At 34.2% G+C, this 72,089-nt stretch overlaps 1 protein-coding gene and 1 non-coding gene across 2 annotated transcripts; one reads left to right on the top strand and one right to left on the bottom strand.

The window, feature by feature from the left end:
- Nucleotides 1–8,502: 8,502 nt before the first annotated feature.
- Nucleotides 8,503–8,578, top strand: TRNAT-UGU (transfer RNA threonine (anticodon UGU)). The gene has a single exon. It is a non-coding gene; the product is annotated as a tRNA-Thr (tRNA).
- A 15,009-nt stretch (nucleotides 8,579–23,587) lies between these two features.
- On the bottom strand, nucleotides 23,588–70,568 carry TRIQK (triple QxxK/R motif containing). The gene is made up of 4 exons (XM_066266079.1): nucleotides 70,536–70,568; nucleotides 69,828–69,909; nucleotides 37,178–37,263; nucleotides 23,588–27,062 (listed from the first exon to the last, which is right to left on the bottom strand). Exons 1-4 carry the CDS (start codon nucleotides 70,545–70,547, stop codon nucleotides 26,949–26,951), a joined length of 294 nt encoding a protein of 97 aa, XP_066122176.1. The 5' UTR covers nucleotides 70,548–70,568; the 3' UTR covers nucleotides 23,588–26,948.
- Between the last annotated feature and the right edge of the window lie 1,521 nt (nucleotides 70,569–72,089).

Genomic DNA, 72,089 nt, shown 5'->3' with positions numbered 1-72,089 from the left:
GTAAATACAAAGTGTCTTAAATTAACTGCACTTATGTTGGTTTTGCCTCTTATTTTAATTTCAAACATATAGTCAAGTAAGATGACTCATAATCATTATCTTAATGATGTGGTCTCTTGGTCATAGAATATGCCAGACGCCTGTGGCCATGCCTTGACATTCTTCACAGAGAGTATATTATGATGTTATTCAAGTAGATGTTGACAATTACCAAAAATAAAAACAAAAGATAACATTTCCATAGAAACTCCAGGATTCTGGCTATTTAAGACATAGTTTGTTAAATTTTATTAATAAATAATTTAAAGATATACTTAGAATCTCTAAGATAATCCAATAAACTGAATAGGAGTTTATTATAGTCATTTAATAGTAAGAAGCAGGTAGAAAAATTCACTTTGGATATGCTAGTTCTGTGAGAAGTTTCCTGTTACCAGCTTACTAGGAGAGTAAATTTTTATTATGTGTTCATCCTCTTGGAAAATAGTATAGAGTTAACTGGTTTTTATGTATACTTTTTTCTCTCTTATTCTCAAACTCATTCTGTCTCTTTCTCATAGTCTCTCTTTTAGCTTCTCTCTTCTCTTATTCACTTATTCTCTGTCTCTTGTATTGGTTCATTGTTTTTTCTTTCTCACATTCTTGATCTCTTGTCCTCTCACATATTAGTGCTCTCTAGAGTTCTCTGAATTATCAGTTCATGGAAACTTCAAGACATGCCATCACATATCACTGGTCAACATTAAGTCGCATATCCATATTAAACTCAATTACCAGAAAAGAGAATGAAACTATATGGTTGAACTGGATTATCACGGCCCATTCCCTGGGATTGGTACTTGCCTGACTTCCCCTGAAGAACTGGGTTCTGTTAGAAAAGATAAAGGAGAAAATGGTTGCTGCATTAGTAATCAACAGTATCTGCTACAAGAATCATAAGCAATATTTAAAGTATGGTGGAGTGATAAAACAGGATATAAGTAATAGCTCACAGGATTGTTCCCAGAAGATTAAGATAACTAAAGGCGGACATTTTAGAGAGAAAGTAGAAGTTCCATGTTCTGTGAGACTAAGATCTACATGTGTTCGCAGGCATGAGAAAAACCTTAACTTATCCTAGGAAGAATATGAGTTAAATACTTTCATAAATGTTTGTTGAGTGCTTACTATGTGTCCAGCACTTCAGCTGACTTACGGTTTTGACAAATGAACATGACCAAGTCTCTACTCTCATAAAATTTATGCTGCAGAATGATGAGCAAGTTAATCACAAAGTAATTTCAATTTGTGAAGAAATTGAAACTGTGCTAAATATAATAACAAAGTTCCTGGTTTATAACAGGAGCAAGGAATCTTAGCTAGCTTTGTCAAGAAAGGAATCTCTGAGGAAGTGATTACAAATACAAAGTGATAAAGAGCAGTAACAATGAGCTAAATACCTGCTGTGAGTGTGACATAGCTAAAAGGCATGTTCCAAAGAATTCTTGATTTGCCTGTTGATGGTTTCATTTCTGAAATATTATAACCATTGTGATTTAAAATCATTACTACTTGCCTGACCTGTGGTGGCGCAGTGGATAAAGCGTCGACCTGGAAATGCTGAGGTCGCAGGTTCGAAACCCTGGGCTTGCCTGGTCAAGGCACATATGGGAGTTGATGCTCCCAGCTCCTCCCCCCCTTCTCTCTCTCTCTGTCTCTCCTCTCTCTCCCTCTGTCTCTCCCTCTCCTCTCTAAAAAATGAATAAATAAAAAAAATTAAATTAAATTAAAATCATTACTAAGGCCATACCATATGCTAAGACTTTGTATATTTATTGATTCATTCAATAAATATTTATTAAGTACCTAATATATGCCAGGCACTGTTAATATATGTCTGGACATGTGCTAAGAAACAGCAATCCACATTTCTGCTACTGGGGAGTTAGTATTCCCATCAATCTATTTCTCATCAATTAAAAAAAATGAAGTATATTCTAATTACATTTAGCAGATGGGAATATTGTAGTTCTGAGATATTAAACACCTTGATTAACATAATATTTCAAACCCTTAAATGTTGCTATTACACACACTGCCTTTAACCAAACCAATAATAAAAACAAAAACAACTGTAAGAGAAAATGCAAGGGTAATTCAATCTTATGAAAGCAGTCTTCAAAATATTCAGAATAAATACAAGTATAAAACTGTGATGTGAAATCTTAAAATAAATACTGTTAAAATTATTTATATTAAAATTCTGATTAGTTTAATATAATTGTGACAATCCTAACAACAAAAATTAGAAAGTCTTTAATATTGGTAATTTTAATTAGAATTTTGTCCTCAAGGGTTAATAGATGAAAGTCATTGGTTTACCTAAAATTCATAGAAGGAAACGGAGGCAGTAAATTTCAGACATTTCTTTTACTAATATTTTCTTTGATATATCTCCTTGAACAAGGGCAACAAAAGAAAAAAATAAGCAAATCGGACTATATCAAACTAAAAAGTTTTTGCACAGCAAAAAAACATCAACAAAATGAAAAGACAGCCTACTGAATGGGATAACATATCCACCAGTAATATTCCTGATGGGTTAATATAAAAAATTATAAATAATTTGTAAAACTCAACACTATAAAACAATTAATCTAATTTTAAAAATGGGCAAAGGACCTGAATATACACTTCTTCAAAGAGGACATAAAGATGACCAAGTCACATATGAAAAGATGCTTAACATCACTAATCATCAGAGAAATGAAAATTAAAACCACAATGAGATATTATATTAAACCTGTCAGCATGACTATCATCAATAAATCAACAAACAACAAGTGTTGGTGAGGGTATGAAGAACATTGATCCTTCATGCACTGCTGGTGGGAATGCAGACTGGTGCAGCCACTGTGGAAAACAGTATGGAGATTTCTCAAAAATTTTAAAATAGAACTACCTTATGATCCAGCAATTTCACTTCTGAGTATTTATCTGAAGAAATCCAAAACACTATTTTTAAAAGATATATTCAGCCATGTTCTTTGTAGCATTATTTATAATAGCTAAGATATGGAAGTAACCTTTCATCAATATATGATTAAAGAAAAAGTGGTATATATGTACAATGGAATATTACCTGATTATAAAAATAAATGAACTCTTACTATTTGTAACATCATGGATGGATATAATCATTATTATGCTCAGTGAAATAAATCAGTAAAAGAAAGACAAATACTTTATGATTTCACTAATATGTGGAATCTGAAGAACAATATAATTGAAAAAATAAAACAGAAACTAACTTATACAGAGAACAGACAGATGGTTACCAAGGGGAATGGAGTTTGGAGGACAGAATAAAAAAATGGGTAGTTTGAGAAGTACATATTGGTGGTAACAAAATAGTCATGGGAATATAAAGTACAGCATAGGAAATATAGTCAATGATATAATAACTATATATGACACCAGATGGCTACTGAAAATATAAGGGGGAACTCTTTTTAAAGCATATAATTTTCTAACCACTATGCTGCATACCTGAAACTAATACAAAATAAAATAATATTGACTGTAAACTGAAATTGAAAAAAATAAAGTTGTAAAATCCTCTTTAAGATCAAGGCCCATAAGTTTAGTCCTGTTTTCCTCTATGTAATTTATTTTTCCAGATCTTTTGCTCAACCTCACTATTTATTAGAAAAATGCAAATCAAAACTATAATGAAATACCACCTCATACCTGATAGAATGACTAATATCAACAAGACAAGTAATAACAGTCTTAGAGAGATTGTGGAGAAAAAGGAAACCTCATTCATTGCTGGTAGAAATGACAACTGGTACAGCCACTATGGAAAAAAGAATGAAGGCTCCTCAAAAATTTAAAAATAGTTTCCATATGACCTAGCATTTCCTTTTTTGGGTATCTACCTGAAATTTTTGAAAATATTTATTTGCAAAAGTATATGCACCCTTATTTCATTGCAGCATTATCAACGGTGGCCAACACATGGAAACAAGCAATTTGTCGTTTGACAGATGATTGGATAAAGAAGATGTGGGCCTGACCAGGTGGTGGCACAGTGGATAGAGCATCAGACTGGGATGTGGAGGACCCAGTTTCGAGACCCCAAGGTCACCAGCTTGAGCGCGAGCTCATCTGGTTTGAGCAAGGCTCACCAGCTTGAGCCCAAAGTTGCTGGCTCAAGCAAGGGGTCACTCAGTCTGCTGAAGCCACCCAGTCAAGGCACATATGAGAAATCAATCAATGAACAACTAAGGAGCTGCAACAAATTGATGTTTCTCATCTTTCTCCTTTCCTGTCTATCTGTCCGTATCTGTCCATACCTGTCCCTATCTCTGATTCTCTCTGTTTCTGCCACACACACACAAAAAAAGATGTGGTACATATACACAATGGAATACTACATAGCCATAAAAAGGATGATATACTGCCATGTGAGACAACATGCATGGATCTTGAGAATATCATGCTAAGTGATTAAGTCAGACAGAAAAAGCTAAGAAACATAAAATTTCACTCATATGTAGGCAGAAAAACTGAAAACAACAAATGAACAAATAAGAAAAACAAATAAAAACTAATAGACACAGACAACAGTATGGTGGTTACCAGAGGGAAGCAGGTTGGTGGGGAAAGTAAAGGATAAAGGGGATCACATATATTGTGACAGAAGGAGATTTGACATTGTGGGGTTGGCACATAATGCAACATAGAGATGATGTATCATAGAATTGTATACTTGAACCCTATATGCCTTTAATTAAATATTAAAATAAATAAAAATAATCATTGGATTTAAATTAGAATTTGTAGGAGAGGCAAGACCAGAGCTTTCATCAGATTGCCAAAATTTGTTCATTAACAATGGTTTAGATTAGAACCATCTCTTTAGAAGTTACTTATATCCCCAAAGGGAACTTTGTATGGATTTCAATGTTAAAGGGTTTATTAGAGAACACATACCAAAAATGTAGCCAAGGTTTCTACAGAATACCATCAGCAAGTCTTATTCATAAAGAACTGAGGTTAGTGAAAATTGTTAAAGACAAATATTAAAAAGTTTCACTTACTTACATTACAAATAAGAGCTAGGAAGATTCAGGTTTGCTTTTTGCTCAGGTCTGATTCTGTAATACTGACAGAAGTAGAGGACAGATATGATAAGATCTGATTTATTTTTCTGCCTTGGTTGTCAAGTAGAGTGATCTTCAGATAGGAAAGGTAGAACAAATGCTGGGAAGAGGAAATGGAAGACTGATATCTCTCAAAAGGCTGTAAGAATTTCTCTGTGTCAATTGCATTTGTCTCTTAGCTTTCAAATATTATTTGGAACTCTAAGGAAATGTAATATTAGTACATTATCCTAGCTAGGATATTCTTAAGGGACTATGAAGATTTGAAACATTGGCATACTAGAGGTGAGAATATTTAGCTCTAATGCCCTAAAAGAGGTCAGAGCACTAGACTCCAGCATTAGAATCTGAATCGGATTGTTTTAAATATATCCTGTGAACACTTAAAAGGAAACCAACCTATCTCAGACTTAATTTCTTTTAAATTAGTGTTTCTCAAATAAAAGATTATGAAAATGCAGTAAACATATTTCATACCATAGTATGTTTAATGAGTTACCTATTTAGGAAAATTTGTCTTTTTCTAAAGCAAAATTCAATGTGATTTTACAGATGTTATATATGAAAACTGGAAAACTAAATGGAAATGATATCAGCTACTCAAATAATATGTCTTACTGAAAAGAAAAAGATTTAGAAGCTAAATAAGCCTGGTCAAAAGACTGGCTCTGGGATAAGACAGATTTTGCAGGGGGGTGGGTATTTTAAAACAATTTAATGTTTCACAGTACTGGAAGCTAAAGCCCAAGATCATTGGAAACCCAGGTCTATTATTTTTACCTTTTGACTTGAAAAGTCACTTTACTACCTCCAGAATTCTGTGAGATTCAAAAAAAATTATACACATAACAGTTCATCAGTGAGCCTAGGCTGGCATAGTGCTTAATAAATGGTAACTTTTGTTTGCTTTTATTATTCTTAGCTAAATAAATGTAGTGGTTTGGTGATTATAAGCCCAAGTGATATTCAAGGGAAAGAGTACAATATAATGGCATTATACATTTTAAAACTGTTACAAGAACTATTATATGAGGAATATTAACAATAAATCTAAAAAGCTCTAATATCTCATGTTAATGTAATATTCTATTAAAATGCGATTAATATACATTTCAGAGTGAAGTTTGACAAGGTACTCGAGAACTGTGACGTCATATGATATCTAAAACGTTATAGAAACATGTGAAATAACAGTATTGATGTACATATAAATCGCTCATTGAAACTAACTGAAGATAACTACTGAAAATGTTTATTTTAGCATCCAGTTATTTAGAGCTGCAAAAAAATATCTACTTACTGTAACTGTGCCATACCCATCACTCACTGAGATGCTTTGTTAAGCACATTATTTAAAATAGTATAGAAATTAGGAATTAGTTTTCTTAGTCTTTAATTTGGGAGTGTGATAAGCAATTCTAGAAATTGCTAACTAAATGACCTTTTCTTTTTTTTTTTTTAAATAAATTTTTATTAATGGTAGTGGGATGACATTAATAAATCAGGGTACATATATTCAAAGAAAACATGTCTAGGTTATTTTGTCATTAAATTATGTTGTGTACCCCTCGCCCAAAGTCAGATTGTCCTCCGCCACCCTCTATCTAGTTCTCTGTGCCCCTCCCCCTCCCCCTAACTCTCTCCCTCCCTCCCTCCCATGTCCTCCCTCCCCCCACCCCTGGTAACCGTGATCATAAATGACCTTTTCATAGTGACTGTACTGTGTCATTGTAATGTTAGGGTATTCCTTTTTTTTTTTTTTTTTTTGTATTTTTCTGAAGCTGGAAACGGGGAGAGACAGTCAGACAGACTCCTGCATGCGCCCGACTGGGATCCACCCGGCATGCCCACCAGGGGGCGACACTCTGCCCACCAGGGGGCGATGCTGTGCCCCTCCGGGGTGTTGCTCTGTTGCGACCAGAGCCACTCTAGCGCCTGGGGCAGAGGCCAAGGAGCCATCCCCAGCGCCCGGGCCATCTTTGCTCCAATGGAGCCTCACTGCGGGAGGGGAAGAGAGAGACAGAGATGAAGCAGAGGGGGATGTGGTGGAGAAGCAGATGGGCACTTCTCCTGTGTGCCCTGGCCGGGAATTGAACCCGGGACCCCTTGCATGCCAGGCCGATGCTCTACCAGTGAGCCAACCGGCCAGGGCCTAGGGTATTCTTATTTATTTCTTCATTCAATTCATTTATTGAGTTTCAGCTATCCCAGGCCAATATAGGAAAGGATAAATTACATATGAAGCCAGCTCAAAGGGCGATAATAGGCTAGATAAACAATTCTATTGCATGATAAACTGTGGTAAGTGCTTATGAAGGGTACAGTTGAAGTGCTCTGAGGAAGATGAGAAATGCCGTTTCAGTTGAGTCTTGAAGCAACAGTTTCAAAGATCTTGAAGTAGGTTGGTGGTGAAAGTAGAGAAAGAACCTGGAGGGCAAAGACAGAACAAAGAGAAAAAGAAAGGCATAGGGAAGCATTGGGAAAGGAACAAGTTTAATTAGATAGGAACAAGGGGTTATTTTGGGCAGATAAAATATATTATGCTCACTTCGTTAAAGATGATGCTACCCACGTGGAAGCCCATCTCCCAGGTAATATTAGTTGCCCTTCTTGCTTAGAATGGGCTTGATTATATTAATGTGTGTTTGGGCGAGCTGTGGGCAGGCAGGATCCTTGTAGCCTGGGGCTTGGTTTAGGACTAAGCCTTTCCCACTCTTTTTGATGTAGGGTGGTGCACTCTCATGAGGAATCCCATTATGCCTCAGAGAGGTGACTTTGTATTAAAGACTTCCCTATTTGTATATTAGATTAAAGGTTTGGATTTCTACACTATAAAGTGGGGCAGACCAGGAGCTTGCTCTCTCTTGGTTCCTGAGATTAGCATTAGAGAGCAGAGTAGAGAAAAGCCACGTGGAGGAAAGGAGAAGCAGCCAAGATGGTGGAGTGCTGAGGAAGAAGCCAGTTAATGCAGAGTTTGTGCAGAGAGAAGGAGATGGGGAACAGAGGTGAATAAGGCAAGTGAGCTAGAAACCTTTTATTGTAGGAAACTTGGTTAAGTGAGTAGCTTTGTGAGCACTGAATGAGTGGGTTTTGGAGCCCAGTGTGTGTTTTTACTTGCCCGCTGGGTGCAAGCTAGAATTAAAGGTAATGGCCCACCAGTTATTGGCTCTGTTGTTTCATTACTGTCTGTCGGAATCTAATGCAAACCTGCATGGGCCAGGCGGCTGTGATGGTGGCCGTGGTTACTGGCCAGACAGGTTACTATAAATTAAAGATGAAGAAGTATAAGTACTAAGAGGACTATAGATTAAACTATGAGGAACACTGAGAAGGCTGTAAAGAATCAGGAGATGAAGCCCTGGCTAGTTGGCTCAGCGGTAGAGCGTTGGCCCTGTGTGTGGAAGTCCCAGGTTTGATTCCTGGCCAGGGCACACAGGAGAAGTGAACATCTGCTTCTCCACCCCTCCCTCTTCTTTCATTCTCTCTTTCTCACTCTCTCTCTCTTATCCTCCCATAGCCATAGCTTGAGAGGATTGAGCAAGTTGGTCCTGGGCACTGAGGATGTTTCCAGGGCCTCCACCTCTGGTGCTAAAATGACTACGTTCCTTAGCAATGGAGCAACAGCCCCAGATGGGCAGAACATTGCTGCCTAGTGGGCTTGCCAGATGCAAGAGTCTGTCTCTGCTTCCCCACCTCTCACATAAAAAAAAAATCAAGAGAAGAAAGGATAATATCGTGTGATTGAACCACAAGAAGAAAGTATGTCAAGAATATAGCTTTCAACAGTGTTACAGCTAGGCAAAGAACTGAAAAGTGTCACTGAATTGGATAGTTGGGAGATTATTAGTAATCTCAATTATATCAGATGTGGTGGAGATGTGAGGACATAAGTCAAAGTACACCAAAGGAGTAATGAAAGGAAGTTAAAAGAAGAGTTAGTAAATGTAGAGGAACCTTAAGAGAGATGCACCCTGATTATGAAGAGAAGACAGAAAGGGTAGTATGAGGGACTGAAAGAAGATGTTCACAGTAAGACAGGGGAGGAAAAATGCAAGTAAACACAGAGGTAAAGTAGGTGGGATATGAAGTGAACATAGCTAGTTCCAGTAGAGAAACAGTGAAAATGGGCAATACATATAATAACTAAGTAATACATATGCAGAATGTTCAAAAGTAAAAAGCATTAAGTAGTGAATAAATAACAAGTAAGTGGCTTGGGAGAGCTGGTGTAGGACAGGTGGCTTCAAGTTGCAATTTTTAATTGAATTATTAAGGTGATACTAATAAATGCAATTAAACAAGTTTCAGGTGCCCAGTTCCACAACACATTTCTGTACATAGTATTGTGCGTTCACCCACTCCAAGTCAAGTCTTTGGTCCCTATACCCTCCTTTACCTCCCCCTGCTCCTGGCAATGACCACACTATTATCTGTGTTCAGCTTGTACTTTTAAACCTGTTTTAAAACCGGTTACAGTAGGGCTAACTTGAGAAGGTGACATGAGAGCAAAGATTAGGAAGAAATGAAAAAGTGAGTCAAACAGAACAGAGGGCAAAACCACTCAGGTCGAGCATGTCTGAAGAAATAAAGAATAGTCTGAATTCTGCTGTGGTAGAGCAAGTAGGGTGGGTGGGCTCTCATTCTCTGCCTCCCTACCCTCTTTTTCTCCATTGCATGTCTCAGCACCTGGCATATTATGTTTATATATTTGCAATACTTTCATTTGTTAATTCCATCTCTGCTTACTCATTTCTCTAGAATGTGAGCTGTGTGAACAGAGATTTTACTAGTTTTAATTCACTGCTGTATTTCCAGTTGCTAAAAAGTATCTTATATGTAGTCAAAATGCAATAAATATTTGTTGAGTGAATGAATAAGAAAGAATGTGGCAATACGGTAGGCTGTTTTGACATTTATGCATCTTTTGATTAAAGATAGCAAACATTTGTGTGTTACTGTAGTCACAGGCTATTGAGACTTAAGAACAAAGAGATTGTATACTTTCATAAAAATATGAATGTATCATAAAGTTTAAAAGGCTAAAAGCAAAATAATAAATATGTAAATATTATCAGGAGATACCTCTGAGTAATAAGATTTAGGCTGAATTTATTATTTTTTTCTATTTTTTGATAATGAACATAAAATATATTAAAGAATAAATAAATATATATTCTAAACCTGTAATAATTTCTGAATTTGAACTTTTGAAATAGAGAGAGGAGGTGTGTATTAAAGCTTTGAGTTGGGATCTTATTATAATTTTTGGTTCAATAAAATATAATTGTGGTATATCTCCACAAGCTACAATTGAATGAATCTGGAGGCTTATTTCTAGGACCAAAGTGGTTTTGGAAACATGAGGCTCAATAATGCTGTTTTGTTTCATTAAATAGTCTCACTGTCTGTGTGGAAATAAATGTGACTCGTCCCTGACAGATGATAAAAGGCAGCAGACATCATTAGTGTCCATCACATGACTCCTGACACCTACTGGAGAAAGGGCCTCTATTTGCTCATGATCAGAGGTAAAATCTTTTTACACATTGATTTAAAATTACTTCTTAACTTTAATGTTCAGATCTAGCCATGAAGCCAAGAGTGACTTTCTATTCCAACCTTAAAAACCTTCTTGTGAGCTTTTAAATCATTTCAGCTCTGCATTTCAGAATGTTTCAAGGGGTAACCATGTTCACAAAAGAAGAGGGTTCACAGAATACTTTATTAGAATTTCAAAAAAATGCCATCTCTCCATCTGCTCATTACTAGGAAACACCTGACACCAGGCAATTTATGATCATTAAAACTTATAATTTGCTTTTAAATTAAATTAATTAATAAAGATTAAAATGTGTTATATTTGCTTATTGTTTGTTGCTTTGATTTTTACACATGCTAAAAGAAAACAAAATATATGGGATTTTATTAGGTTTTTACAGAGAAGATATTGAGTAAAATATGTATTGAAGAAATCACCTAATCTCTAGTATTTCCAGTTTTTTTTTAATTTCTTTTTTTAAAATTTTATTTTAATTTTATTTATTCATTTTAGAAAGGAGAGAGAGAGGGAGAGAGAGAGAGAGGAGAGAGATAGAGAGAGGAGAGAGATAGAGAGAGAAGAGGGGAGGAACAGGAAGCATCAACTCCCATATGTGCCTTGACCAGGCAAGCCCAGGGTTTTGAACCAGCGACCTCAGCATTTCCAGGTCGACACTTTATCCACTGCGCCACCACAGGTCAGGCGAGTTTTTTTTTTCCATGAAAATATATTCACAGATGGGGGTTTCCTTTAAAATGTTGCTTCTTTCTAATAAATTTATTTTAAAAATAAAATAAAAATACATTTTAATTGTTTTAAAAGATATTTCTCAACATCAAAAATCATTTTTAAAAGCCCTGGCCGGTTGGCTCAGCGGTAGAGCGTCGGCCTGGCGTGCGGGGGACCTGGGTTCGATTCCCGGCCAGGGCACACAGGAGAAGCGCCCATTTGCTTCTCTACCCCCCACCCCCTCCTTCCTCTCTGTCTCTCTCTTCCCCTCCCGCGGCCAAGGCTCCATTGGAGCAAAGATGACCCGGGTGCTGGGGATGGCTTCTTGGCCTCTGCCCCAGGTGCTAGAGTGGCTCTGGTCACAGAAAAGCGACGCCCCGGAGGGGCAGAGCATCACCCCTGGTGGGCGTGCCGGGTGGATCCTGGTCGGGCGCATGCGGGAGTCTGTCTGACTGTCTCTCCCCGTTTCCAGCTTCAGAAAAATACAAAAAAAAATATTAAAAAAAATCATTTTTAGGTCCTGGTCGATTGGCTCAGTGGTAGAGCATCGGGCTGGCATGTGGAAGTCCCAGGTTCAATTCCTGGCCAGGGCACATAGGAGAAGCACCCATCTGCTTCTCCACCCCTCCCCCTCACCTTCCTCTCTATTCTCTCTTCCCCTCTCACAGCCAAGATTCCATTGGAGCAAAGTTGGTCCGGGTGCTGAGGATGGCTCCATTGCCTCCACCTCAGGCACTAAAATGGCTCCGGCAGCAATGAAGCATCGCCCCAGATGGGAAGAGAACTTTCCACTGGTGGGCATGCAGGATAGATCTCGGTTGGGCACATGCAGGAGTCTGTCTGCCTCCCTGCTTCTAACATTGGAAAAATACAAAAAAAGAAAAAAAAAAAGCTTTAGAACATTCATTAAAAGAAAATGGCTTCAGACTCTGACAGGGTATTTCAGTTAGTTAGTGTCACCATAACAAGGTTGTGGGTTTGATCCCAGTAAGGATACATTCAAGAATCAGCCAATGAATGCATAAGTAAATTGAACAAAAAAATCAATGTTTCCCTTGGTTCTCTCTCCCTCTCTTCCCCTTCCTTTCTTTCTAAAATAAATATATGTTTTTAATAAAATGGCTTCACTAGGTTGACAGAAGTGAGCACTCCTAGACTAGGAACTACAACCCAAAAATGACTAGGAATAGGAAAAAAAAAAAAAGCCAACTCCATACAAAGCTAATGAAAAAAGAAAATAATATTTACTTTAGTTGATGAAATGTTCCCTACAGGGAACTGAGAAGAAAAAAATAAAAATCACAAAACAATGATATTCTACCATGATTTCTTCCTAAATTTTAAAGATTAAATGTAGATATGCAGATATACATAAACTTATAGATATAAAGTAGGATCATAAGTCCTAAGAGTTAAAAGACCATAAGTGGGGAAAAAATATGGAATACAATAAAATTTGATTGATCTCAGTAAAGAAATTAAAGAAAAAAAAAGTCCATCTCAGAAATAAAAAATAAATTAAAAGGTACCCACAGTATAATAGATTACAGTGAAATTTACTAAGACACTTTGAAGAAAAGCAGGATAACAACCAAGAGGATAAAATGAGATAAAGTAACAAGTTAAAGGGTCAAAGAAAAAATGGTTGAAATAGAGGACATGCAAAAGAGTTCAACATCCATAAAACTGAAGTCTCTGAAAAAGGAAAATAAAACATGTGCTATAAGTGATTTGTAAAACCATAACCCAAGAAAAACTTTCAGAATTAAGAAAAAAACTTTATTTTTTTTAATATTCAAAGGGCCCACTGTTGCCTTGAAAACTCAAAAATAATAAACTCTGAGACATGTACTAGAAAAACAATTAGAAATTAAGGAAAAGATATTCAAGGTACTCAAACATTAAGATTAAATTATTTACTGGGGTAAAAAAATAGGCTAGTTGCTTGACCACCAGGCAGTGGTGCAATGGATAGGGCATCAGACTGGGATATGGAGGACCCAGGTTCGAAACCCCGAGGTCGCTGGCTTGAGCACAGGCTCATCTGATTTGAGCACAGCTCACCAGATTGAACCCAAGGTACCTTGCTTTAGCAAGGGGTCACTCAATCTGCTGTAGCCCCCTACCCCATAAAGGTATTGTACCTATGAGAAAGCAATCAATAAACAACTAAGGTACTGCAATGAATTGATGCTTCTCATCTCTCTCTCTTCCTGTCTGTCTGTCCCTCTCTCTGGTCACAAAAAATAAAAAAGAAATAGGCTGGCATTAAACTTCTCAAGGGCAACATACTTTTGTAAGCAACAATGAAGCAACATTTTAATGAAATTCAAGGAATCAAGGCATTAGAAAAACACTTAAATAAGGTTCACAAAAAATTCAGGGATGCTTTACACATAAGCCATTCCTTGGTTGAATGAGCTTCATTTAACTAGAAAATAACCCAAAAAACTTTGGCAAAAGGAATGATGATAATCATTTCATTTTTAATTTTAGAGTTAAATTTAAGAGGTAAATACCTAAAAAGAAGGTAGTGGCATGGCTGAAAAAACTATTTGTGCATTTTATGTGTTACTTATGATATATTCTGGCAAAGTAGAAAGAAAATACTTCAAGAAATGGAAGAAAGAAAAGCAAAGGAGATGGAAATCATGTAAGATTGACAGAACAAAACATTATTTATAACAAATTCTACTTAAGCATTACAAAGGTATAATTATATGAGAAACCTCTAAATAAAAATCCCAGTGTTCAAAAATACCAAAATATCTTTAAAAAGCAAAGATATACCAAATATAGAAACAGTATAACAAAATGCATATGGTAATTATAGCATAAAATTATATACAGAACTGATACCATTTCAAAAAATGTGAATGGGCTTAACTCATATATTACAAGAGAAAAAATTTAAGTTAGCTCAAAAAGCAAATTTCAACTATATGGTTTTATGCTAGGGACACACCTAACATACCAGTAATTCAAAAGATTGAAATTATAGCTATGGAGCTATGGGAAAGTATGTATCAGGGAAATGAAACCATAAGACAGCAGGAATTGTGATAATGATATAAAAAAAGTAGAATTCACGCCAAAAGCAGCAAAAACACTCTATAATGCAAAAAGCCAAAACTCACAATAAAGATATAAAAGCTATGAATAGCAAAACACTAAATAGCAGAGCAACCATGCTCAAAAAGCAAAAACTACAGAAGATACATGGAGAAATAACATAATAAAAGACTAGCATACCAATTTCAGTACAAGGCAAGTCAAATGGATAAAAAAATAAGAATACAGAAGATATACAAAGTAGATTTTGTGTACCAATATTGAATATTACACCCTGTAATTTAAGATACTTTCTAAGGTATATGAATCATTCACAAAAACTAGTTATATATTAGGTCAAATAGAAAACATCAACAAGTTCCATACAATAGAAATATTGTAAATACTCTGATTACAGTTCAGTAAAATTTGGACTTAAAAATTAAAATTTAAAGAACAGGCCCTTCTAACTATAAACATATATATGTGTTGTTTTTTTCCCCTGTGAAATAGCACTTGAATTAAAGGGAAAATCCAAATAATAAAGATTGGAAAATAACAATTTAAATTGGGCCCTGGCTAGTTGGCTCAGCAGTAGAGCGTCGACCCAGTGTGTGGAAGTCTTGGGTTTGATTTCCAGTCAGGGCACACAGGAGACACAACCATCTGCTTCTCCACCTCTCCCACTCCCCTTTCTCTCTTTCTCTATCTCTCTCTTTCCTCCTCCCACAGCCATGGCTGGAAAGGTTCAAGCGAGTTGGCCCTGGGTATTAAGAATTGCTCCATGGTCTTGCCTCAGGTGTTAAAATAGCTTGGTTGCTGAGCAACGGCACAGTGGGCAGAGCATTGTCTGGTAGGGGCCTGCTGGGTGTTTACCATTCTGGGCACATGTGGGAGTCTGTCTCACTGTCTCCCTGCCTTTCGCTTAATAATAATATAAAACAATTTAAATTATCTGTTTACAGATGACAGAATACTTGGAAATCTTAAGAGAATCAATGGTAAAACTTAGTAAAATGACAAAGATAATTAGAAATATAAAAAAATTTAAATACAATATCTTTATATACTTTTCAAATGGCAAAAATTAAATAGCCAGACAATAACAAATGTTAATAAGCTGGGCACTAGTTACATGGGTATTCATTTGATTAGTCTTTCAACAACATACACGCATATCGCATGTACTTTTAAAAGTTTTTTTGAGTCTGATCTGTGGTGGTGCAGTGGATAAAGCGTCAACCTGGAAATGCTGAGGTTGCCGGTTTGAAACCCTGGGCTTGCCTGGTCAAGGCACATATGGGAGTTGATGCTTCCAGCTCCTCCCCCTTCTCTCTCTCTGTCTCTCCTCTCTAAAATGAATAAAAAAAAAAAAAAAAAAAAAAAGTTTTTTTGAGTCATTTCACACTGAGAGTAAATGGGAATCAGATGTAATCACTGCATTCATGAAAAAATTTTATACATTAAAATTTCATTTTTGGGGGGTCTTTATTACCTATTTATTTAATCACATTCCGTATTTCATAACAGAGCAGATAGGATCTTGGCCATAATCTTTGCTGTCTGACATATGACAAATAAATGACCTGCCCAGCTTTACACACAGTTGAGTTGATACCATGGGCAGCAAAGCATCAGCCCCCACCCCGCAAAAAAAAGCTCTCTAATAATTATATATCTGTTTCTAAGTTTGATGATTTAGCAACCTGTGCATAAAATTTCTCTTGATGCATTTGAATATGATTTGTTAATAAAAAAATATGTATGGGAGGTCCATACTATTAAAAAAAATCCTTTCTTGCTTTTGGAGTTTTGTCTTAGAGTGAGTCTAAAATTTCTTGAAAAAAAATGCTAGCTTACTTGATAACATCAACACCTTAAATTCTTCTTTTGAGCAAAGAAGCAAAACAGGTTGCAGTGACATCAGGGATTTGAGCAGCAGTGACATCTCTCTTCTTTACCTGTGCCCCACCCCCACCCCAAGTCCCAACCCCCATTCCTTAAATCCAATCATGAACCAGAGTTAGTATGGTCTTTAACGCAACAATTAGGCTCTGGCCAGGAAGCTCAGTTGGTTAGAACATCCTCCATATATGCTAAAGTTGCAGGTTCCATTCCAGGTCAGGGCACATATGAGAATCAACCAATGAATGTGTAGTAAGTGGAACAACAAATCGATGTCTCTCTCTTTCTCTTTCTTCTCTCTCTAAAATAAATAACTAAATTTAAAAAAAGATAAAATTAGTGTAGGAAGAGAAATGCTTGGTCTTTTTAAAAAAATAAATGTGTCTAATAAAAGACTTATAGTAACTTGAAAAAAGTCCCATCTCACTTTTCCCAATTTTTACATCATCATCATTGGAATTGTGATTTTCATAGTTCTAGGGCAGTAAAAGATGAGTGGATCTCCAAAACCATGCACCAGAATCTTAAGTGTATACAGAGGCCTAAACTGTGTTCAGTTATGAACACCATCCAGATGGTCTCAGCAACACCTTACTCTCTCAAGGCTATGTCCTTGAAAACGGTTCCCAGTGTGGGAATGGTGGGCATAATATACATTCCAAGGACAGGGGGGTGAGATGAGGAACTTCCTATTGTCCTGGTCCAGTTCTCAGATGAATCCTGGGTCACATTTTCTTGATGATTTCCTCTAGTGATAACTGGGCAGAAGGAGGTACTACTGGTATCTAGTGGCACACTATGCATCTTAGGACACTGCTAAAAATCCCACACAGAACAGATCCCCACAAAAAAAAATCATTTCTGGCCTAAAGTGTCAATAATGCTAACATTGAGAAACCCTATTGTAGGGAATGAGGTACTTATTCATTCAAAAATATATACTATTGGTATATATGATGGGTCTAGAACAGTGTTTGCATTTAAGACTTAACAATAAAACCCAGAGCTCCTTCTTCAAGGACCTCAGGTTCCAATTCTCAAGAGTCCTTAGGAACCTTTCCAATTCAGTCCAGTGCACTCTACAGTCCAGAAGTAAACATATACACGAGTATTTATTATGAAATAAATTCTATGAAAGACAAAGATCACCTAACTTTGCCTTGAGTGAGAGGTGTGGGATACCTGAGAGGGTGAATCCAGGAAAACTTGGAAACAGAGAAATATTGAAGGCTAAATATGATATTTAGGCATTTTCCAGATTAAATAAGAGAAAATGGTTTTAGGCAGAGGAAGGAAAGAAGGTGACAATGAGCACAAAGACATTATCAAACAACCTTCCACTCGACTATATATCACATACATTCTATATTCTAGACAACAGCTACAACAGTTCAAGCACTAATGTCTTGTACTCTTTTATTATCTCTCACTTGCATACCTTTTTTACCTTATCGTTCGATGAAACCATCACCATCCCTTAAGATCAATATTACTACAGCAAGAGTATTCTTACCTTTTGCAACAGCATAGATGGACCTGGAGATTATTATGCTAAGTGAAATAAGCCGGGTAGAGAAAGACAAATACCATTCGATCTTACTTACATGTAAAATCTAAGAACACAATAAACTGAGGAACAAAATAGAAACAGAGGCAGGGTCACAGAGACCAGAAGGACAGCTCTTAGAGGAAAGGTGGAATAGGGATGGGACCAAAGGTGAAGGGATTAGCCAAAATTATATATACATAGCATGAATATATTTAAACAACAGGGTATCAATAACCATAGGGAAAGGAGCAGTGGAGGTAGGGGAAAGGGGGGCAAAGGAGGGTAAATTAGGGTGGAAAGAGACTGCACGGGGCATGGAAGGCATAATGTAGTGTGCAGAGGGTGTTATACTGAGTGGGACACTTGAAACCATGTCAAGACAATAAAAATTTTTTTTAAAGATATTGTTTTTGTTTCTGTTTTTAATGTTCATGGATTTGTTGTAAGAGCAAAAGAAAGTTCTGGCATGTACCAAATTCTCAGTGTGTGTGTATGTGTGTGTGTGTGTGTGTGTGTGTGTGTGTGTATTTAATAAACAATTAATAAACTCAAAATCATTTCCTTTCTGAAGCAATCTTTAATTTTCCACAATGATAAAAGTAGAATAACCTTTTACATTACATATAGATAGGGAATTATGAAAATGACTTCTTACTACCTGATAAGTGCAAAACAGTTATTAAATGAATAAAAAATAGAACATAATAGGAAAAAAAAAAGGCAAACCTACCAGATGTCTGAACTCATGATGTAGTTCAGGAAATCAATTCCCTAGTAGTCCTCCCTGAATAGTGAAAATTGAAGGTTTCACTCAATATAAAGAAGTAAAAATCACTTATAACCCAATATCCAAAGACAAATACTCTTTATTTATTGTTATTCTTCCAACACAAACACAAATATATACACAGACATGTGTAGTAAAATAAAACAGAATCATACCACATGTAACTGTTTGTAACTGTTTTTTACCTCTATGTCAGTAAGATAAAATATATTTTATTATAATAAATCCACCATATTTTATTTTATAGCTATAACGCTATTCATTAAAAAAATCCTAAATTGGACATTTATATTGCTTTGATTTGTTTCTCTTTTGGTGTTATAAACAATGTTGTGGATAACATACTTTGTATATTTTGCATATTACATGCATTATCTTTAAATAAATTTTTTAAGTATATAGAAAATTTAAGACTTTTAAAAATACACTGCAGATGTGCGTTCCACAAGGTGAGATTACCACTCCCTAAGCAGTATATGAAAAAAGACTGTTTCCTCACATTCTTAATTAACACTGGATAGTGGACTCTGTGCCATATTGTAATTTAATGTGTTATAATTCAACAGTAATTCCTTTATGGTTTCTGACTCATGAATCAATATCTACAAATAATTTCCCTACTTAATTATTATAAATAATATCTATCATTTCTTCTAATAGATTTTTCTGAGTTTATTTATTTCATATAGAATCATAAACACCATTAGAATTTAACCTTATTTTAAGTTATGGTATAGACATCTTTTTATTTCCAAATGGATATTCAGTTTTTCAATCCATTAATAAATTATCATTATATATGAACACTAAATAAATATTTATATGTAAATCTAGTCCTGGACACTGCACTTTTGGTTTGTTTACTTTCCTTGACTATGATATTATTTTAATTATATAACTTTGTAATATACTTACTATCTGGTGAATTAAAGTTCTCTTTTCTGTTTCCAGATTACAAGAAAAATTATATTTATCTAATATTCAATCACCTCATCCTAAGAAACAGCTGGTCTATTTTTATTAAAGTTTTATGAATAAAACTTTACCCTATAAAATTCTTTTTTCCAATGAACACTTCATATTCTTGCTAATTTTTTAGATAATTCATAATTTTGATTGATTATATTTTATATATTTAACTAATTATTGTATAGATGGATAAAATTATGATTTTGTTATTTTCTAATGAATGTTATATAAATCTCACTCAGTATTTTATTAATTCTCCAGTCAATTATATAATCTGCAAATACTAAAGCTTTTCCATATTTCCACTTACTCCTGTTGATTGCACTGGTACTGCTTTGTAAAACTGTGAAAATGTAAAAAATCATAAAACACTCATGATTTTTTAAATTTTTATTTATTTATTTATTTTTTACAGAGACAGAGAGTGAGTCAGAGAGAGGGATAGACAGGGACAGACAGACAGGAATGGAGAGAGATGAGAAGCATCATTCATTAGTTTTTCCATTGCGCACTGCAACACCTTAGTTGTTCATTGATTGCTTTCTCATATGTGCCTTGACTGTGGGCCTTCAGCAGACCGAGTAACCCCTTGCTTGAGCCAGCAACCTTGGGTCCAAGCTGGTGAGCTTTGCTCAAACCAGATGAGTCTGCATTCAAGCTGGCGACCTCAGGGTCTCGAACCTGGGTCCTTCCGCATCCCAGTCCGACGCTCTATCCACTGCGCCACCTCCTGGTCAGGCAACACTCATGATTTTAATGAGTGTACATTCTTTTTTTGTTGTTGTATTTTTCCAAAGCTGGAAATGGGGAGAGACAGTCAGACAGACTCCCGCATGCGCCCGACCGGGATCCACCCGGCACGCCCACCAGGGGGCGACACTCTGCCCACCAGGGGGCGTCACTCTGTTGCGACCAGAGCCACTCTAGCGCCTGGGGCAGAGGCCAAGGAGCCATCCCCAGCGCCCGGGCCATCTTTGCTCCAGTGGAGCCTCGCTGCAGGAGGGGAAGAGAGAGACAGAGAGGAAGGAGAGGGGGAGGGGTGGAGAAGCAGATGGGTGCCTCTCCTGTGCGCCCTGGCCGGGAATCGAACCCGGGACCCCTTGCATGCCAGGCCGACGCTCTACCACTGAGCCAACCGGCCAGGCCCTACATTCTAATATTAAGCATGATAATAAAAATATTACCTCAGTACTAAAAGAATGAGGGTTACAATGGGCTGAAACATAAATCATATGTGTAAATCTGTGACTTTTTAATGATAATGAAAGCAACAGAAACACGGAAAATCTTCATTGGTCGCCATTAGAGAAGGTTAACCCATTACTCTGAAATTTGATAAAAATTCAAGTATTCATCTATCCTTTCCTGCATCAGATTTATTTTAAGGTAACCAAACAGTTTATTATATACTTTTTATAAATTCACTTAATAGTGCTGAAGGAATGGTAGAAACTTGCCCTTTTGCTATGCCTAATCAAATAATGAACATAGAAAACAATCACAAATGGATGCTAAAGGTTTTAGGTAAAATGTTGATGTAAAACATTATTTTGAAGGGAATTGTGTTATTATTATGTAAGCCCATTGATTAATTTCAGCATCATTTTAAGTGACACAACCAGATATTATGAGTCTCATTAAGAATTATGAAATACTCTTGCCTTAAATAACAACAAAATTGTCTGGGTCTCATCTAATCTAAGACAGTTTACAGAAAATAGGGAAAGTAGAGGACTAAAATGAACAACATGATAAAAAAGACCAAATATAGAGTGTCAGCCATTCAAAAGGATACATAACTTAGCTTCTTCAACAAATCAATAGCATGAAAGAAAAAAGAGGTTTGTTACAGAACAAAAGAAATGTAAGATATACAACCAGATGCAATACAGATCTTGACTTAAAACCTCTTATAAATAGACATCTTAGAGACAATAAGAGGTATCTGAATATGGCCTTGGTAATAAATGATGTTAAGTGATATTTAATTCTGTTAGCTGTAATGATAGCTTATTAGTAGGGCAAGGGAAAAAAAACAAAAAATAATTTTAAAACACCAATTTCTTGTCAGAGATTTATACTGCTATACAGGTAAAATGTCATCATATTTAAGGTTTGCTTTGAAATACCTCAGGTTACAAAAAATGGGGAAAATATATGAGTGGAGAAATATTGTAATTGTTAAAATTAGGTAATTATACTAGTCTCTCTAGTTTTGTGTAATGCATGTGGTTAGTGATATGTAAAAAGAAAAGCAGAAAAAAAGTCAGAGATAGTGGAAAAAATAGGTAAGGATCAATGATGACTTTAAGTAAGAGTAGAGGTAGTTAGTATAGTAAGCACATAGAGATGACAAAGTAGAAGTGAGGTTTGTACACTCTAAAAAAGGGAGTGTTAGAGGTTGCCTAGGATTTAAAATTGAGGCAGATAGAGAAGATGAGGAGTCGAAGGGAGCATGTCTAGAAGGGTCCACACTATCTGGATTACAAATGCTTAGAACCTAGAGTAATAAGTAATTTTTTTGTGTGTCTGGATTATATATCTTTGGTCTACCAACTTCTACACTGTTATTTTATGTAAAGTATCCTAATAAAGGTTAACATTAGGGTCTCCTTCTCATAGCCATTACTGCAGGAGTTATATCTCACCATTGTTTATCTAAAAAGCCTTCTTTTAAAAAACGAATTGGTGAAACTTAAGAAACTTTTAATTGTTTTTAATCTCACATTATAAATATGAAAACTGAAAAAAGATACTCTAATTTTGTTATCTTAAGATGTACAGGTTAGGAAATCTAATGAAGACCTGCCTTGACACATTCAATAGAGCAACTATAGAAGCAATTTGTTACAAGCAGATGGATAGCTGAACACTAAAAAGGACAATAAACTAGAATGAAATTAGATACTGAAATCGATTTCTTTTATGCCTACCATGAAACTTCAGATTTACATAAACAATTGTACTTAAAGAAGTCAGAAAAAAATACTGTACTAAGATGGGTGTCCATAAAAAGAGAACTTTACATATGCTATAGCCTTTATAGTCACCATTTTCTTGGTTGGTCCAAATATTTATAGTTCATTGTTATGACTGCCAAAACTGGCAACCACAGGACTGTTGTCTCAATTAAGACAGTAAACAGATTGCCTCTTTTTTTAATGAAAAAATCTAAAATGTAATACTTCACAGTTTAACATGTTTATTCATCCTAACGAGCTAAAAAATAATGGTGTGACATCTGTTCGAGAGGCATTGGTACCTCAAATTTTGGCTGTCTCCCCACCAAATTGGTTGTTGTTTTAGAAAATGAAGAAAAGGGGGCGGTGCTGTCATCAAAAAATCTTCTGGCTTTTAAAGTATCTCATTTTTTTTTTTTTGAAATAAGAATCTCAAGTCTGTTGCTTGTTTTTTTTTTTTTTTTTAAAAAGAGGCACAATGCAGAATACAGCAGCAATTTCATGTTTTAAATACATTTATTGATTCACTATGAATATTTCCAAGCTGCTATAGTTTTTTAAGTGATTCTCTCAGTTCCCTCTATACTTACCTGTATAGCTAAACCATATACAAAATAGTAAGACTGTTTCTGTAGGTGTTCTTTCATCTGCTACAGTTTTTTCCTGTGGGTTTTACTGATTCTAGATATGGTGTCAATGGAACAAACATCATTCTATCTGGGCTGCATTGGGGCTATTCTAATAAAAGAAGGGAGAAGTGGTAGAAATCTCCCCAGAGAAGCCTTAAGTAAGTGTAATGAAGCTTAACTGTTGGTAAGAAGAAAAAAACCCAACTTATTTTAGATAGTCTCTGGCTCAACAACCTCATGTTAGAAATAAAATACATTAAAAATTAAAATTTAAGTTTATAGACATTTACCTATGAAGTTTACCTAAAGCATAATTTGCACTACTGAATTATCATTGACTATAAATTTTAGAATCTGGAAAATACAGTACATGCTTTAGTATTCACATATGTAAACATTATAATGAAAATTTAGTTTTATTTTCATTGGGAATAAAGATGTATGCTGTTATATTAAAATATTGAGTATAGTTTTTAACAATACTAAGATAAAAATACCATATTTGATTTCCCTAGAAAAGAGCAATTCATCTCTTACACAGTAAATGTAATGCAAATTGTCTTGATCTTAAAAGAAAACCAGAATAAAACAAATATATGTCCAATACAACCAATGACTATAAGTGCTAAATGTTAAGAGTTAATGAATACTGTGATTTTTAAATTTTATTTATTAACTGCAAATAATTTTGATCATCCACTATATGCAAAAACTGTGCCAGACTCTGTGAGGACTAAAACATGTTCAATAAAATTTTAACATTAGTTTATTAGATATGTAAAGATCACTACAGTTTTGGGAATAAGAATGGATTATCAGTATCTTGCAGTCTCATTGGTTGGAATGGGAGCATTCCTTCTATCATTATGGAATGTTAAAAAGATAGGTAATCTTCAAGTATTTTGCCATCTTAAAACAATAACAAACCCTTTGCTGGTACTATGATAGGTTTTTTTTCTTCATTTAAAAGAAATTCTAGGTGAGGTTATATTTTGATAACATTTCCTCTCAAATAAGTTTTACATTCTTTATTTTGTATGCAAAGTAAGAACCAGCAACCCTTTAAACTTCATTCACATAGGCTGTATGATAAGTCGACTGCATTAATTGCAATTTATTCTGCAGAATATGTTAACACAATCTAACATTCTGAAAGTCATTATAACTTCCCTGGTTTTATCTTCTGAGTATCTCTGGGCAGGGGAATTATCGGAGGGGGAAAACCCATGCTTAAAATATGTGTGGTGCCAGTCTCAGATTTATGCCAAACACCACTTACTTTCAAAAGTGTGGTCCCCTGAAACTGCAGGTTATCACCTCTTTAAAGATTGAAACCAGACTTCAATCTGGGATTTCTCTGCAGAAGACTGGCTGCTTCCCAGTTTATATGAGCATGAAATATTTGCACTTCACAAAAACAGTGTTATATAATTATATACTGTCTCACTTTACCTGTTATTTATTAAAATCAGAGTTTAGTCTTTGGGACTTATGGTTGTCTGGGGCCATCATAAGTCATTTAGTCATACAAGTGGACTTGACATAGGCTCATGGTGTCAGAAAACTAGATAATGAAACTTGACTATAATTATACTATGTTTAGACTAATATTTATTACTATCAGAAAGAACATTTTTGTAAAAAAAAAACTACATTGTACACCAGAAACTAATATATCACAAAATAATTATAAATTTTTACAAAAGAAACAACATTCTTTCTCAAAAGAAAATCTCAAGAGTAGAACAGAAGAGTAAAATTTGTTTTTTTTCTTTTTTCATGGTAATGAATATTCAAACATTTCCAACAGTACAATCATTATTTTATATACTGCAAATTCTGTTATATATCACTTGAATTGGTATCTAATAAACAATTATTACATATCCTCTCATTTAAATTACCACTGAAATTAGCAATAATTTTACTTAATAAGACTGTTTTTAACACCATATGGGAGGGGAAATAACTAAATGAAAAATGAAATGAAATTGTTCACGTAAATGTGATAAGAGTAGGGAAAAAATATTTCTTGACATGTGGCATGTCACTTGGGAAAGTAAAAGGCCCGTCATATCCAAAATGCCAGCTTGGATATTCCCTTGCCACCCACTTCACAGACATACCACATGGCATTAAATACTATAACCTTTTCTAAAAATGCCACTTGGATTGGACTACTGTGGTGAGTGCATAAGAACTCTTAGTCTGGCTCCTGAGTTTGTGATTTCAATGGGAAGAATCCAGTAAACAACACTGTCTAAATTTTGCCCTCTGATGTTTGGCAAAATTTGTGGGGATACTGGAAATTTTGGCTATGTTCACACTGATGAATAATTATGCTCCTTGAAAACATTCTGCAGAACATAATGCCACAGTCAACTATTTGCAAAAGTCTCAAAGAATATGTAGGGTATTTATGAAAGCTTTCTTCCCTTGGCAAGTATGGAAACAATCTTAACATTTTATTTAACTTTTATAAATATAATAAAACACTTTGTGTGCATTTCAAATTATTCATTTTCTATAAATCTTTATATAGGGTAGTAGCTAACAACTCTACAATGAATATATATTTTTCCACTTTCTAAACTTTATGTACTCATGTGTTCTAAAAATATGAAGAATTACCAGTAAAAATATTGAATACATTTGTTATATTGCAACAGATGCAAAATACCTTAAAAATTATATAAACAGAAAACTGTATATGCAAGTAATATAAGACATATATTTTCTTATATTTATTTTTCATAAGAGTTCTGAATATCTGTCAAGAGACAAAAAACAATTTTATAAAATGTATTGTTCAGCTTTAAGATATAACCCATGAAAATTACTGACTAGGCAGGACTTCTATTATTGTATGTGAAAAACACTGCACAGTTAAACAACAGATTGCTACATACATCTTTAAGAAGATCAAACTGATACTGCAAGCAGCCAGAGGAACATAATTAAAATAGAATTCCAAGTTTATATTAATAGAGTAATAAGCGTTTACAGAAAGATCAACTGAACTTTCTATTTACACCGGTTTAGACAGCCTAAGAGGAAAGGAACTCTATTTGAGACATATGTGGCTCTTTGTGCTTCTGTCATGCAGGTGCCATTTCAAATGGAGCATATGTGCACTGAACAGTTGGCAAAGAAGAAAAAAGATTACTGTAGATATATGTGCAGATAGCCTCGTGATACAAAATAGGTCTGGGAAGAAAGCAGGACTCATAACGTGAACAATTTCCCATGACTTTTCATTCATTCTTTGGCTTTGAATACGATTTGAATATGTTTCTATAAATAGGGATACATACTTTTACTTCGGATATGTGGAACAAAAACAAATTTAGTAATCTGTAAGTGACAGAGTTATACAAAAAGATGTTAAAACATCTGAAAAATTTGAGATCTGTTTCCCATTTTATCTAAATACACCATGAACAGGTTTCCTGGGTAAGTAGAAAGACGTATGAAAGAATTTGGTAGCATACATTTCACTGCATAGCTAGGTTAAGGTTTTTTTCTTGATACACTATGCAACTACATATTTAAAAAGATATTTCTGCAAACTAAAAATACCAGAAGAAAAGTTCAGGATATTGTAGTTTCAGTACTTCAGAAAGCATTGGTCCATGAAGTGCTTTTATAAAATTACATCCTTAAATGCATTGATTGCTGCTCAGCTAATCTTCATTAGCTTCCAGATCAGGGTCAACATCTGTGGACAGTCTGATATAAAAGAAAGCATAGAAAGCCAGTAGAAGCGCCAATATAGCTGCAAGTACAAGGCCAACTTCCTGAAGAAGAAAAAAAAAGTAGACTTAAAATTGATAAAATGAGATTGGTTAATGATTATTAGTTTCATCAGATAAAATAACCATATAATTCAGTCTAAAATGAACAATTTAAACCTAATAATCACATTCATTTTAACTTTTTGCCATTAAGAAGCTTACTTTGGACTGACCAGGTGGTGGCGCAATGAATATAGCTTCAATCTGGGACGCTGAGGACCCAGGCTTGAAACCTGAAAGTCTCTGGCTTGAGCACAGGCTCATCCAGCTTGAGCGCGGGGTTGCCAGTTTGAGCATGAGATCACAGACATGCCCCCATCGTCACTGGCTTGAGCCCAAAGGTCGCTGGCTTGAAGCCCAAAGTCACTGGATTGAGCAAAAGGTCACTGGCTTGACTGGAGCCCCCCTGGTCAAGGCACATATAAGAAAACAATCAATGAACAACTAAGGTGCCACAATTAAGAGTTGATGCTTCTCATCTCTCTCCCTTCCTGTATGTCTCTATCTCTGTATGTCTATCTTGCTAAAAAAAAATAAAAAGAAGCAGTTTGTACTTGACAAAATCCATTTTAATGGCAAGTACATCAGTTGTTGAATCATTTCTTTACTGTTGTATTTGTTTGTGTTTTACTAATAGTAAAATTAACATTTATACTTTTAAATATATTTTCATAGTTTAGATATCAAAATGTCGGAGGCAAACAAAGTAGTTTGTGCCTACAAAGTTTCTGTTGTCCATTTGGTTACATTTAACTTTATTTCTTTCTTTGAGAAATTTATTATTAGTTATAGCACTTGGGAACATATCTTTATAAAATTATCATTTCTTTTCTAATGGAAAGAAACTATTTTAATCAGTTTCTAGATGATACCTATTTAATCATCTTTATTAAATATTATTTTGTTGAACCTATAATTTTTATATTTTCAGTTCTACAGTTTATAATATCGTCAATCAAAACTGAGTCCTCAGATCATGAAGCATGAAACCATTTATCACAACTGTGAAGGTGGTCCTGGATATTTCCTTTGGTGATTTAATGTTTATATTAATTGATATTAATCAATAATGTGGGACTAATAACCAAAAAATTTACTACATATCTAATGGCAAAATTTATATTATGTCTTAAAAAGTTTATAAAATTTTAAAATATAAATATATACATACATTCACAGAATCACTTGGCTAAATAGAAAAAAAGAACTAATAGTACCAGTTCACCATTCTAAAGAGCCTAACATTCCCTTCTAATTTATCACACCCCTTCCTGGCATTATTTTATGAAGAGGTAACTTATCTGCATTTACATGAATGCATTTTATATTTCATAAGAATGCAAAGTCAATGATTTAATATATACCAACTAATTAATTTTTAAAATAATAAAATAAACTTGTTGTTGGTGTAAATAGGGTTCTTCCATGGAATCATGAGATACGCATTTCAGGAACCCACGCGTAGAAAGATAAGGTGTAGTGGTAACACTTATTAGAGCAAAAACAAACTTTCCCCAGGTGGCCAGTGTCTCTTCCATGGGTAGATGGCTGGGCTCCATCCCATTGTAAGAGAAGCCCAGTCTCTAGGGCCTCAGACCCTGCACTTATCCTCACAAAGCCCAGGATGGTCAGGGCCCAGAGGTGCGTGCTCCTCTGTGTCTCATTTCCCCATCTGTATGTCTGCCCACCAAGACTGTGCTTGGCCCATGCTGGGCGCTGCACTTGGGCTTGGGTGGTTGCTGGCCCACATGGCTGCAATGGAGAGAGAGGATGAAGGAATACACATGTGCTAACCAGAAGGGACTTTTTTCTGCTTTGATTATATTACTTGGCTTGGGAGAATGCTGGCTTTCTTTCAAAGTAACCAATCTCTTTCCTTATCCTTTGTGGGCTTGTGTTGGACTCTTTCCTTAACCAATAAATTTTCTGGATCTTCTGGGGTTTTGAGTTCCTTATTCAATCAGATCCTTTTGCAGGATTTCCCAGGCTTGACTCTGCCCTTTATGCTGTCATTTTGGCTCCAACTGCACATGCCTCAAAGTTTTGCCTTATAGTATTCCGTTGTGTAAATGTACTACAGCTTTTTTATCTACTCATCTACTGATGGGCAGTTGGGTCACCTCCATATCTTGGCTATTGTAAATAACACTGCAGTGAACATAGGAGGAGCATATATTCTTTCAAATTCGTGTTTTGAGTTTCTTTGGACAAACTCCCAGAAGTGGAATTGCTGGGCTATGAGGCAGTTCTAATTTTTTGAGGCAACTTCATAGTTTTCCACAGTGGCTGTACCAATCTGCATTCCCAACAAAAGGGTTCCCTTTTCTCCAAATTCTCCCCAACACTTGTTGATTTAATGATAGCCATTCTGACAGGTGTGAAGTAGTATCTCATTGTCATTTTAATTTGCATTTCTTGGATGATCAGTGATATAAAGCATCTTTGCATATGCCTATTGGCCATCCATATGTCCCCTTGAGAAAAGTGTCTACTCAGCTCTTTGGAACATTTTTTAATTGGGCTGTTTGTTTTTTTGGTGTTGAATTTTATAAGTTCTTTATAAATTTTGTATATTAATCCATTATCAGATGTACTAGTGAATATGTTCTCCCATTCAGTGAGCTGTCTTTTCAATTGATTAATGGTGCCCTTTGCTGTGCAAAAACTAATTTTAATTTGATCACTTTTTCTTTTGTTTCACTTGCCTGAGTAGATACATCAGAAAAAAATATTGGTATGAGAAATGTCCAAGATTTTACTGCCTGTTTTCTTCTAGGTTTTTATGGTTTCGAGTCTAATATTTAAGGCTTTAATTCCATTTTGAGTTTATTCTTGTGTATGGTATAAGAAGGTGGTCTAGTTTCATTTTATTTCATATATCTGTTCAATTTTTCTAACATCATTTATTGAATAGTCTTTCTTTATTTATTCAATATGGGTATGTCCTTGCCTCCCTTGTCAAATACTAATTGCTACTACCTGGCCATAAAAAAGAAGGAAATCTTACCTTTTACAACAGTATGGATGGACCTGTAGAGCCATTATTCTAACTGAAATAAGCCCATCAAAGAAAGACAAGTACCATATGATTTCACTCATATATGGAATCTAATGAACAAAATGAAGTAATGAGTAAAATAGAGACAGACTCATTAATAGAGGGCAGGCTGATAGCTATCGGGGAGGGGGTTAGAGGCATGGGTGAGGGAGGTAGAAGTATTGAGCCAAAAAAAACAAAAAAGAGAGAGAAAATCTCATGGACAGGGACAACAGTGCAGTGGTGGGATTCTGCCAGTTTGAACCAGTTTGGCAGAACTGATATTTAATTTTTTGTCGAGTTCGGGGAACCAGTTGTTAAAATGGCATTTGTAATCAGGTTCTCTCTAAGGTGGGTGCCTTGGCAGCCACCCAGTGTCGAAATCACAAATTTACATTCCTTAATCTTTTTTTAACGTTCATCTGAGCAATAGTGTATTCTGAGCACCCATAGTAATGTTCATGCTGTCAATAGGTGAAAAAATTTTGATGGAACTATACTTGTAATATTTATTCATTTCATAACACTCATTATACCTTTGATGAAATACTACATTTTAATTCCCTCATGGTTGTTACTTCAGTAAATAAACACATAATGTAAAGACAAAAAGTGGCAACCAACCAGGGGGTGACAAGCTGTCACTGGAAATATCTTAAATAATAGTTTTATTGTGAAGTATTTAATATTTTTTATTAATACTTTAAAACACTTATAATCTAGCTTTGTGTACCTCTTTTATTGTTCTTAAGTATTAAATGCATAAAATAATAAACTATCTTTCAGTATACCATTTTTTTTCTGTACTTAAAATGGTCATTTGGGCAGAAAACTGGTTGTTAAATTATTTGAATCCCACCACTGCAACAATGTGGTGATTGTCATGGGAGAAGGGGGTGGAGGGAGGTATAGCAGGGATGTATGGTGATGGACAAAGATGACTTGACTTGGGGTGAATACACAATATGGTGCATAGAGATGTGTTATAGAATTGGGCACCTGAAACCTGTATAATTATGTTAGCCAGTGTTGCCCCAATAAACTCAAAAATTAAATTAAAAACATTGTTTTGCCTCATCATCTGGTTTCTATAATGCATGCATTTACATCCCCCCTGTGCCATTTTGATTTCTACTGTGCATGCACCTAGCAAAGGAATTTCCTCTTTATTGTTTATTCTTCCCGCCAGAGTCTGAGCCAGTGAACTGGTTGTCCCCCATGGAGACTGGAAAGCTGGTCCTTTCTCCCTACATAGTGGGGATAGAGAGATGTTATTTTCCATGATGAGGACTTCACTCATGTGTCTGAAGCTGTACCTTTCAGACTTAATCAGGCTCAGGCTTAAGGCAGTTTTTTCTCTTGTGTACGCTAACAAATACGGTTTATAATCAACATGAAATTTTTACCTGAATGCTGAAATTACAAATGGATACCTTATACAGATTTTTAGCTTCATAATTAATTTATTTAGATTTCCAAATTATAAAAATATTAATAAAAACCACAAGTGTGAAAGACTCAATGTCAACTATCTTTTTAAGATTTTATTTTTTTAAATCTTATATACCTATATAATATCAAATAAAAGTAGATTTTTCTTTCCTGCAGTTTGGAACACTTCAACACCTCAAAAGGGCACAGTAGCATCAGACAGATTTCATTTATTTTCTTATATCCACAGCTGTGCCCCCAGACCCATCTGGTTACACAGCAACCAATTTTAAGAGAATATAATAAACAAGTGACACACAACTATGAAATCTATCGGTTCTGTACAATGAACAGAAATCTTCAACAGCATTGAGGACCATTCACACGTGTTTAATGCAAGAATAATATTTTACTCTTGATTGGAGGGTTTTATTCTCATCTTATTGATAATCATTTCTAAGTGGTGCTTTTCAATTTATTTTCCTTTCAAGTAACTCTATATCATCTTCACTGTATATTATCAGAATATCCAGAGGCATGAAAAAGAGTTTTAAGGGTAAGAAGTAGAGAACATTTTTTAGAATACAACTTCAGGGGGTCTATTATTTCAATTAAATCAATTCAATATGTGGTGTGGGAGGTGGAGCTTAAAAAGTATTACATGGTGAGATATAGCAAATCATTTTTTTTTCAAAATGTCCCTATTCTGTGAAGAAGGTGAGTATTGTACAAACTGCATGCTTGGAAGATTAAAACAGCTGTAAAATCAGAAAATATTGCTTTCAGGATGTTGGTGACATTAGCCAAAACATAGAGACCTGTAGGTGTTCCCCCCAGCTTCACCAGCCATTCAGTTTTAAATCAGAAATAACAACAAAGAACAAAAATTACTAAATGTTTCCAGCTGGCTCACCTCAAGGGGTTGTAAGCAGGAACTGGCTGACACTTAAATATTTTATTTATGTAAAAGAGAAATTAAGTTTTTGATCCTAAACTTTTTATCTTTATCCTTATTCTTTTATTATACCATTTAACTAAACCTTTAAATAAACTAATTAACTAATTAATTAACAACTTTAGATTATCTTTTTCCTATTGTATACTAGGAAACATAGGTATTTATATTCTAAAAATACTTTTAGTGATTTTGTGATACTTGAAAACTAATCTTCTAATTGAACATCAACAAAACTCCACATATTATTGTTCAGATATTTGTTAGGTGACACTCATTGCACTACTGGTTCATACATTAGGACATTTTGCTTACCTTGGTAAGACTCAGGAAATAAAAATAGTTTCTCAATAGAAATTAATCCTAGATTTTGACAGTCATATTCACTTATATTCACATTTTATTCTAAACCATTATTGTTCCCTCAAAACATTTTCCATTTCTGAACATACATTTAAAATAGAACTACCTTATGACCCAGCAATCCCTCTACTGGGTATATACCCCAAAACCTCAGAAACATTGATACGTGAAGACACATGTAGCCCCATGTTCATTGCAGCACTGTTCACAGTGGCCAAGACATGGAAACAACCAAAAAGCCCTTCAATAGAAGACTGGATAAAGAAGATGTGGCACATATACACTATGGAATACTACTCAGCCATAAGAAATGATGACATCAGATCATTTACAGCAAAATGGTGGGATGTTGATAACATTATAAGGAGTGAAATAAGCAAATCAGAAAAAAACAAGAACTACATGATTCCATACATTGGTGGAACATAAAAATGAGACTAAGAGACATGGACAAGAGTGTGGTGGTTACCAAGGGTGGGGGGGAGGGAGGACTTGGGAGGGAGGGAGGGAGAGAGTTAGGGGGAGGGGGAGGGGCACAGAGAACTAGATAGAGGGTGACGGAGGACAATCTGACTTTGGGCGAGAGGTTTGCAACATAATTTGATGACAAAATAACCTAGACATGTTTTCTTTGAATATATGTACCCTGATTTATTAATGTCATCCCATTACCATTAATAAAAATTTATTAAAAAAAAAAAAAAAGTACTAGAAGTCTTTAAAGTTAAAGAACCTGTTATAAAATTCTTTATATCTCTAGTTCATGATTTCCAATCAATACTGTAGATTTTACATGGTACTAAAATCTGGAAATGATTTCTTGTATAAATATATTTTCCACTAAGACAATCATGTCTTAGTCATCTTTCCACAAGTTCTGCAGCATTATAGTACTTACCATATTCCTTTTTAAAAAAAATTATTTAGAAAATTAAATTTAACAAGGTAACATTGATCAATAAGAGTACACAGGTTTCAGGTAAATTCTATAGCATTTAAACTGTTGATTATGCTGTTTACTCATCACCCAAAGTCAAATCATTTTCTGTCACCTTATTTTGTCCCTCTTTACTCCCCTTTCTCACACACCCCTCCCCATGATAACCACTGTACTTTTATCTATGTCCATGAGTTTCAGTTTTAATACCTCACCTATGTGTGAAATCATACAGTTCTTAGCTTTTTCTGATTTACTTATTTCTCTCAGTATACTGTTCTCAAGGTCCATCCATGTTGTCATAAATGGCAATATGTCATCATTTCTTATGGCTGAGTAGTATTCCATTGTATAGATGTACCAGTTCTTCTTTATCTAATCTTCTATCAAGGGACATTTTGGTTGTTTCCATGTCTTGGTCACTATGAAAAATGCTGTGATAAACATGGGGGTGCATGTGTCTTTATGTACCAATGCTTTTGAATTTTGGGGGGTAGATACCCAGTAGAGAGTTTGCTGGGTCCATATGGTAATTATATTCTTAATTTTTTGAGGAACCACCATACTTTCTTCCATAATGATTGTTCTAATTTGCATTCCTACCAGCAATGAATGAGGGTTCCTTTTCCTCCACATCCTCTTCAACACTTGTTATTGCCTGTGTTGTTGATAATAATCTAACAGGTGTGAGGTAGTATCTTATGGTAGTTTTGATTAATAATGGAGGCTTGAGTAAGTTTTATATAATCTGTATACAAAGTATATTAAGATTATATAATGCTTTGAAAACTTTAACATTCATAATACTATTATATGGCACTGTCTCCACAGCAAAACTGAGAACACTTGTAATATATAATAGAACATAAATACACAATGCAGACTTAATTGAAGTAGGAGATCTTCAGGAAAATAACAAACATCCAAGGAAAGTTTTATTTATACAAAACAGTAATTACTAATTCAGAAAAATATATTTCTCAATCTGCTAACAATTCACAAATGACTTCTATGTGCTAGGTTCAATTTTAAATGTTTTCATTTTATTATTTATCTCTCCTGACAACACTGTGAAGTAAATGGCATAATCTCTACTTTACAAATATGCCAGTTTGAACTCAGCAAGATCATGGAAAGAACAAGTAGTAGAGGAATTTGATCCTAGGCCTCTTTGTGTTCAGTGTTACCAATGTTGTGATTGTTCTATTCCATGCAGGCATTTATATTTTCTGTAGTTTAAATCATTTTAAGAGCATAACTATGATTCATTGAAAAAATAAGGTGTGAAGTGATAAAATATTATATTATTATGGCCATCCCATGTCAGCCAGATAAGAGTCAAATATATTTGATGTTCATTACTCCCTAGTTGCTTCTCTGACATTATTAATATGGATAAAATCACTCACTGGGGAAATGAAATAGCATTAAATAGTAATTGCTAAGAGAAACGTTGTTATTTAAAATTCTATGCTAAAATGACAATGCAATCAAAGTTTGACAGGGCAAACTAATTAGTATGCCAGATTTGAAATGTAAAACACCTCCATGGTTCTGATTCTAAAAAGTTTTATATTATTTTAATGAGCTCTTTACATATATTATCAAGCAAAGTAAACAACATTTAAAGGTAAGGCATTTTCTCGTAGGTTCATAAATCAAAATGATATGCTAGCTCATTATAAAAAGTTATGTTATGATGTCAGAAACTCTTCTACACAATCTTCAAATTGTAAATGAAGTCTAAAAAAATTTCTCATGAAAAGTTATATTCTACATTGCTTTTAAAAAGACAGATAATTACACTATAAGGTAGACTCGTCTCATACTGGTTATGGTTATTTCCTTAAAAGAACAAAAATTATACAAGCAAATTAAAAAAAGGATATGTATAAGAAAGAGGTATATATTGATAAATAAATGGCTGTACTACTTCTCAAATTCTACTTTAAAGCTGCTCATTGAAGTTTGCTACCCCCGTATTTTTCTAAAACAAACCAAAACAAACAAGAAACACCACTGAAAGATAAAAGTATGTGTCATACTACTGTGGTGAAAAATGACAATGTTTTCATTACAAGACACAATAATCAGGGAACTACTTGTAAAATAACTAAGCACCGCTTTTAGAAAGGTTATGTCATGAAAATCATTTTTAAAATGAATGAAATTTCATATAAAATTAGAAGAAAACTTCAAAAGATTAATCATCTCTTAAAAAAAAGTCAATATTTTTTCATTAAAAATTGATACAGCACTGACTAGTAGATTGTATTGTAAAAAAAAAACACAGCACATCACCCGGCAATGCTTGATCAAAATCAGCCATCAGGAGTAAAAAGAAGGCAGTGTATCATGATTATAATAGCAAACTCTGGAAGATAACCAAATATATTATCTGGCATTTCAACAGCTGTTACAGCTTGTTAGTAATACCTTGGCATTTGCTATCAGTTATAACTTAGAGAAATTAATTTTTCATCTGCCAGATAAAAACCAAAACTTCTTTTTAACATTTTAATATTTAAGTAAAATATTTACTAGTCATTCTAATTTTAAAAACTTGACAGAGACACAGAATTAATTTTTCTATTTATAGTTTAATTTGACTCTAAATACTTGGCAAAGAATTGATACGGGCAATAATAGAAATGTAATTTTGTTGAATTTTATTGGGCTAACACATTGGATTAATATCTGCTAACATCATTCTCAGCTTCATATATCCCTTAAAAGCAGTTAAAATATAACACTGCTTCTCTAAAAAAACCAGTTTGGGAACATCATTATAATTTTATCATAGACAGTACTGACAATAATTCAAAGAGTAAATTTACATATATTAATGGTTTGAGTATATATAATTACTACTAAAATTTAAACAACTGTCAAATAAAATTTATTGAAAATGAGTTTATGATTTAGAACTCATAAATCACTAAAATGTATATACAGTAGCTAGAGAAAAAATCAATTGCAACTTAAAGTAGTATAACTAGTTTTCATGACATTGTGTTTTATTTTAAGACCTGGTAAAATCTCAGGATAAGATGTTTACCATTAAGTAAATTCATTAAAAAAATGTTTTTAAATTTATTGATCTGCAGGAAGGGGGCACATCTATTTGTTGTTCCACTTAGTTGTGCATTGATTGTTTGTTTCCTGAATGTTACCTGACTGGCGATCCAATCCACAACTTGGCTTATTAGGAAGATGCTCTAACCAACTGAGCTACCCTGCCAGGGCTAAATTCTTTATAAAAACCTTCGGTTTTGGAATTCAGCTCAGTTTTTTAAATGCCATAAAACATTTAGAATTGAACATTAATGTGATCCAATTTTAGAAAATAAAATAGCATGCACACATCAAAATTTAAAGTTATCAAATATAGGTACCTTTATGCCTATTGCTGTTTTCTTTGCTTCTGCTTTAAATTTGGTTGCTCGTAAAATAGGTTTGGTTTTTTTATAATCCTGTTTACCTAGAAAGAAATAATTTCAGATTATGAATTATACTTATATACTTCAAGTTTAACAGCCATCTGAAATGTCAAAGAATGTTTAAATAGAATAAGACTGAAAAACAAAGTTACAAAGCAGTTACCAGTTATGAAAATCATAAACTTGTCTCCCAAAGGTCAATTTCTTCCTCCTTTACTTTTTTTGGAAGAAAATTTGATAAGCATCTTTGATATGCTGTGCAGTGATTACCATAAAAGATAAAAACCTTTTTTAGAGAATAAGATGTCTAATGTAAAGAGTAATTAACCTTGTGGAAACAAATGTGTAAATAAATGAATATACACAAAATCCCATTAATAGGTAAAATTAACTTTGTCATCATAACTGAAGAATAACAGCTCATTATAAATTTATCATGGATATATTAAGTACTTAAGTAGTCAACTTGATAATATCTCAAATTTTTGAAATAAGAAAGTAAAGACAGATCTGTAAATAATTAACTTTTAATCACTGACTTCATTAGAGAAAATATGTATTTAACTTGTGTTTACTCTTAATATAAGACAATAAATATGGCTAGATAAAAGATATAGTATAGTAGTACCTTCAGATACTAATTTCAATCTTCCCTACCATATTTCACAGCCAAAAATAAACAAAACTGTCTTAGTGTCAACAAATTTCTCTTTATGTGTACCATCTCATGACTCAACTGAGTAATAAAAGAACTATCACACAGCCTGTGAAGAAAATAGATTTGATAACAATAACAAAAGCAATGACTAGAATAATATTGCATTCATTATTTATTTTTTTAAGTGAGAGGAGGGGAGATAGTGAGACAGACTCCTGCATGTGCCCTGACCAAGATCCACCCAGCAACCCTGCCTGGAGCCGATGTTCAAAAGAACCAAGCTATCTTCAGCACCTGAAACCTACACTCGACCAACCGAGCTATCCTCAGAACCCATGGCCAACACTTGAACCAATCAAGCCACTGGCTGCGAGGGCAAAGAGAGGAGAGAGAAGAAGGTGAAGGAGGAGAGGAAAAGCAGATGATCACTTCTCATGTGTGCCCTGACCAGGGATCAAACCCAGGACGTCTGTACATCAGGCGGACACTTGGAGGGAAGATGGAGGAGGTACAGGGGGAATAAATAAATGGTGATGGAAGGAGACTTGACTTAGGGTGGGGAACACACAATGTACAGATAATGTATTGTGGAATTGTGCACTTGAAACCTGTATAATTTTGTTAACTAGTGTCACCCCAATAAGTTCAGTTCAAAGGAAAAGAAAAAAATTAAAAATAATTTTTAAAAATTTTAATTAAATTGGAAATGGCAAAAAGAAGTGAGTCAAATGGATGAGAATAATGAAGAAATCCTGTAACTGTATTCAACAGACATATAAATGTATTTGTTTGGCTGGATGTATTTTTTTTTAAAGAAAGAGTGTATGCTATTTTCTTAAGCAGTATTTTATAGCATGTGGACTTATTAGTATGCAGAAGCATAATAAATGTTATTTGATGATGCAGGTATAATAACCCGAAAACAGGCCAATTGTAAAAATGTGTATTGAATTATCTAAATTTAAAATATCAACTGAACAAAATATAGAAACATATTACTCTGGTCCATTTTAAATTAGCAACATTTATTCTGTGGAAGAAAAACTTGGCAAATATTCACTCTGATTTCACAACTCAATGACCAGACTATTTATGTCATTATTTCTGCTGAGATATAAAACAGTACAGAACAATGAAAATGGTGACATAACAAATGCCTTTGATACTCAGAGTTAAAAAGCATCTTTCTAATGAAAATCTACAAAGAAATTTAAAGATTATAGTTTTGGCCCTGGCTCGTTTGCTAAGTGGATAGAACGTTGGCCCCGTGTGTGGATGTCCTGGGTTTGATCTCTGTGAGAAGCCACCATCTGCCCCTCTCTCTCCATCATCTCTCTTCTCCCCTCTCTGCCAGTGGCTCAAATGGTTTGAGCTTGGCCCCAGGAGCTGAGGACAGCTTGGTTGGTCCGACTGTAGGCCTCAGGTGCTGAAGGATATCTTGGTTGATTCAAGCACTGGCCCCAGGCAGGGGCTGCCATGTGGATCCCAGTTGGGGCACATGAGGAAGTCTGTCTCTCTATCTCCCATCCTTCATTTAAGAAAAAAAAAGATTATAGTTTTGAGACCAAGGATTCATTCTTGTTTTATCTAATGCATGCCCTATAATGATCTTTGGGTACAATAGGGAAAAAATAAACAAATGAAAAAGGGTTTTCTTAACCCATTTTTTTTCATATACATAAGGCAATATTTTGGATGATGTGTCTATCATAAAACAAATTCAAATATACCTCTAAGAGTCAATGTTAAAGTGACAATTTATCACTTACTTCACATGTCATATAAACATTGGTTAAATAATCTTTTTCATTTTAATTCAAATCTTATAATCTCATAGAGGATAAGAGTCTAGATTTATATTAAATTTAATGTGAACATTTGAAACTGTATTTATAAGTAGATGGTTTTAAAAAGTATTGTATTTTTGGTACTGCTCCCAATAGTGAATCTGTCATTAATTTAGCATTCTCCTTGTAGACTATGATGTCCAAAAGTATATACTACAAAACATGGCTTCAGTATACTCTGTGAAAACATTTACAGAGGCATATATTTAGTTCTGTATAACTAAAACCAGATCTTTTCATTATATGCAAAAATGATTTTCAACATATTTTTATGTTTTCAAGAAGGATGCCTATGTTCATGATTTAAAAAATATATATATAAAATACAGAACTCCTGCTTTCTGAGTAATTATACTTAGAAAAATATATTTATAAAATCTAGATTTTATATATAAAGTGTTTCTTGAATACAATTGTGTCTTATTTTGGTTATGTCAATAATGTACTAACCAGAGTACCTATTTAGAAATTGTTCATTGCAGTTTATATGAGGTAAAATCTGTATAATTCAAGCCTATGAAGCCAATCTGGAGCCTCAGTCATCTAGTTTCTCTATTTTCAGTGGCAATATTCACATCATTTTACATGACATATTTAGGAAACAATTGCTCTTTTAGGCTAGGCCAACTGGTTCAATGGATAATACATTGACTCAATGTGACAGAGGTCATAGGTTGACCCCCAGTCAGGGCAAGTATGAGAAGCAATCAATGACTACACTAAGAGAAACAACAAGCTGATGCTCCTCTCTCTCTTTCCCTTTCTTTTCCTCAAATCAACACAAAAATTTTTTAAAAAATAGCTAACCCTCCATTTCTAGGCTTCTTGATTGACTGATTTCTGTTTCCATCCTTCATCATAATCCTACAATACTATTTTATTATTTTATTTTATATATATACCTTTAAAGATTTTATTTATTGATTTTACAGAGAGAAGAGAGGCACAGAGGCAGCAAGAAGTAACAATTCATAGTTGCTTTATTTTAGCTGTTCATTGCTTGCTTATTTTATGTGCCTTGATGGGGCAAGCCCAAGGTTTCAAACCGGAGACCTCCATGTTTCAGCTTGATGCTCTATCCACTGTGCCACCACAAGCCAGGCTTCATTTTATATTTTAAAATAATTTTCACTGACAGTTGACATGCAGTATTATATTAGTTTCAGGTGTACAACATAGTGATTAGACATTTATATACCTATGAGAGATCCCATGATAAGTCTATCCCCCATCTGATACCATGCATAGAATTATATTTTAAATGATCATACAGTGAAATTGATATTTTTTTCCCTTTTGGTATAGAGTTTTATGAATTTTAAATTTTTTTAAATTTTATTTATTCATTTTTAGAGAGACAGAGAGGGAGAGAGAGGAGAGAGAGACAGAGAGAGAGAGAGAAGGGGGGAGGAGCTGGAAGCATCAACTCTCATATGTGCCTTGACCAGGAAAGCCCAGGGTTTTGAACCGGCGACCTCAGCATTTCCAGGTCGATGCTTTATCCACTGCGCCACCACAGGTCAGGCGAGTTTTATGAATTTTAACATTCATGTATAGATTCATATAAATTATTTCTATAATAAGGATACAGAATAGTTCCATCATTCCAAAAGATGCACTTGTGGTATCCTTCTATACCCATTCTTCTTCTTACCTGTAATTCCTGGAAACCACTGATCCATGTTCATTTCTATAGCTTTTTCTTTTCAATCATGTGGCATAGGTCTTTGCGTTTCACCCAAGTTGTATGTATTGTTTCCTATTGCTGATTAGTATTCCATTATGTGAAGATACCATAGTTTACTCATTCACTGAAGTTCATTTGGGTTATGTCCAGTGTTTGGCAAGTATGACAAGAAATACTATACACACAAGTGTGTACAGGTTTTTATACAAACACAAATTTTCATTTATCTGAATAGGATTGCCTGAGTGACATGTATATATTTACATTTGTAAGGAACTGTGAAACCTTTTCCAAAGTGACTATATAATTTATCATTCCTAGCAGCAATGAATGGACATTCCATTCAGTTAGCTTTGCATCATCACTAGCACTTTGTATTGCTTTATCTAGGATATCTAATATTTTAGAGTATAACTGTTCATAGTATTCCCTTCTAATCCATTACACACACACATACACACATACACACACACATATGGGCAATAATAATGTACCTTATTTCAACTTTTATAGGAGTTAATTTATTTTTTCTGTTTGTGGATTTGAATAATTGCCTTCTGTACTTTCATTTAAGCCTGTAGGACTTCCTTCAGTTTTTCTTTGTAGGGCAGGTGTACTATGACAAATTATCTGGTTTTGGTTATCCAAAAATGTCTAATTTCTTTCTTTTCCTGAGGGTTGGTATTGCTAGATAAAGAATGCTTGGTTGACAGTCTTTTATTTCAGCACATCATATGTAATGAGCTATTTTTCTCTTGCTGCTTCTAAGATTTACTCTTTATGACTGATTTCAACAATTTGACTATGATGTGGCCAGGTGTAGATCTTTTTGAGTTCGGCCTCCTTAAAATTTGTTGATGTTCTTGGATATAAAAATTAAAGTTTTTTGTCAGATAAGAAGATAAGAGAATATTTTAGAAATGATTTTTTCAAACATTCTGACACTATTTCCCTCTCTTTCATTCTGAAACTATTATAAGTAAAATGGTATGCTGGATGTTTTGCAGGTCTGTTCATTTTTTTGTCATTTTTCATTCATTCTTTTTTTCTTCATGTATCTCAGACTGGATAATCTCAATTAACCTCTCTTCATGTTCCCTAATTTTTCCACCAGTTCAAATCTGCTGTGGTGTAGACTCTAGTGAAATTTTTATATTGGTTATTGTATTTCTCAACTACAGAATTTCAATTTGATTTTTAAATATACATAATTTACATTCCCGTAATAGTATTCTCTGTTTGGTTAGGCATCATTCTCACACATCGATTCTTGAGGCAAGGTTTTCTTTAGTTTTGAACTTATTTAAAATGGCTGATTTAGTTTTGTTCAGTAAGTCCAACATCTGAGCTTCCATAGAGTACTGTTCTATTCTTTTATTCTTTTTCTTTGTATGGACCACACTTTCCTGATTCATTGGGTGTTCAATAATATTTGTATTAAAATTGGACATATTAAATAATGTAATGTGACAACTCTGCAACTCACATTTCCCTTAGAATTTGTTGTTGCTGCTGTTAATCTTCTTCTGTTGATGTTAATGTTTATTTGTTTAATGGCTTTTATGGTTTAATTCTGTGAAGTCTGTATTCTTTGTATATACAGGCACTTAGCTTAACTTTCATCTAATGACTGTATAGGAGTTTTCATAAATGCCTTGAACCATTATGGTCTTCTGGCTTCACTGAAGAACAATGTGTATCTGTTGGTTGGTATATATTTTCCCTGCTCTGATAGGAATTTATAGTTTTGTCTTAGCCTTCACTTTCTGCTAGCTTCTTCAACATCATAAAAAATATTATAGCCCTCTATGTCTTTCTTGGACATGACAAAGCTATGCACAACCTTATGACTTTCTATGATTCCCAAAGAGTTTTAAAAACCCCATGGACATCTCATAAATCAGCTTTTCTTAAAAAAGAATTAAGTCAGCTATATGCTAACCCCAATTAGTAATACTGACTCAGGAAGTTGTGATGTTAAATACTTGCTACTCATTGTTTTTGTCAAATGCCACGGGGAAAGAGCTTTTCATAATGAGTGAGTTTTAAATCAGGTCAAATAAAGACAAGTTCTGAGAATAGTGTTTTTCAATGAGCTGCCAGAAAGGTCAAATAGTCACAATTCTCTGAGGATGAGTTCTGGGGTATTCCCGAACCCACCTACCTTCTCCAGTGGCTGCAGGATGTTGTTTTTTACAGCTACAATATTTGCAAGGCTAAGGAGAGGAAGATGGAAGCAAGGCAAGTTAAATGATATACAAACGTTCTTACTGAAATTCATCAGTTTTTCTTGAATAAACATTCTCTGGACTGTTGTAAGATTTTTGTTAATTTCCAAATATCTAAAAAAATTGATTTTAACATGTTTTTTGTTATTGTTCTTGCTTTAATAGAGTTACAAAATTTTGAGGTCCTTGCTTTCTGTTTAAGAAGCATTTCTCTTTTTTAATTTTAGAATCATTGTACTTGAAATGATTTTCTTATATACAGCCTATATTTAGGTCATTTTATAAAATTTCAACCTTTATAAATTTTGAATTCCTTTGTTAATTGGCAGACTAGGCCATTCACATTTAATAACTCTATTAATTTATTTTTATTTATGTCTACCATTATATTATTGTTTTCTCTTTGTTCCCTTTGATTCATTCTTGTTTCATTTTTCCTGCCTTTTTAAATTATTTCAACAAATTTTGGTATTCCATTTAAATATATATTGTAATTTGATACATCTCTTAGAATAAATTTTTTTATAGTTTTCCTAGTGATTAAAGAATATACATTTAACTTTCAGAGTCTAATTCAAATAAATATTTTATTCAACTTACTAATTTTGAACATATTTTACATTATTTTAAAAATTAATATGCATATCCCAATATATATCATATTCTCAGATAAAGTGAAAAAGCAGAACATTGCTTTGTAGTGCTAGTTTTACTAGGTTATATCTTTTGACTTTGTTGTGCTTTTATTTGACTTCTTAGACATGTGTCATATGTTAGAAGAGTTGTATCTAGAAAGTAGACTTTAAATAATTCATCTAGTTACAAAGAAGTATATGAGTAAATACACTTTGATGTATGTTCTTATTATAGCTTAATAATTTCACAATAAAAATTGGATAGGCTCAGTGGATAAGAGTGTTGGCACGACATGCAGACATCCTGGGTTCGATCCCCGTTAGGGCACACATGAGAAATGAACATCTGCTTCCCTTCCCCTCACTTTCTGCATTCTTTCTCTCTTTCCCTTTCACAGCCAGTGGCTCAATTGGTATGAGTGTCAGTCCTGGGTGCTGAGCGAAGCTTGGGTGGTCCAAACACGAACCTCAGGCACTAACTATAGCTTGGTTGATTAGAACATTGGTCCCAGATGTGTATTGTTGTGTGGATCCCAGTTGGGGCGCAAGCAGGAGTCTGTCTATCTCCCTTCCTCTCATTTTAAAAAAAAGAAAGATACATACATAGTTTGAGGGATTCTACTTTAGTTATTAAAATTTTATATTCATCTTTAAAACTGAAGTTCCTCTTAGATAATACCTATGGTTTATTTCTGGTATAAAATTTACTAGTCCTCTTCTCAAGTTTTGTGTTCAGTTTAGTTGAAGATTACCCTGAGACTGTTCTATCTGTATATTTAACTGCGTTTATATTAATAGAACGTTCTTGATACTGTGAGACCAAAACAAAATACAGAAACAAAAGATAAATAATAGCAAATGATATTCTTAATTCTCCATCTCAATTATCTCCATCAAAACATCCATAATATTCTCTTTGATTTTCTCTAAAATTAAATTATTAGATAAATTTACAATAATAAATGTTATCTTTATACATTTAAAATAAAGTTGCAAAATCAATATTCTTGTAGAAAATTCAATAATATTGGAAACTGCTTTTGTGGCTTAGAAAGAATACAGATTTTATTTCTCTCTCTCTCTATATATATATATATATATATACACACACACACATACATGTATGGTTCTTAATAATGAAAATATATTTACATGACTCCACTATTAATATTGTGAATCCAAATAGAATTTGTTTCAAAAAATCATGACATTAGAGTTAAAATGACTTCATATCAACCTGAGATTATTATTATAGTGTGTTTCTGTCAATGTAAATTAATTACTTATTTTATAACATCACTTCTTACGATTAAAATTCAAGATCATTCTTGGGAACACTTGGACAATAAAAATATATTTACTTATATGTGAATGCCTGAATTTACAAAAAGTAATATAAAAAATACACAGGTTGTATGAATTTTGCTGTTTATTCCACAATAGATTGTAGCCATTTCTTTTTTCAGATAAATGGATTTATGCTGAAAGCTGGGCATTTTCACATAGAAAATTTAGAGTATAGAACTGTTGTCTGAATAAATATCAGCAACTGATTAACAAACTGCTTTGAGTATATGTACACAGTTCTTAAGTAGGATGTGAGATCTCTAAAATGAGGTTATTTCAGCTAGTGAATAACAAAATACTAATTATTCTCCATCAAAAAACAAATAAGAATATATATACATATATATATATATTAGTTTACTATTTTTACCAACATCCAAGTGTATAATTTCATTAGCTATTTTTTTTTATGGTTAGCAGAGTTGACAGAATCTCTGAGAATAGTATTGTGAATCATATAACATCAGGCATATTACTGATTATAAGTTTTCTTATTTAACCTTGTGTTCTAGCATAATTGAAAATGTTCAGTTATGGTCATAAAAGTTTTTTTTTTTTTTTTGTATTTTTCTGAAGCTGGAAACGGGGAGACAGTCAGACAGACTTCCGCTTGCGCCCGACTGGGATCCACCCGGCACGCCCACCAGGGGCGACGCTCTGCCCACCAGGGGGTGGTGCTCTGCCCCTCTGGGGCGTCGCTCCGCGGGGACCAGAGCCACTCTAGCGCCTGGGGCAGAGGCCAAGGAGCCATCCCCAGCGCCGGGGCCATCTTTGCTCCAATGGAGCCTTGGCTGCGGGAGGGGAAGAGAGAGACAGAGAGGAAGGAGGGGAGGGGGGTGGAGAAGCAAATGGGCGCTTCTTCTATGTGCCCTGGCCAGGAATTGAACCCGGGTCCCCCGCACGCCAGGCCGACGCTCCACCGCTGAGCCAACCGGCCAGGGCCTCATAAAAGTTTTTATATCCTATGTTCTTAACTCATTTATTCATTGAAAATTATTTATTGAGCACTTATTATGTAACAAAGTGTTACAAAGTGCTGAAAATACAGTAATATGAGCTAAATAGATCAACTGATAGTTATCTTGAAATTTGCAAAAAGATAGAAAATAAACAAAAAAATATTGAATTTTCTAGTCAATGAAAAACACTAAACAGAAAAAGTATGGGGCCTGACCAGGTGGCACAGTGGATAGAGTGTCAGAAATGGGATGCAGAGGACCCAGGTTCAAGGATCTGATGTTTCCAGCTTGAGCTAGGGCTCATCTGATTTGAGCAAGGCTCACAGGCCTGAGCCCAAGATTGCTGACTTGAGCAAGAGGTCATTCAGTCTGCTGTAGCCCCCTGGCCAAGGCACATATGAGAAAGTAATCAATGAACAACTAAGGTGCCTCAATGAAGAATTGATGCTTCTCATCTCTCTCCCTTCCTGTCTGTCTGTCTCTATCTGTCCCTCTCTCTGTCTCTCTCTATCTCTGTCACAAAAATAAAAAAGAAAGAAAAAGTATGGGGTAGAAATAAAGGGAAAAGATGTACTGTTTCAGAGAGTGGTCAGAAACGGCCTCTTTTCATAATGTCACTCGACATCGTGATGTCACTTGGCCAGATGCTTGTATAAATTAAAGAGGATGTCATGTGGATAGTTGGTAGAAGCAATTTTAAATACTAGGAATGTCAACGTGCAAAGACTCAAAAATACTAACTCTTGGAAGGATAAAATGTCACCGAAGTCTCTCAACTCAGAAAGGTAATAAATAGGTAATAAACCTTTTAAAAGTTCAATTCCCAATAGCAGGCTCGGTAATCCAAAACAGACCCTACATAAACTTGTAGTGTATGGACTAAAACAATGTTGGAAATTGGCAGGATCTTCAGTATGGTTTCCTGATATGCAATGGAAGAACTATATATTTTGGAAGTATGAATGATGCAGAAATACTCTTCCCCTTCCTTACTAAAATAAATCAAAGGAAATGCATAATCCCGGAGGATTCAGAAATTGATTATATCTTCAAAAACTAAATATGCAGTTATACTGATTCTTTTTAGAGATGTACTTATATCCTCACAGTGACTAGTTGATCTTGGATCCACTGAGTACTAATAAATTGAAACTTATGGTAGAATTTTCTTACTGAAGCCACTGTAACAGAACGTAAAGCCCTTTGCACTCATTCACAAGTAGCTAATTAAGGTAGCTAACGCATTTTTCTAAGTTCTGACCATAGATACCACAAAAGACTGTGTTCACTGAGACAACAGTTCACCTATAGCCTTGCTTGACAACTAGATCAACCCTCAATTTCAGTACCGTAATCTGACTGAGATTTTGATTGCCTTTCCACCCCATAATATATCACAATGACAAATAATATAAACCTTGGAGAAACACATGAGAACTGTCTGAGATGCTTTATTCAGATATATGCATAGGAGGAAAATGAAAGAACATTTTGTTACAATACAGTTTTGCCATTTAAACCTGATTCACTGAAATCAACTGATGTAAAGCATGTCAGAACTGTCTCTAAGGAGAAAAGGTCAACTTGCTTCACTTTACACTCTATATACCATTAAGAAAGGGGCATAGGTACAAATTCTTTAAAAATTGCCATTATTTGATAGTTATTCCTATCCATGCCTATGATCTAACATTCTTCTAGGTATATACAGTAGAGAAACTCCTGTACAGCTGAAGAACAGACATGTCTAAAAATATTCTTAGAATGCTAATATTAGCATCCATAGAAAAAAGCTGAAAAGAAGCTAATTGTCAAAACCAGAAGAACAGATAAAAAATTATTAAAAATATTGGTATACACATACAATGAAATAGTATAGGCATAGAATATGAATGATCAACAGTCATCAACAAGAATAAAACTCTTAAACAAATGTTCAATAGAAGCAGGTTATATAACACAATATTATTATTGTATATAACAAATAATATACAATATATATAACACGATTTCATTTATATAAACTTCAAAAACTGAATAACATATTGCTTGACACATCTAGGTAGAAAATTCATAAACAGAATACAGCATAGTGATTATCTCTCAGAGGCATAGGGTGATGTAATTGGGTTGGGACATGAAGAGTTTTCTTAAGGTACTAGTATATGTCCAATATTTAACCTGAATGGTAATTACATGGGTGCTTATGTTATTTTTTAAAAATACACACATATATTTTATATATGCAGAGAACCTGAAAAATTTCTAATGTTGAGTAGGGCATGGGACAATTGCTCTCCAACAGAATTCTGTAAAAAATACTTTCTCTCCTATAGTTTATTAAATGGCAGAGTCATTGGAGCCTGAAATGCTTTAACTTAAACATAGAAACAAACCTTTGGCAGGTCCCAATACAAAAGAAATGGCAGTCTCTAGTGTTTTGGGAAAGCGTCATACATTCTTCAGCAGGTAACAGCTGCTAAGAAACAGCTCTTCAACATAGAGATGCATATATTCTTTCAAGTTAGTGTATGCTCTCCTGTGTTCACTGAAGTGCTATTTACAATAGCCAAGATCGGAGCAGCCCAAGTGCCCATTAGTAGATAAGTGGATAAAAAAGTGTGGAACATTTATATAATGGAATACTACTCTGTTGTTAAAAGAAAGAAAAAGTAAACCTTACCTTTTGTAACAGCATGGATGATCTGCAGAGTATTATGCTAACTAAAATAAGTCAGTTGGAGAAAGACAAATATTATGATTTTATTATACATGAAATATAATGAAGAAAATGGAAACACACTCACGAATACAGAAAACAAACTGACAGCTGTTAGGTGGTGAAGAAGGTTGGAGGGCTAGGTCAAAAGGTGAAGGATTGAATAAAAAAAACAGTCATCAAGATATATAATAGTATGGTGATTATTAGAGGGAAAAGGGAATGAGAAGAGGTAAGAAGGGTAAAGGGGGATAAATAGTGATGGAAGTAGACTTGACTTGAGGCAGTGAATCGCAAAACAATATACAAATGATATATTGAAGGATTTTACACCCATAATCTATATAATTTTATTAACCAATGTCAATTAAAAAAAAAGAAAAAGAAACAACTTATACATTGCTACCAAGCTCTGATGCAGATTGACTACCTGGTCCTGAGACTCTGCGACCATCTGTTCTGAGCTACCAGATATAAATTGGGTTTATCTAATTTAAAAAACTATAAAATTTAGCAGCTAAAAATTGTTTGTAGATGGTTCTTATAATATGTCAACACCAGCTGGAAATAAAATGTTATCCTTGGAGATGACCAGAAAACACAATCTATAATTGAAATCTTCCTAGTGGCCAAAGTATGAGTAGTACCTTTTGTTATGCACTTCACCTTGAGAAAGAGGTAACCTAAAAAAGACACAGTATTAGTTTTCCTGACTGAGAAGATGAGCCTTCCAACTATGTAGTCAGTTTGGATTCTTCATGCCTATCAAGTAAATAGGCAAATGGGGAATCAAGTGTTTGCTGGGATAATGGATACTGGTTATCATGGGTTAAATGGTTGGTAATCCATAGTGAAGGTCAAAAGGAATATGGAAATATGTGAAAAACTGACCTCCTGGGAAAATCCCACGTTTTATGATGATCAATGATAAAATTTAATAAAATTTCCATATAACTTTATAACTAGAAGAATAACCTAAAACTTCAGAAATGAAGATTTAGGTTACCCACTAAAGGCAAAATGTTCATCAAACTAATAGAGAGAAGAATATTTAGCATGAATACTGAAGGAGGCAGATCATAAATTACAAGCACTATGATAAGCTAAAGAACTGATAATGATAAACTAAACCTATATTTATTTGTTTGCTCCTAGATCGTAATGCCCATTTTCTATACAACCAATTTCTCTGTAAATTCACCATTATCAAATTTTAAAAATTTATTTCTAAGAAGACGTGGTATCCACTTTATAACAGAATACTACTCAGGCATAAGAAATGACATGTTGCCATTTACAACAACATGGATGGACCTTGAGAACATTATACTAAGTGAAATAAGTAGATCAGAAAAAGCCAAGAACTATATGATTTCATACATAGATGGGATGTAAAACTTAGCTTCATGGACGTAGATAAAAATTAAGTAGATCTCAGATAGAGGAGGGCAGGGGGGAAAGATGAAAAGAAAAACCTTATATATTATATCCTACATAGGTGGGGTATAAAACTAAGACTCATGGACATAGATAAAAGTAAAATAGTTACCTAGTGAAGAGGTGGGCAGAGGGAGTAAAGAGGGACAAATATATGGAGACAGGAAATGATTTGACTTTGGGGGACAGGCACACAATGCAATTAATAGCTCAAATGCTATAGAGATGTTCACCTGAAGTCTATGTATTCATATTGATTAATGTCACCTCATTAAATTTAGTTTAAAAAATATTTCTTCCTCTTCCTTTAGGTAGGATCAGAAAGAAAGAAAAAGAAGGAAGGAAGGAAGGAAGGAAGGAAGGAAGGAAGGAAGGAAGGAAGGAAGGAAGGAAGGAAGGAAGGGAGGGAGGAAAGGAGGAAGGAAGGAAGGAAGGAAGGGAGGGAGGAAGAAAAGAAAGAAAGAAAAAGAAAGAAAGAAAGAAAGAAAGAAAGAAAGAAAGAAAGAAAAAGAAAGAAAGAAAGAAGAAAGAAAGAAAGAAAGAAAGAAAGAAAGAAAGAAAGAAAGAAAGAAAGAAAGAAAGAAAGAAAGAGTCACTAGACACTAGAGATCTTGGACTTAGAGAACAGCAATCTCAGGCTTGGTTGAAAAACACCTGGGGTAATTGTTGCAGATCTTCTTAGATCCTCTTCAGGTTTATTTTCATGATTAAAGTAAAAAATCCAAATTGAAATAGCATAAAAATGAGGGAAAGGTAGAGAAAAAGAAAAAAGAGAAAAGAGAAAGGGAGATTAACTGATTAATCATTGATTCTAGGAGAAAATAATAAGAAATTAGTTGCAATTGACAGGAACTCAAGTCTTGACTGACTATGCAGAAATTTCTTTTTCTGCCACCAGTTTCTATTTCTTATTTCACTCTGGAATCATGGCTATTTCCTGCTCTGGCTCACACTCCTATAAAAACTAAGACCAGGGAATAATAGATATTCTTCTTTGTATTCATTTTAATAATTTTTATGTCCCAATCGATTATCAAGTTTATTCCAATTACAATAGATCAAGAGTCACCAAATAATATGTGTCTAGTTCTCACTACAAGCAATTTTAACAAATCAAAGTTTTCTGAACCTAATTTTTTCCTGTTAAACAATGATTGACAATACATATTAAAAACTTATGGTACATAATCAACAAAAATTCTTGCTTCAAATCTTAAACAAGGATTATGAGTATCAACTAAAAGGAAAATTATAACAAAAAAAAAAACACTGATGTAAAAGAATTTTCCAATTATGCCTGGATTTTGATAACAAAGATGATAACCATATATTTATAATTTTTATTTATATACTTTGCAGAAAATCTATGTAGTATCTGCTTTCTAAAAAACAATTTTAAAACCATGTTCAGTCATAATTTTTAATAAGTAGATAATATCTGTGTTAAAATTTCCTTTATTATTCAGTAAAATTAATATATATATTTAACTTTATCATGGGCACTGTTCTTATAAAAAGCCACAAGTAGCTATAAACCATATAGTTAATAAAGATCATATGTTGCTACTTTAATATTACTGCTTCCATTCCTCATATTATAATACTTTAGAAAAGGATAATTCATATGCTGTATTTAATACAACATAAAAGCCTATGCTTATGTCATGAATTATTTAATATTTAATGCAACAGTCAGTTTTACCTGTGCAACAGTTTTACTGAGCGTTTCAAATGGAAAAATAGATCACTTAACTGCTTTACATATTTGCTTTTTGATTCCTTTAATCTGCCTAGAAATAAGATATTTTCCTCCTTTATTTTGTTGATATTCTTACTTAACTCCATTGTTATTTAAATATCTGTTTATTGTTTTGTAACTGTTCATTTTTCAGAAGCCCAGTGTTTTTCTTTCTCAACAGTGGACTTTATGCTAACCACACTCTCTATCATCATCTGGCAATACTGATCTTCCTCTGCTGTTTCTGTTTTAAAAGTTAATGCACTGTTATTTTCTGAATACTCCATAAGCTGCTTATGAGTACATTATGCTATTAAGCTAGCACATGCAGAAAAGCTTCCTAAACTGTTATTCTTTCTGTGAAAATACAGCTGGTTCTGCTTCAAAGGCATATCTTTTCACCTGCAAATGGACTTGCTTCTACACTTATTTTTCAATTCATTGTCATTTATTTGTGTCTGGAAATCTTTAATTACCTTTAATTAGAAAAAAAAATATTCACTGCTTTAATCTTGCAAATACAGTCAATCATAATTCTGCCTGGGATGCATACCAAGTTCTATTCACTGTCTGATCTCTATTACAAAGATACATAATTTATTGTCCATTTATATAGAGTTTACCAATTAATATAGAATAGAAAAGCAAAGAGATAAGTCAAAATATCTAAAAAGAAAATTTTGTAGTCTAAATTTAATTGCTCAAAGAAATTACTGAAAGATGGATTATTTATAGCATGCCAAAAAATACTAACAAAATTAAAATTTGGTCATCAACAGTAAAGGCTTTTATATTTCCTTTAATATTTCTAGAATAATTTCTCATCAAATGTTCCAAATCCCTACCCCCATCCTCAAAAAGCAAAACACTATTTGTCATCTTACTTTTCTCATCTTAACAAAATTACATATAAAAGGGCAGAACAACTTGGCATATAATTTTGCAACTGCCATATAAACACAACTTTTAGTTATTATATTAAACACTGCAAATAATTGTATAAAACTCATTACAAAAGCAAAGGTCAATAGTCTTATGGAATTAAAAGCAAACTCAGTAGCTATGTCACTAAACAAAAGGGCCTGGTTTTGGAGAGTGGCAAGATGAAACAAATCACAAATGGCATGGTCACAGGCAAAAAATAATGAAAATATTAATCAAATAAATAGAATATTGTTATAAAACCAGAAACACAGATCCAGTGGATTATTGCCAACATAGTACACTTTTATTATTTTTTTTATTTATTCATTTTAGAGAGGAGGGGGGGAGAGAGAGAGAGAGAAGGAGGAGGAGGAGCAGGAAGCATCAACTCCCATATGTGCCTTGACCAGGCAAGCCAGAGTTTTGAACCGGCAACCTCAGTGTTTCCAGGTTGACACTTTATCTGCTGTGCCACTGCAGGTCAGGCCCATAGTACACTTTCATAGTCAGCCAAACACAAAATCATGTCATGTATTCCCTTAAAAAAAAAAAGATGTTACCTATAGAAATAAAATTGACAAAAAATAATTTTCTCAAACTTATTTGGAAATATCGGGTCAGATAAGAGGAAGTTGGTAAATGAACCCTTATAGATGAAAATCTCATGTAAATTTTTTAATATTATGTTATAGAGATAATATACCAATGATAATTTTTCAATGTTTAGACAGAATAGCTTAATATTAATCATGGTAAGGACTTCCCCAACACAACACCACACTGAGTACTAAGAAACAAGTACCATGATTTGGGTTGCTACAAAGACAGACTAGCAAGTTGTTAATGAGATATAAATTACTTTCCAAAAATCATATTAAAAATGCTAACCAAGAAAGAAAGTATGTATGCAGGGAAATGAAATTAGCAGAATATACTATAAAGTATATCAGTGTTTAGTTTGCACCTTGCCAAAAAAAATTAACAAACATTTTTTTTAAATACCTGCTTTGTGCAATGTGCCCTTGGAGTACAGAGATAAAACCAAATGAAAACAACAAAAAGTATAAAAGAAGATTAAAAAAACACTTCAATAAAGTTAAACAGCAATTTAAATAAGTTTTTTAAGTTAGTTGAAGATACTGCTTATTATTTTAAGAGAAATAATAGAACATTTAAGACTAATTTAAAAAGAGTAGCTTAAACAAAGATTATACAGAATTTTACTTGAGAATTAGGGAGATTATTTTATAATCTTAACAAGTATTTATAAAATACCTTTTATCATTAGGGATAATCAATTAGGGATGCAAGAAAAAAATTAGTTTCTGCTTGCAAGGAGGATGTTTCAATCCTAGTAGGTACAGATATATATATATAATATATAATATGTAATATTATATATTATAATTTTTAGGCAGTCTATATAATCTGTAGGCAGTCTCTGGATTACAAATGAGACAGGTTCTATAAGTTTGTTCTTAGGTTGAATTTGTATGTACTGTATGTTGGAACAGGTACATTTACCTATTAAATGCAACATAGATGTTTGTTTTAACATGGTATATATTTTTACCTTTCTGTGCATATACTTAAGATTTTCAAACCTACAGAACCTATGTCATTTATAACCTGGGGACTGCCTGTATATGTATATATATTTAAAATAGGTAATAAAAGTAATATGTGTAATCAGTGAAATAAGATATTCAAAGGATATGAAAGTTTGGTAGACTGAGCTGAGATTTCTGATATGAGTACATAAAAACAGTAGGATAATGTAATAACTCTATAATGCTATAAATGTATACATATTTACAGAGCCATAAGGAATTAAAGATGTTCAAAGCCAGAAACACACAAATAAGAATAACAAACTAACCTCAAAGCAACACAGCTACTTTTATTCTGGTAGCCCTGGAGGTGGTTAGTGGTATATAAATTCTTGGTTTTCATTGTCAATCACATTGACTTTTAGTGCACGTATTTACAGTGCTACTATGAGAAAAGAGCTGAAATTGAGATACATGAATAAAGTTGAGGTCCTCAAAGTACTGACTAAGCCATACAGAGAGGAAAGAAAAATAATCTACACTTGTTTGGAGAAATAACAATGAATCTTTCTGTTTCCTCTAAACTCTGAGTGTGGAGGAAGGATGTATCTCCTATGAAAAATACAAATCTTAAGTCTTTTAGACCCAATACAAAGTGTGAGGTCCAAATTTCAAAAATATTAGGCCAAAAAAAAATTCAGATCACTGGTCCAAAATCTATAAAATCCTTACTGTCAGTAACCAAACAGAACATTGCACTGTGAAAAGATTTTGCAATTCAGACTGCTAGCACTCTCACCAAGGGAATAAACAGAAACAAACACAAACAAACCTCTGTTGAGTTGAACACACACACACACACACACACACACACCCATAAAACCTAAAGGGATTTAAAAAAGGAAGGGGACAAGAAAATAGCATGAGGTAGAACAGCCATTACAACCAATGAGAAAGTTGGTACCATAAGGACTCATGGAAGAATATAAAATTGGAGTTTAAAATAATTACAGAAGAAAAAACAGAGAAATAGAATAAAAAAGATTTTTAAATAATCATACCTTTTACACATGACTAAGAAAGGTCTCTGAAATGATACATCCATGGGTACAAGTTACAAATAGCAATAAATACATGAGTAAGAGAGAGACAGAAAGATAGTGAGAGACAAAGAATTGCTGAACTCTAATCAAAAAGAAGATAATTCTGAAAAGAATAAACCTAGTAAAGAACAGTGAAATAAAAAGAGAATAATTTAAAAGTGATTATAAGAGATATGATGTTACAATGGGATAATTTAATTTATATGTAATAGGAATTCCAGAAGGATAAACAAAAAGGGGGAAAGTCATTATAAAAATAAAAATCATATTTCTAAGTCTTTCCAGAATTTAAGACAAGAATCCTTATGAGAAAGAAGCACAGCCAGCAAATCCCAAGCCTTATTTTTTGAATTTTTACTAAATAAAAATAAATATTTGCTTTAAATTAGAACTGAAAAATTTTTAATAAAAAAAAACCCTTAAAACCTGGAGAGGAAAATATAACTATAAGAAATGAAAAATAGAGTAATAGAACACTTTCATCAGTAACACCAGAAGAGAAAATGAATGGAACAATATTTTCAAAATTCTGAGCAGATTAAAATATCAACTATAATTATGTGCCCAGCTAAACTATACTTTTAGTATGAGTACAACAGAATATTACTATAGTATAAGCAGACATTGAAAAATTTTAGTACTAATGGATACTTTCTTTTTTGTGTGTCTGACAGAGACAGAAAGACAGAGAGAGTGACAGGGAGGGACAGACAGACAGGAAGGGAGAGAGATGAGAAGCATTAACTCTTCATTGCAGCACCATAGCTATTCATTTACTGCTTTCTCATGTGCCTTGACAAGGGAACTAGAGCAGAATGATTGACCCCTTGCTCAAGCCACTGATCTTTGAGCTTAAGCCAGTGACCATGAGGTGCTATCTATGATTCCATGCTCAAGCCAGCGAACCTGTGCTCAAGCTGGTGAACCCACAGTCAATTTGGATGAGCCCGCACTTAAGCTGGTGACCTTGGGGTTTTCAACCTGGATCGTGTACATCCCAGTCCAATGCTCTATCCACTGCACCATGACCTGGTCAGGCTCTACTAATGGATACTTTTATGAAGGCAAAAGGAACAAAGACACTTCAGAAGGAAAATGTAAAATAAAAAAGGTAGTTGTTACTAAAGACATGACACATAAAGTTAGTTCTAAGGAATAATAGGTAATAAAACTTAAAAACAATAATTGTAATAATTGAGCTCATGCTTTTAAAAACAAAAGAAGAAATTAATACAAACAACATGAACAACAGAAAGGAGTAAGTCAGGTATAAAAAGTTAAAATCTTTATATTGTTTATGATAAAGATATCAATACACTTTAGATTACATTAAGTAAAATATACCAGGTAAATTTGAGGAAATATATATATACACACACACACACACACACACACACACACACATACATATAGACACACATAGAGAGAGAGAGAGAAGAGAGAAAAAAATCGAATGCACACTTTAAAATAATTTTAAAAAGGTTAGTGTAGAGATTAGTGAGGAAAATCCACCAAAAAAATAAAAAATAAAAAATAAATTGTTGAAAGTATCTAGATTGTTCATTCATAATATAAATACAGGATTAAGTTTGTCTTATTCAAAGTCAAAGACTCTTAGACTATATCAAAAACATAAACAGATTAAGATCTAGATATGTGATGGCAAACCTTTTTATAAAAACCGCCCACTTTTGCAGTGTAGGTCAACCTGGTCCCTCCTGCCCACTAGTGGGTATTCCAGCTTTCATGGTGGGTGGCAGCGGAGCAACCAAACGGCACCATGATTGGCCCACTATGAAAGCTGGAACACCCACTAGTGGGCGGGAGGGACCAGGTTGACCAGCACTGCAAAAGTGGGCGGGTTTTTTGTTTTTGTTTTTTTTTCATTTTCCTGAAGCTGGAAACAGGGAGGCAGTCAGACAGACTACCGCATGCGCCCGACTGGGATCCACCTGGCATGCCCACCAGGGAGCGATGCTCTGCCCCTCTGGGGCATCAGTCTGTCGCATCCAGAGCCATCCTCAGTGCCGGGGTCATCTTTGCTCCAATGGAGCCTCGGCTGTGAGAGGGGAAGAGAGAGACAGAGAGGAAGGAGAGGGGGAGGAGTGGAGAAGCAGATAGGCACGGGGGGGGGGTGGAGAAGCAGATGGGCGCTTCTCCTGTGTGCCCTGGTTGGGAATCGAACCGGGGACTCCTGCACGACAGGCCAATGCTCTACCTCTGAGTAAACCAGCCAGGGCCAAAAGTGGGTGGTTTTTATAAAAAGGTTCACCATCACGGCTCTAGATGAAAGGGAATAGAAAAAATTATCAGAATACTAAATAAAAGAGAGAGGTATTTACCAGTATCAATGCAAAAAAAAATTTCTAAGAAAAAAAAAGCATTTTATAAAGAGGCCATTGTTTAATATAAAAAGAGAAATTATCATAAATATGTACCAGTTTAGAAATACTTTGCAAAAAAAAAAAAATTCCCAAACTATATAAAGGAAAAAATAAAATGACCAAATTGACAGCTCTATACACTCCGTAGTTATGATAAGGATGTTTTGTTCTCCTTTCACACAGAATGACAGTTCAAATATTCATGTAAAGTACAAAAAAAATTTGAACACCACAATTAACATAAGAAGTATTTACACATCTAAATGTTAGAGAATACCTACTCTTTTAAAAAATAAACATAAATTAGCAAAACTGAGCACATACTAAGCAATAGTAGAAAAAGTAGTATCAGAAACAGACATATTGAAAATATTCTTTGAACAAAAAACAATCAGGTTAAAATCAATGTGAAATATATATACATCTGTATATAATATATATATTTCAATAGTTACTATATTGAATATATATGTGTTATATACAACTCAATAATATCTATAGAATTATATATAACATATAAACAATTCAAGAAGGTCTAAATATGATGTCAGTGATGTAATAAAAAATAACAAAAAACAAAACAAATCCATTAAATGAGAACATTACCCAAAAAAGTCTGAAAAATAAATAGCAAAGCTATTTATTGAATTATAAAATTTTTTTTAAAAATTACAATTAAGGAAATCATAAAGGTACGAGTAGAATTATAGAAAATAACACACAACAGAATCTAGAATAACAAAAGCTAAATCCTTATGTCTATATATAAGACAAATCTCAATAATGATGATGAACAAAAGAGATGGAGCAAAATTAAACATTATCAATTAAAAATAGAAATTATAGAGATGACATCAGAGTAATGGCCACGTGAGACATAGCTCTGAACTCTCCTCTTGAAATTTCAACAAACTGAACAACTATAATGCAGTGAAGAAACCCCAGCTAGGTTTGGAAGTGTGCCTGATAGATCAAATGGACTAAAGTTTTTTGGTCTTAGGGTTTTTAACAATACCACTCTCAAATATCAAGAAAAAAGAAATTGAATACCATGGCTACACAAGACAGAGATGTAGCTCAGAAAGAAAATAAAAATTTCCAGAAAGCCCTGCACTTGTCTGGTCAAGGCACATATGAGAGCTGATGTTTCCTGCTTCTCTGCCCTTTCTCTCTCTCTCTCTCTCTCTCTCTCTCTCTCTCTCTCTCTCTTACTCTCTGTCCTCTCTAAAATAAATAAGTAAAAAAAATTTTTTTTACATGAGATTTGCCACAACCTTTATAAAAAAAATGAATGGGTATATCATGAAAAGAAAAGAGGGAGAAGGAAATCAAGAAACTATTTAAACAAATAATAGATGAGAATTTCATAAAACTATGAGTTAGAACCTCAGATCAAAGAAGCAAACAATGCTGAGTTCTTCAACCAAAACAAACCTACTCCAAGGCACATCATAATAAAATTGTCAAAAATAAATGACAAAGAAAGAATCCTCAAGGCAGCTAGAGAAATAAAGAACATAACCTATACAGGAAAGTCCATTAGATTATCATCAGACTTCTCAGCAGAAACTCTACAAGTCAGAAGAGAGTGGACCAAAATATTCAAAGCACTGAGAGAGAGGAATTACCAGCCCAGAATAATATATCCATCAAAGTTATCCTTTAAGTATGAAGGAGAAAGAAAAACTTTTGCAGACATACAGAAGGTGAGGGAATTTATCTCCAGAAAACTTCCACTGCAGAAAATATTTAAGGGGGTTACTCAACCAGAAATAAAGAGCAGAACAAATCAAAACTACAAGTAAATGCTCCAAAAGGTTCACAATAAAAACAAGAATAATCTGTGACAACAATACCATAAAAGTGGAGAGGATAAAGATCTGCAATAGCAAAGGAGAAAGGAGTGTGAAAGTACTCATATGACAGAGGACTCTTGTACATATGAACATTTTTTTCTTACCCTAATGGTAACCACCCACAAAAAAGTCACTACTGAAACACACAGCTTAAAAAAGCAGAAACAGGGGAAAGAAGTATGGAATACCACCATACAAAAACAATGAATAGAAACAAGAAAAAACAAAAAGAACCAAACAAGACACAGAGCTACTAAAAAAGAAAACATAAAATGGCTATCGGAAATACTCCAGTGTCAATAATTATACTAAATGTAAATGGACTGAACTCACCAATAAAGAGGCACAGAGTAGCAGATTAGATCAAAATGCTAAACCCAAACATATGCTGCTTTCAAGAGACACAGCTATGTGGCAAGGGCAAAAGTAGATTAAAAGTGAAAGGTTGGAAAATGATTCTCCAAGCAAATAATATCCAAAGAAAAGCAGGTGTAGTCATACTCATATCTAACAATGCTAACTTCAAGACAACAAAGGTAACCAGAGACAAGGATGGACATTTCATAATGATAAAGGGGACACTCTACCAAAAAGGCAAAATACATCTTTAAATATATACACTGAACCAGGGAGCACCAAAATATATAAGAAATGTACTAACTGATCTAAAAATAGAAGCAGACAAAAACACAATCATACTCAAAGATTTCAATAAATCATTGACAGCTTTGGATAGATCTTCCAAACAGAAAATCAATAAAGAAATATCAGTCTTAACTGACACACTGAACCAAATAGACATAAGAAACTTATTCAGGACATTTCTTCCAAAAAGTCAGATTATATATTCTTCTCCAATGTGCATGGAGTTCTCTCCAGGATAAACCATATGTTGAGCAACAAAACTAACATCAACAAATTCAAGAAAATTGAAATCTTACCAAGTATATTTTCTGACCATAAGGATATGAAATTAGAATTCAACTGTAAAAAGGAAGTAAGAAGCCAACAAAAATGTGGAAATTATATAACGTACTCCTAAAAAATTATTGGGTCAAAGAATAAATAAAAGCAGAGAACAAAATATATATACAGACAAATGAAAGTGACACCACGACATCAAAATTTCTGGGATACAGCCTGACCGGGTGGTGGCGCAGTGGATAGAGCATCGGACTAGGATGCGGAAGACCCAGGTTTGAGACTCCGAGGTCGCCAGCTTGAGCACGGGCTCATCTGGTTTGAGCAAAAGCTCACCAGCTTGGACCCAAGGTCACTGGCTCAAGCAAGGAGTTACTCAATCTGCTGCCGCCCTACGGTCAAGACCCATATGAGGAAGCAATCAATGAACAACTAAAGTGTTGCAATGAAAAACTATTGATTGATACTTCTCATCTCTCTCCATTCCTGTCTGTCTGTCCCTATCTATCCCTGTCTCTGACTCTCTCTCTCTGTCTCTGTGTAAAATAAAATAAAATAAAACAAAATAAAAACTTCTGGGATACAGTGAAAGCGGTTATAAGAGGGAAGTTAAATCATTACAGACTTACATCAAAAAAAAAAAAAAAAAGGATCCCAAGTAAACAAACTAACATCACATCCTAAGGAACTAGAAAAAGAAGAACAAAGGTAGGCAAACCCAAAGTCAGCAGAAGAAAGGGAATAGTAAAAATTAGAGCAGAATTAAATGGAATAGAAAAAAATTAATACAACAAAGAGCTGGTTCTTTGAAAGAATAAATAAAATCGACAAACCACTAAGGAAAAAAGAGAAAAGGCTTATAAATAAAATCTAAAATAAAAGAAGAAATTATCACAGACATCAGAGATATATAAAGGATGATAGTAGAATATTATGTAAGATTATATGCCACCAAGTTCAACAACCTAGAGGAAATGGGTAAGTTCACTATTCAATCTTCCTAAACTGAGTCACGAAGAAGTGGAAAATCTAAATAGACCTATTAGCAGGGAGGAAATACAGTGTGTCCGTGAAGTCATGGTGCACTTTTGACCGGTCACAGGAAAGAAACAAAAGATGATAGAAATGTGAAATCTGCACCAAATAAAAGGAAAACCCTACCAGTTTCTGTAGGATGATGTGGCAGCATGTGCGCATGTGCAGATGACGTAACACCGCGTATACAGCGGAGCAGCCCACAGCCATGGCAGCCAAGATGTGGACGGTACAGAGTAAAGTTCAGTGTGTTCTGTGGCTCGCTAAATTCGAATCCATGACCAAAGTGCAACGTGAATATCGGCGTGTTTATAATGAAGTGCCACCACATAGGAATAACATTAGTCGGTGGGATAAGCAGTTTAAGGAAACCGGCAGTTTGGTGGAGAAACCGCGTTCTGGTAGGCCGTCAGTCAGTGACGAGTGTGTAGAGGCTATACGGGATAGCTACCTAAGGAGCCCTAAAAAATCTGTGCATGAGCCCACATCGAACTGCACTGAATAGGTGTGAAACTGGGAGAGTTTTCCTTTTATTTGGTGCAGAATTCAAATTTCTATTGTCTTTTGTTGCTTTCCTGTGACCGGTCAAAAGTGCACCATGACGTTACAGACACACTGTAGAAACAACTATCAAAAACTCCCAAAAAACAAATGTCCAAGAATAGATGGTAACAGTAGTGAATTTTACCACTCAGAGAAGTTTTGGTACCTATCCTTCTCAAACTCTTCCAAAAAATAGAAGAAGCAATACTCCTGAACATATTTGATGAGACCAACATAACTCTCATACCAAAACCTGGCAAGTACAACTCATAAAAAACAAAAACCACAGACCAATATCTCTAATGTATACACCTATAAAAATCTTCAATAAAATACTAGCAAATTGAATACTAAAACACTTTATATTCCTTGTTCATGGACTGGAAGAATCAATATAGTTAAAATGACCATATTACTTAAAACAATATACAAATTAATGCAATCCCCATCAAAATCACAAAGTCATTCTTTAAAGAAATAGAACAATAAATCACTGCCTTTGTATGGAACCATAAAAAAACCCTCAAATAGATAAACCAATCCTGGGGGAAAAGAATGAAACTGTAGGTATCACACTACCAGACTTCAAATTATACTTTAGAGCCACAATAACCAAAACAGCATGCTACTGGCAGACAAAAAGACATACAAACCAATGGAACAGAATTGAGAGTACAGAAGTGAAACCACATATATCTTATATGGTATATATCTGTGTATATATGTATATATATATATATGGACAGTATATAGGTATAGAAGTACATATATATGGACAAATCATCCTCAACAAAGGAGCCAAAAAGATACAATGAAGAAAAGAAAGCCTCTCCAATAAATGGTGCTGAGAAAATTGGGAAACCACATGCAAAAGAATGGAACTTGAGTACAGTTTGTTCTCCTGCACAACATTTAATTCAGAATGGATCAAAGACTTAAATATAATATCTGAAACAATCAATTACATAGAATAGAACACATACTCAACTCATGGACCTTGGCCGTAGAGAACAATTTATGAATGAATTGACCCAAAAGGCAAGGGAAGTAAAGGCAAAAATAAATCAATGGGACTCTATCAAATTAAAAAGCTTCTGCACAGCAGAAGAAACTGACAACAAAACAAATAGGCATCCAATAAAATGGGAGATGATATTTGCAAACAACAGCTCCAACAAGGGGTTATTATCTAAAATACATAAAGAACTCACAAAGCTCAGCAATAAACAAGCAAACAATTCAATTAAAAAATAAGGAGAGGACCTGAACAGACACTCCTCCCAAGAGGACAAATGGCCAATAGATATATAAAAATATGCTTATGTTCACTAGCTATTTGAGAAATGCCAACCAAAACTACAATAAAATACCACTTCTCACCTGTTAGACTGACTCATTATGAACAAGACAGGTACAAGTGTTCAAGAGGCTGTGGAGAAAAAGGAACCCTCATTTACTGCTGGTGAAAATGCAACCTTTATGGAAAAAAGTATGATGGTTCCTCAAAAAAATTAAGAATAGAACTACCATATGACTCAGCAATCCCTGTACTAAGTAACTATTTCAAACCTCGAAAAAATTGGTACAAAAAGACACATGCACCCCCATATTCATCGCAACATTTTGCACAGTGGCTAACAACCAAAATGTCCCTCCACAGAGGATTGGATAAAGAAGTGGCAGTGGTACATATATACAATGAAATACTATTCAGCTGTAAGAAATGATTACATAGTGTCATTTATGACAAGATGGATGGAACTTTAGAACATTATACTAAGTGAAATAAGTAAATCAGAAAAAGTTAAGAAGTATATGATTTCACACATAAGTGGGATATAAAACTGGTTGGTGGTTCAGTGAATAGAGCATCAGTCTGGATAGATATACATTGTGTCTGTAAAGTCATGGTGCTTTTGACTGGTCACAGGAAAGCAACAAAAGATGATAGAAATGTGAATTCTGCACCAAATAAAAGGAAAACTCTCCCGGTTTCATATCTATTCAGTGCAGTTCGATGTGGGCTCATGCACAGATTTTTTAGGGTTCCTTAGATAGCTATCCCGTATAGCCTCTACACACTCGTCACTGACTGATGGCCTATAAGAACGGGGTTTCTCCACCAAACTGCCAGTTTCCTTAAACTGCTTATCCCACCGACTAATATTATCCCTTTGTGGTGGCGCTTCATTATAAACATGCTGATCTTCACGTTGCACTTTGGTCATGGATTCGAATTTAGCGAGCCACAGAACACACTGAACTTTCTTCTGTACCATCCCTATCTCGAGTGGCATGGCCATGGGCTTCTCCACTGTATACACGATGCTACGTCATCATCTGCGCATGCGCACATGCTGCCACATCATCCTACAGAAACTGGTAGGGTTTTTCTTTTATTTGGTGCAGATTTCACATTTGTATCATCTTTTGTTCCTTTCCTGTGACCGGTCAAAAGTGCACCATGACTTTACGGACACACTGTATATCCCGGTTTGATTTCTGGTTAGGGTACACAGGAGAAGCAACCAACTGCCTCTCTCTCCCTCCCTCTCCCTCTTTTCTTCCTCTTCCCCTTTCATAGCCAGTTACTCATTTGGTCCAAGCATGGCCTCACATGCTGAGAATAGCATATGTCTGAGCCTTCAGCCTCAGGTGCTAAAAATAGCTCTGTACCTGAGTACGCCCTGCTGGGCAGATCCAGGTCAGGGCGTATTCGGGAGTTTGTCTCACTATCTCCCCTCCTCTAGAAGGAAGAAAGGAAGGGAGGAAGGAAGGAAGGAAGGAAGGAAGGAAGGAAGGAAGGAAGGAAGGAAGGAAGGAAGGGGGGAGGGAGGGAGGGAGGGAGGGAGGGAGGGAGGGAAGGAAGGAAGGAAGGAAGGAAGGAAGGAAGGAAGGAAGGAAGGAAGGAAGGAAGGAAGGAAGGAAGGAAAGGGAGGGAGAGAGGGAGGGAGGGAGGGAGGAAGGAAGGACAAGCTCATAGAAAAAAGAACCTAGAATTTGTCACAAACAGGCACATATTCTAAAAAAATCTGAGAAAAAAATATGTCCATCAGAAACAAAGAAAATTATTTCAAGGATCATAGAAGATATGGAATGTAAAAGAGAATTAGGAACAAAAATATAGTGGTAAATATGTATACAACTGTATATGAATATTAACTGAATAAATTATAACAAAATCTTAGAAATTTGATAAATATAGAGAATTAAGAAGTACAAGAATCATATTTTGGCTTTTCTAAATTAGGAGGAGCAGTACCTGAAACTCTTATGATGGCTATAGTGCTATTATACTGCTGATTTCATGAACTCAGATCTTGTGACTTAATTATCTTTATATCTGTCAGTACCTAATATATGGCCCAGGGAAGTACTATAGTGAAGGGCTTCTGTGGTCAATTTTTTGGAATTAGTCCTGGTTCTAACTCTTGCCAACTGTAGAACCTTGGGGAAATTCTTCAATCTATCTATGCCAAGTTTTCCTGATCTGTAATGATGAAGATAATAATAGTCCCTACTTCACAGGACTGCTATGAAATAAATTTAAGATGTGCCCTGCACCAGATGCTTAATATTTGTTAGCTACTTCTGTTACATGAGAAAACAGAGCTTTACAAACAAATTATTGTAGTTTTACATAATTCAGCTAGCACATATAAATATGTATTTGGACTGATATAACTAATAAAAATTATAAAATATCTTATGTTAAAAGTTTTTTAAATTCTCTTATTTTTATTTTTGAAATTGTTTATTTTTAGAGTAATACATGTAGTATTAGCCACTCTCTTACCATCTATATTTGAAAAATTAATTCTGAATAAAGCCCAACCAATTTACTAATACAGTGGTACCTTGAGATACGAACAGACCAACATACAATTTTTTTAAGATACGAGCTGCGATTCGGCCCATATTTTTGTCCGAGATCCGAGCAAAATTCTGAGATACGAGTCGTGATTCAGGAAGCTGCCGCTAGTTGGCGCGTTGGCGCATGGGTCCAGTATCAACAGTTTGATATACGAGTTGACTGACTTATGAGCTCAGTTACAGAACGAATTAAATTCGTATCTCAAGGTACCACTGTATTTCCCCCTGTAGTCAGCAATATTTCATATTTCTTAATTTATTGCTGTAAGTGAAATTTTCATGTCAGTTGAGTACACATTCCAAGATTACACTACAATAATTAAAACAGTGCCCATTTATTCTGAAGATTCTGTAACTGCAAAGTGTTTCCAGTCAGCGGCAGCTCATTTGATTCTCACCGGAGCAAAGAATATTGTTTAAAAAAAGCTTTTATGAAAGCCATTATTCACTATCATTTAGTTCATAACTGAAAAGGCAAAACTTTTAGTCAAAGATAAATATTAAGTAGTGATGTTAAAATCATCTTGCCAAATATAATTACTGTTTGACCATATTAAGTATACATAAATGAGATTTAGTAACAAGAGGACATCCCATACATGTTAACACTATTCTTTGTGAAAGTTTATTAACAATCTAAATAAGCTTACTAATAACTTTAATATACACAAAACACTATGATACTCAGTTCATTTGCTATTTGTATTATTGTTTTGGTACTTCTTGTCTTTTGTTTTTTAACACCAATGCTGATATATGTCCCCCAAATCATTCTAGCTACTTTTATTCTTTCCTCACATTTTTTATTATATGTTGGATATATCTGCATAGGACTCTATTCAAAAGAGATGGTATCAGTGATAGAAGATCTATCTTAGTATGAGTTCTGGCTTGTGGTGTTTTCTAACTCTGTCACAGAAAATCAGAAAATCTTTTTCTGATAACAATCCTTGAATTAGTTAGTTTTAATTTTTATTAGTTAACTAATAGCTTTTCTATTTCATTTGATGTTCTAGAGTATTACATGAGAATCTTAAGCAGGGCATTATCTTTAAAAGAGTAAGCAAAAGTAAACCCTCACTATTCTACTTTTATTACAGTATATTGTTTTATTACCAATACTGTATTTGCAAAGTACATACAGGATATCTCATATCCATGTGAGACAGGTAGATCATATGCTTACTTACATATATTTTCAAGAGTAAGCAAAACAGGAAAGAGAACTTTCTATGGGAACATAATGAATATCACAGCACCCTCAGAACAATTTAGTATATGAAGAAGGCTGAGGCTTCACAGTTATACTACTTTCTCTGCCTTATTCTTCCTTAGATCTAATAAATATAAAAACTAAATACAAAGAAAAATCTGTCATGTTTATAGAACAGAAGGCTTTCAAGTTTTAACATATCTATTCTCAAAATTGGTTATTAAATAAAGTTAAATTTCAATAAAAATCAGAAGCCTTTTTGTATAAGAAAAAACTCCTCTATGATAATAGAAATCAGAAGAGTGGTTGCATAATGGACACTGGGTAGAGACTAAATGGAAGCAGATACATGGAATGATCTGAGAAGATAGAAATGTTCTATATTGTCAAAATTCTAAGAACTATATAGTTGAGAGTTGGGTTGTAGATTGATTCACAATATGATTATATTCATTTATGTGGTTAGCACATCCCATTTGATTAGAGACTTTACTCTGGTAAGTAAGTCCTTCTATTTAAACATATAAAAAATGGAAGAACTCAATGATTTACCCATGTTATTCAAGGATTATACAAAATAAACCAGACATAATTAACCTCTACTCAAGAAGTTATCCAGATCAGAAATACTGTTCTGTAATTTACATTTATGTGACTACCAGTTGAGTGAGTCAGTTATAAAACCCTTTAATTTCAGTTTTTATTGTAATAGCTTTTTTATTTTTTGTTTATTTAGTCTATTTAGATTTCCTTTTTTATGAACTATCTCTATATGTTTTGCCCATTTTTGAGATTTTTTAAGTGATAGGAGGGGAGACAGAGAGACAGGCCAGGATCACAACCTCCAACCTTGGCATATCCAACAGAGCTAACCAGCCAGGACTAGGTATAATAGGGTATAATATATATTCTTTTGGTAGCAATTATTTCAACCTATTTTCTGATTCCTATTGCAACTTCCTGGTTTGTCCTTCAGTTACTGTATCTCAAAATTTTTTTTAATTATTATTAACTATTATTATTTTAAAATTTCTCCAAAAATAGGAACAGGTGCAATAGCAAAGAACGTGTGAGAAAAAAAGAGGGTGACATTCCTGAAACACCAAGGCTGCAGGTTCAGTCCAGTCAGGGCACATACAAGAAGCAATCAATGAGTGCATAACTAAGAGGAACAACAAATGACTGCTCCCGCCCCCCTTTCTCACTTTCTCTCTCTCTTTCTCTCCTCTCTCCTTCTCCCTGTTTCTCTAAGGTCAATCAATAAATATTAAATTTTTAAGAGCTTGGGGTTAGGTAAGGAACAGTTTCATTTTTGCTTCTGATTTCTAATTTACAACACTTTGTTCAGAGTGTAGTTTTACGACATTGATTCTTTAAAATTGGGGGACTTGATTTGTGATTAGTACAATATGTGGATAATTTTCATTAATACTCCATGTATCCTTGAAAAGAATGAGTAGAAAATCCTACATGATCTGGAGTGTAGTTTAAACAGGTAAGCTTTTTGTTATCTTTCTGGGCTGATGAGTGGACTTTCCTCTAGTTCACCATTTTACTAAGGTACAGTTTTAATGGAGGGTATCAAATCATTACCATTACTAGACAACAGAATTTAAAGTTTTACATGAATAAAAAGATTTAATAGATAATAATATTAAAGTACTGACTATATAAAAGCATCTTAAGAATAAATTCTTTTTTCTTTTATTAAATTAGTAATAATTATAAGAGCTTTGAAAAAAATCACAAATATACAAAGTGTATTTCTCTATTGGTAGGAAAGGCTCTACTTATTGTTTGCTCCTTAAAAAGTCTAAACTGTCTTTCATTATTCATATTCTGTATATTACATATATTAGGGAAAAGTTATTTTCTTAATACTACATATAATTGCTTTTGTTCATTATCTTAATTTGCAGAAATGTATCAAAGGGAATTCACTGCTTACCAATTTGCTTTCTGTACTGATCAACAGGAAGTTTTATAGTAGAGGCATCTTTTCTACCCATCTTTGATCTCCAAAATGTGTGCTGCAAAGAAAAAAAAATATGAAATTATGATGTTCTGAAAAATCAAAAGTATTACCTATAAATTTCATGAATAATTTATTCCATAAAATCCATGCTTAAAACAATGGGTAAAGGTGTCTTTGACTTACTCCCACTAGATTATCAGTAGAGAACACAAAATTCTTTCAAATAATTATCAAGGACACAATTGCTGGTAATTAAATTTCCCAATCATTTGTTCTTGGTAACACTCATTATATCACATACAATCAATGCTCAATTAAACCACACTATTAAAGAAAGCATTATCTATAAATGTGAAAATAATGTTGTCTTTATTCAGATGGTTTGAGGCTGTAGGCATGCACTTGACTGTGCTTCTTTCCAAATTATTATGCTACACAAGGCTAAAGTTTGAATCTCAGATACTTTGAATTTTGTTTTATAAAACATGACATAGGTAACAGTGCAGGAATGTGAGTTGTAGTACTGCCTCTTTTTCTGTAAACAGTTTAAACCACTACCATCTACTAATATTCTCATTCTTACTATACTCTATATTCTGTCTGATTTAATCTCCTAGATAACTTTTAAATCAATCCTATCATTTTTGAGTTCCTATATTATGGCAGATACAAACTACTTACCAAAATCCACATTCTATTTTTCTTCTTGGCAGAGTTAGACTGTATTTCTTAACCTCAATTCAAACATGTAATTGAGTTGTTAATAGAATATGAATGGAAGTGATGTGTATCACTTGCAGCCTTAAAAATCTTTGTTGAATCCTGCCTTGTCCTTCCCCATCTAACTGTCCGGAAAAGAACTGATCCATAGACAAACCCTAAGGGTACATTTATAGGAACATAAAACCTTGCTCAACCTGGGCAGGATTAGAGTATTCTAACTTGTTTCCTATCACAGTACTCTAATAAAAAAGAAATGAACTTCTACTATGACTGAGTATATTATACCTTGGGAATCTTATTAAAGACCTAAGAGTGATGCATGAAGTTGCTCCTGCTTCTGTGGCAGGCACTTAGGTAGACATGAGTAGAGCAAGGATAATGGGCCAGGTACAGAAGGTCAACCAGGGTAGAAAGCACTGGGTACCAAGCAATGGGCAAAACTAAGAAAACAAGGACCTTGTCCCCATGGTAACCTTTCCTCACCAGACACATTGCTAGTCATGTGAGTTAGAAATCCCTGTAGGAAAACAGCTTGTTCTTGGATAGGAAGAATAAATATAGTCAAAATGACTATATTACCCAAAGATATATAAAAATTTAATGCAATTCCCATCAAAATTCCAATGATATTTTTTAAAGAAATGGAACAAAAAAAATCATCAGGTTTATATGGAACTATAAAACACCCTGAATAGCCAGAGCAATCCTAAGGACAAAGAATGAAGCTGGGGGCATTACAATACCTGACTTCAAATTATATTATAGAGCCATGATAATCAAAACAGCATGGTATTGGCAGAAAAATAGACACTCAGACCAATGGAACAGAATAGAAAGCCCAGAAATAAAACCACATGTATATGGTCAAATAATTTTTGATAAAGGGGCCAACAACACACTGTAAGGTCGGTAAAATGGGGAAAGCTCAGGCCCCGGAACTTTGGCTAGGACCGCCCACAACCAAGTACGCCAAAAAAAACTTCCCATAACCCTTTGGAAAACAGTGACCGTCTGCCAGCCAGTGAGATTTCACCACGTCATATTAGCTCGACCACCCTAGAGACCCTTTAAATATCTCCCACCTGGGTCACCACTTGCGACTTCCCTAGCCTTCATCTTTCCTCAGGGCCAGGGAATCTCGTCGGGTGGGATGCACACTCTGTACTCAATAAAGCCTTTTATTATTCCACACTTTCTGGCTCCAGCCCCCTTCCTTCCTTCCTTCTCAGCGGGGAAAAATACCTTACACACACAATGGAGAAAAGAAAGCCTCTTCAACAAATGGTGCTGGGAAAACTGGAAAACCACATGCAAAAGAAACTCAACTATAGTTTGTCCCCTTGTACTAAAATTAATTCAAAATGGATCAAAGACCTAAATATAAGACCTGAAACAATAAAGTACATAGAAGAAAACATAGGTACTAAACTCATAGACCTTGGTTATAAAGAGTACTTTATGAATTTGACTCCAAAGGCAAGGGAATTGAAGGCAAAGATAAATGAATGGGAC

This window comes from Saccopteryx bilineata, chromosome 3, assembly GCF_036850765.1.
Source record: "Saccopteryx bilineata isolate mSacBil1 chromosome 3, mSacBil1_pri_phased_curated, whole genome shotgun sequence".
Taxonomy (NCBI): domain Eukaryota; kingdom Metazoa; phylum Chordata; class Mammalia; order Chiroptera; family Emballonuridae; genus Saccopteryx; species Saccopteryx bilineata.
This window is presented reverse-complemented; position numbering and strand designations above follow the sequence as displayed.

Bases quoted from the DNA above. Each gene is read 5' to 3' on its own strand.
- TRIQK (XM_066266079.1), bottom strand. The intron at 37,264-69,827 runs GTAAGCAGTGAA...ATTTCTTTCTAG, and splicing joins TCAGTACAGAAAGCAAATTG to GTAAACAGGATTATAAAAAA. The intron at 27,063-37,177 runs GTACCTATATTT...TTTCTTCTTCAG, and splicing joins AAACAGCAATAGGCATAAAG to GAAGTTGGCCTTGTACTTGC.